Below are 72,089 nucleotides of genomic sequence, written 5' to 3' on the forward strand. Positions count from 1 at the left end.
TTATTTTTTTCATGAAAATTCTGTGTAGCTCGTGCGAAGCACAGTGAGACATGGGTATTTCAGTTTTCTTAACAAACATCGAGTCCCGAAAATTTTATACCAAATTTAAAAATGTTGTATTGTCGCTTAGTGGCGGCTGAAATGGATCTGGAAGCAAAAATACCACATCTGGCTTTCTTATAAGAGCGACATTAACGCCAGGAAAGACAAAAGCATTGTCTATTTTGTTGCTTTTCCTCAAATACGACACTGAACTCTTCGTCTTGTTTTTACTTCTGTAATTAAAAGAAAAGTTTAAAAATATGCAATGGTGCGAGGTATTATAGCTATATTGTTACCTGTAACTTTGCCAACATATTGTACTCTACTAGGGAACCGTTGTTAACCCATAAGCCATTTTGCTACAGGTTTCCAAATACTCTTTGAATTATTAGGAACGGTGGTCATCCAATTTGTGATAAGATCCATTTGTTGATCGAGTGTCAGGCAATTATAACCTGATATCAGTTCGTTTATCTTTGTCTGATTTTCAACTATGTACATTACACTAGTGTCATGTTCTATGAGCTTATTTGACAGTCATAGATAATATATTCACAATCTGCGCGAGGAAAATAAACTTCATGTAGCTGGCTTTATACCATAAATCACAAAAATACTAGATTTATTGTGAAAGGTATATCTAAAATACCCTAAAGAAGGATTACATTAAAACAGAACCTTTTCGGATTAAGAAATCCATCATCAGGGTTACTAAATAACCAAAAATAGCATGCCTGAGCCACCAAAATGTTTTGGGTAAAAACCCTTTAAATGTTAACTTAACACGTTGATCGCCATGTGTGGCAAGTGTGCCTCGCACGAATGTATTCACAACAGGCCGCGCCGCACACATGTCTCGCATGTAATGTTTTACTCCAAGCCGCGCTGCACAGAATTGCTTCACGTTTGAGTAGAAATGCTATGAGAAATAAGAGTAGATGGCCCAATGAACAAATTAAGTTAGTTGGCCCGGCCCTGGACCCGAATATATACGATTTGATTAAGGGTTGAATGTCACAATATCATACCACAATATTTTTGTTTTATGTATTTCATTCTTTTTACTGCTGTAATGTAGTTTGTTAGGTAATTAAAAAATCAATGAATTTAGACGACAAAATATTATTTTGTTTGAAAAAAAAAAACAGAATAAATTTGAAAATATATAAAATAAAATATATTCGCTTAGATTTATAAACACAAAATTTGTATTCCAACAATAAAATAAAAAATAAAACGTAAGAAATCAGTATTTTGCAGTCTTTATACTCGTAATTTGCACATATGAACAGAAGTAAAGCAAGGTATATGTACAATAAAATTTATCACACTGTATACATTTATAACGCGACATAGTGGCCTTAGACGTGGCGTGTTTTCTACCGTGTTGTTCGGACATGTTCTTGTAGCAATTTGAGCATCTACGTCTACTAGTAGTGTTCACTTCCTGAATGTGATGGCTCTCTACCAATGGAGGATTTTCTCTTGGGGTTATATTTAGCAAGTGTTTGGCAATATCTTCTCTAAATTGGGTAATTGTGATATTTTTACCAGTAACCTGTTTATATAGTATAAACGCGTTTACGATAGTTGAACCTAGAAGAATTTCTATTGCCAATTTGCGATACCACTTGAGGCTACGTCTGAGGCAAGAAGAGTAGGCTTTTAGTTGATCAGAGAGATCCATGAAACTTTTGTTTTGGTTATAGTCTCTAATAGCTGTTGGTTTTTCCTTTTCAGTTCCATTTTTGGACTTACAGTAACCATCTTATTTTTGTGTTTTGTTGTCAGCATCAAAACTTCACGTTTATCACACCACTTCAGTATCACCACTCCAGAATCACTTTCCTTGGCAACAACTTCGCCTTTTTTAAATTTTTTTTGTACTATATCTTTTGGGATTCCCTTCCGATTTTTTCTTAAGGTGCCGACCAGATGAGTTTGTCTGTCCAGCAATTTGTGAGCAAGTTCGATACTGGTATAATAGTTATCCACAAATATGGTTCGACCACTATCCAATAAATTTTTGCAAAGCCCCATAACAATCGATGTTGGTACGCTGTCAGAAGTAGTATTTTTTTCTGTCCCACAATATATTTTGAAATCATACGTGTAACCTTGTTCAAGACAAAGTTTGAAAACTTTTACCCCAAACTTGTGTCTTTTGTTTTTTATATATTGTAGAAAACTAAGACGTCCTCGAAAAGGCACGAGGGTTTCGTCTACGCAAACATTACGTGAAGGGGTTACTGCGTTTTGAAATTTTTGACTGATATGATTTAGAAGGGGTTTGATTTTGTAAAGTCTGTTTGAAGTATCTGTACTTTCATTATCAGAAAAATGCCAGTGGCTCAAGAGGAGCTCAAATCGGTTTCTGGACATTAACGATTTTATTTCGTTTGAATATAAGATATTCTTACTCCAATAGGATGTCACACTAGGCATCTGAACTAAACCCATCCAAATCTGTATACCCAAAAATATTTTCAATTCGTCAATAGTAGTATCCTTCCATTGTCGAATCCGAGCTTGAAGTAAATTGGTTCTTTCTGCTTTTTGCGAAGCGTATTTATTGGTTTCTTGTACCATCAAATTCATGATATTGTCATCCACAAACTAACAAAAAATCAATAGGCTGGTTATCATGCATACCTGAGATATTTTCATTTATATTCAACCCTTTCTCGAAAACAGTGAAATGTTTCAAATTATCCCCGGTTACCTCATTCCAGTTCAACACTGTAGAAGCACTAGGTATTTCATCAGCTGTATCACTATCCCACTCAAAGTTTCTGATAACACTTTCAATCGTTTCATCTATTAGATTCGTAGGACTGCTAACAGGATTAGTTTCCATGTTGTCAGCATGCTTTTCTTGTTCAACGCTTTCGATTTGTACTGCAAATGATGTACTGGGTTGATCTATGCTATTAGAGTTATTAGAAACGTTGAGTACCTTTTTTTCTTCTTTTTTTTGAACAGGTGATGAAGAATAATTAGATGAATCTGAATAATGACTACTTGCGATAGAACTTTCCGATGAATACTCAAACACCTCTTCATCTGACAACATATCCATTAGTTTTTGTAGTTTACTTTGATTTTTTTCATAATCACCCATTTTTCTCAATTTTACTGCGATACTGTTACTACGATAACAAGTTGATGCGAACTAAATAATACACTGGTTAGACCCATACCGCTACAATACGCAGGTTTATTCTTGCAAGGCACGTGCGCATCGCATGGCCTCAGCTTAACAATTTTATTTCTTAGGCCGCGCGATGCAGCCGTGCCTCGCAATTCAAAATCATGTTTAGAAAGAAGTTTTGCTATATTTAAGAAATGCGTTGTTTTTGTACTGCATTTTTATGCGTTTTAAACGAAAAAAAAAAAAAAAAAAAAATAAATTGGCCTGGGAAAAGGCAAAAAATATTATCATTATGGCGATCAACGTGTTAACAGAATTTTTGAGGATTAAAACTTCACATATTAAAGTTCAATGGCCAACTGACAATTGTTTGTCGACAATGGAATGTCAACCATAAAACTTCACCATGGCTTCGTCGATTGACAGGTTTTCATGTAAAACGCTCCACTGTTGAAATCTTTTTAGTGACGTTAGTGGCCACAATTTAGCCATTTGGTCGTGGGTATTCAGATTATCGTTATCTACCTTTTTATTTCCTGGAATCGGTTTCTTGACATAGTATTTGCGACTACAGGCACTCCAAGATCTTTATCAAGACTCCAATAATTACGTTCGCTTGGTAGTTTATGATAGCCTGTCAGGAGTAAAATTGCCACAAAAAGTTTGAGATCAGCTTTTGAAACAAAGAAGTTGTAACGGTCCACCCGTTATAATATCATTTTTAGCGCTTTAATTATTTTTTTTTAAATTAATTTCTCGTGATGGCGCAATTAAATTCTTTAATTTCTCGTAAAGGACTTCTTACGTGACGTCACACTTCGGTGATGGAACGTACTATGTACGCCACCTGTCGAGCAGTAGTATTTCGTGTTCTGAGTCGTCCTTGTGACAGACACAAAGAAACTCAGCTGAGCTTTCACTTTTAGTTGGGAATTGTTCAGAGTGGCATGGGACTAAATTTAGGTCAAGTATACGTTAATACCTAGTTTAAAAAAAATGTGAATTCCATTCCAACCCATTGAGAATTATTTGGGAGAAATATTAGAACCTACCATGTAAATCCTTCAACCACCTGGAAGGCGTCGATTCCAGCCACGACCACAGCCAAGTCACTATTGGGGTTTTGGGAACAAGCTTTTTGGGGGGCATTCCAGCTCCTTTTTGTCCTGCCACCTGGGCCTACGGAGAGCATGGAGGCGCATCATCCTGATGCTCATTTCTGAGGATGCAGCCGCAACCTCTTTAGGAGTCGTTTGGGTTTGTTTGGGAACAATTAGTGTGCTTTAAGTAACTATTGGTTTTTACGTTTCAGACATTTGGTTTAATGCACTATGTTTCTTTTCAGATTTAGTACCTTTGTTTTTGTATGACATATTTGTATATTATTGTATTTGGTTCCTAAACTATTGTAAGTTATCTATGGTACGTTACATTGTGCACAATGTAATAAGCCTAGAAAATTAGGTTTTTATACTTTATTATTGGTTTGATAGTTATTTTTGTAATATTACTTGCTTGTTTCCCGAATATTTTCATATTTATTCGCTTTGTTTCATTTGTACGGTTAATTCGTCGTTACTTTATTTTATTGCATTTGCTCGGGTAATTTAGGTCATCGTTTCGGTATTTGTCTTAACTTCATTTCTATAACTTTTATTCATTTGTATATTTAACTTTGCTTATTCATTATTGTATTTTCTCTTAGTGAGGCTTTGGGCCTATTTATTTGTATTATTTTCATCTTTGTCGGTTTCATTTAGTTGTACGTAGCAGGCGTACTATAACCATTTGGTAGAAGACTCATGTGAGTTGTACCCTATATATAAGTAAGAGGTATATCTGTTGTACATACATATAACAGGACTGTTGTTATATGATATATCATGTTTAACTTAACTTTTGTATAACTTTTGTCATGTTAGAGTCACAGTATATGCACTTGGTGTAACTCAAGAGATTGTCAAAAATCTAGTAGTTATTTTTAATAAATATTTATTTATTTTGTATATCAGTTATTTCTTATTATTCCTTTATATTTACATTTACTCATATATTTAATACATTTAATATTTGACAGCAGTGTAAGATACCTGGGAGAATGATCGAAGATCATTTTCATGGCGCCCATGATTTGTTAGTTTTATTTATTTCGTTCGTCTTTAGAAATTATTCCTCTTCACGTATGTTCAGTACATTATTCTTATTTTATTATTTCACCTTTTAGTCATCATTACTATCTACATAGAGCTACTGTTCTTTGACAGGCATGCAAACGAGCCGTATCCATCCTTTAGTGTCAAGTTGTTCTCTTGCATCTCTTACTAGCCAACTCTATTCAGTTTGCCTCTGTCTCTCCATACTTCTACTTCTATCCCTTTTAATCCCCCTTTCCACTAATACTACTAAAAAGTAGTATTTTCATAATAGCCACAACTATTTAGTTAACTAGTTATCTTTTCCTTACTTCTGTTGGAGTTTTATTACTCTCTTTACTTTCACTCCAACAGAAGTTTTCTTATTTTTGTTATATTGGCGCCCAACGTGGCAGTAGAGAATATATGTACATGTATAGAGAGTATATGTATACATGGCTAGTATAGAGAAGAATACTTCTGTTGGAGTATATCTTTTTTACTTTCACTCCAACAGAAGTTTTCTTATTTTTGTTACATGTTTGTCTTATTTTTTTATGAAGAATACAAATTTGTCTGATGCAAAAATTTCTTCATCAAACAACTTTTCAAATACTTCAACTGGACTACAGTTTTCCAATTCATTTTTTTAAATTTCACAACGGTCAGCCCAACCGGAAGTTGCTGGCATACTCGTATCAACAAAATATGTATTCCATTTTTGATTTATCTTTATTCTTTTGGCCTGTTGTGATTTCAAGTTCAATCTTTCAGACAGTGGCAAGCTGTCTTCGTCCTTACTTATTTCTTCATCGCTGCTATTTATATGCTGCAACTCGATTTCACCGACTTCGTCTCTAGGAAATATATTTTCGACACCTAAATCATTTTCGTCCTAGTCCTCTTCGTCGGTCTGTGGGTCAGCATCAGGTGGTATAATAACAATGTCTACTTCATGTTCAATATTTGCTGTAGCAACATCTTGTAAAGCAGCATCTAAATGTCCATACTTTCTTCCACAAAAATTTTTCAGAGATATTGGTGGTAAATGTTCTGTTTTCGTAACAAACTGAAATAAAGCTAGGTATTGGAAAAAAAATCACATGTATTTTATATAAGCGACATCCGCCCATTGTCCCTAAACGAGGACACCTAACTTATGTAATCTACAATTTCAGCAAAGCAAACTTGATGAAAACACAATAACTTACACAACTACACCTTTGGGTATAGTTAATTTTATTTGTCTTATAGTAAAAGCATGTACCGCTCTTTCAGACATGAAGGAGAATCATTTTGTGCCTTCGATTGTTCCGCCCATTCCGAAGAGCGCACAAACCAATCGAGGCCCTGGTCTACCTACCTTTCGGCATACGACCTGTAGACCCGTGTGATGTTAGCCGACAAAAGTGAGATATTACGCTCAAAATTAATTAAATCATTAGGTTTTCATTTGGGGATGGTTGGCATTCTATTTTCAACATTTGGTGATCGTTAGTTAATTAGGAAAAAAATAATTAAAAACTGTCATGATGCCAGCCGACACAACGTTGTATAAATGATTAAAAAAAAACTTTATTATAGATCGATGCGAAATCGTATGGTGATCACAAATCTATCAATGGTATAATTTTGTCTTCAATATTTAACGTACAATTAGCAAAAAAGCTAATTGCTATTATTGCGCCTATTTGAATTAACGCGTGCTTGTGCGCATGCGCCGGTTATTATGGCGGGTAACGTGTGAAATCGCAAGATTATAGCAAAATGTACGCATGCGCCTGAAATGCGGGCAAGTGACAGCTAACGTTATGTAAGCAATACTATTGCATGGTATTGTTTAGTGCAGTTTAATGTTTATTACAGGATACTTACATACCTTATTTAATTTATCTAATAATAAAAAAATGTGAATCTTTATAAAGCTAAGCAAATTTTTGAAAAGAATTTTATAAAATGTGATCAATTATTATAAAGAACTTACCTGTTGCAAAAAACTGATGAGTTTTTGATCAATTTTCATCATTTTCCATAAGATTGTTCAGATTGTCTATCAATTTTCATCACATTCAGTTCAATGACAAGAAAACTAAGTTTTATTTCTTTATTAGTTTTATAAGGTATCTGTATTTTTCATAAGGTGAAGATATAGGAAACCATACATAAATAAAAGTTTTTCTGTGTCAATTTTCATCGATTTTCATAAGGCTTGGGCAAAAACAATTAAAACGCAGTAATGAGATTTTCATTTGATATATTTTCGTAATATACTATCAAAAATAACGAGTTTGCAGTATTACAGGTACAAAATGTTTTGGTCTTGAGTTTAAAATTGTTCACATTTAAAATCTAAATGTACATTCAACACATACTTATACTCTCTATACACACTCGAAATACTTATATTAATGAAAACTGCTATAACTTACGTGCTAATAGAAACGAGTATTCTTAATTAAAAAATTGTCAACTTCTTCAATGTTAATATGAATATTCAAAATTTTTGTACTCGAAATGTTCAGTTAACACTTCAAAATACTTAGATTCATAAAAACTGCAGTATTTCCTACGTGCTATTTGGAACGAACATTTGTCAGTCTTCGAAGATTGCACATAACTCATTACTTACTAATTGATACGCTCTCGTAATATGCTATCAAAAATAACGAGTTTGCAGTCTTACAGGTACAAAATGTTTCGGTCTTGAGTTTAAAATTGTTCACATTTAAAATCTAAATGTACATTCAACACTTCGAAATACTTATATTCATGAAAACTGCTATAACTTACGTGCTAATAGGAACGAGTATTCTTAATTAAAAAATTGTCAACTTATTCAATGTTAATATGAATATTCAAAATTTTTGTACTCGAAATGTTCAGTTAACACTTCAAAATACTTAGATTCATGAAAACTGCAGTATTTCCTACGTGTTATTTGGAACGAACATTTGTCAGTCTTCGAAGATTGCACATAACTCATTACTTACTAATTGATACGCTCTCGTAATATGCTATCAAAAATAACGAGTTTGCAGTCTTACAGGTACAACATTTTTCGGTCTTGAGTTTAAAATTGTTCACATTTGAAATCTAAATGTGAATATTCAAAATGTTTGTCCTTGATATATATGTACATTCAACATTTCGAAATACTTATATTCAGGGACGGCGAAAGTAGTGGCTAGCTCCACTAATTCGGGAAATTCTGGGTCGGTAAAATATCTATGCGATGTGAAAAAGCATGGATTTACGTATTAATAATATAAAGACTTGTTGAAAATATGTATAGAAGAAAAAAATGTATATTTTTATTGGAATTATGTAAATTTTTTGCGATTTTCAAATTCGTTGAAAATCATCGTGTAAATCAAATATACTTATTCACATTCAAAACATTTTTAACTTTTTTTCAACCTACTACAGTTGCAAATTTATAGAATTCTTAAGACTTTTTCAAATTTACAAAATAAATCCATTTTTTTTTTATATCCAGCAATAATTTGAAATTTTCCGAAATAGTTTTTATGCAATGGAGGTATAATTATTCATATTCCAGAAATCTTGATATTTTTTGAATATGGCAGTTCTCGTCATTTACAGTATTGTCATGACTTTCAACAATTGTCTTAACACGTATATTTTTCCTCTAATTCGAGACATTTGTTGTGATTTCTAAAGCTATTGAATCATTTCATGATACATATATATTTTATTGATTCTTTGCGTTTTGCAAGGATTTTCGAATAGGACATCGTCTCTGAAATTTTAAAGAATTCATAAAATTTATTACAAGAGATGAATTTAGTTATTTTTTTTTGAAAATCACATAACTTCTTTAATTTTTAAAATTTTTGGCAATGTTTGCATGATGACTGTATATTTTTTTCAATATTTTAACATTTTCACAATTTTTTTGAATCTTACAGAATCGAGAATGCTCTTTAATTAAGAAAGTTCGTCAATTTTTATTGAAATTGTAGAAATTCGTAATAATTATAAAAATTATTTAGAATCTTTATATAATGATCATAAAAAATTCATTTTTTAAATATATTCTGAAAACTTTTCGAACGTTAAAAATTTTGTCAGATTACACAGAAACGAGAAAACTTTTTACAATTTACAAAATTAATCTAGTTTTCGCAGAATTATAGAAATTTAAAGTAATTTTTGAAACCATTAATAATAATAATGTGATGCATACATTTTATTCATTTCCACACCATTCTCTACATTTTTTTAATTCAACAGTCTTTGTAATTTTCGAGAAGGTCCAAAATTTGTCACTAGTAACGAATTTTTTCAATTTTTTCTGAAATCATATGATTTTTCTATAATTTTTAAAACCACTGGCAATATTTGTAAAATGAATGTTTGATTATTTAAAAATAATAAAAAGTTTTTTATTTTTTGAAAAGGTTTTCTTATTCTAAAAATTCGAAAAATCTTTTTACAATCAACGAAATTCGACCAAGGTTCTAGAAATTTTTAGTAATTGTTGAAAATACTCATAATCTGGATATGATAGATGTTATGCATTTTGTTTTGCATTTTTGCAACATCAACAAAATTTTTAAATATTGCAAACTGTTTCAAATTCTACAAAACTGAAAAAACTTTTTACAAATATAATTAGTATTCGTCTATTTTTTGTAAAATTCTAGAAATTTTTAGTAATTTTTTTAAGTCTTGATAATCTTTATATGAATAATATACTTTTGATTCAATTATGAAAATCCCCGAAATTTCTAAGAAGTCCACAGTTTGTGTAATCAACAGAATATTCCAATTTTCACATTTTTTACAGTTCTCATAATTTTATGGAGCCCTTAAAATTGTTTACAATCCACAAAATGGATCGAAATTCTTTAATGTTTCAAAAATGCTTCCGAATTACAAAAATCGCTGGCAACTGTCATAATATTTAATTTTTTATATAACTTACACGGTTTTAAATATAATACAAAAATTCTGAAGGTTAACAAAATCTCAAAATTTTATCAACTTATCAAAATTTTTGTAATAATCAATAAGTTGGACAGAATTATCATAACAAAATATTTTTACTCTTACGCCCCCCCCCCCCCCTTTCCTCTTTAGTACTTGAGTCACAATTATTACCCACCCCAAGAAATAGCGTTTCACCGTCCCTGCTTATATTTGTAAAAAGTGCAGTATTTCCTACGTGCTATTAGGAACGATCATTTTTCACTCTTCAAATACTCCACAGAATTCATAACTGTTAATTTGATAAAATTCTGTAGTATGCTATTTTAAACACGAGCTTGCTGTCTCAAATTTACAAGATCTTTCGATGGCACGTCAAAAAATTGTTCAAATAAAAACTATCAATAATAATTTTCAAGTTTTCAGTTTTTGAAATATATGATCAGTCTGTACTTCGAATGTAAATTGCACCATGTGGAACACACCTCTCATTTTTTGTACAAGCCGTTGCTTTCGGAGCTAGGTCGTTGCACTTCTGCCAAAAATTTTGCCTCTTGCAATATCCAATGAAGTGCCCGGGTTCATATCCAACGATACCAGCAAGCCTGGAATAAATAGATGTTCAAATAATTTTGTATACAGTAGCACGTATTTATTTGATCCTACTCATCGACACAGGATATAAAAAGCAGGGTATGTTCTTGCGCAGCTTTTTCTTACCCAGTCGAAGTCATGTTTATTTTTCGTCTAATCAAATAACAGCTGCGTCAAATGCAGCCAACAGGAAAAAACTGCAAAACTGAATGCAAGTTCGTTCACCTTTAAAACATACCCTATTTTTGTATCCTGCATCAACATACTGTCGGACAATTCAAGCAATCCAAACAAGAGCCAGCATTAATAGCCAATATCGAGCGATCAAAGAAGGATAGAATGACCATAATGGGCATTCTATCTTATTTTAAGACCGTTAGAACGTTGAAAACAAGTGACAAATCAATCGGTAGCAATCAGTTTTAAAAAAATCTATCGAGACTACTGCTTAAATGCTGAAAACTTAACTAAAATAGCATATTTTACACGTATATTAAAAATCGTTGATAGCGTACACCATTCCAGTAGTCTTCGAAGGCTTCCGGACATCCAGCTCGATAAAGACGAGTTTCCCCAACTTCCTCTCCACCTCACATTTGCCAGAGCATGTTTGACATGGAACGCAGGCCTTTTTGATGTCCATCGCTTGCCGCAGATGTTTAATTCCATTATCTTCCGCTGTCAAAATGTTGAAGTTGACGCAAGTGATACTCGAGTGATGCACATAACTCCACTGACCAATTGGCATTTTGAAATTCTTTGTTCACTAGGGAACGTTGGAAACAGTTTCGTCCAAATGTTGGCTAAAAAATCTGTCGCATCCAGAGTTCCTATTACCTGGCCGTTTATTTGCATTTTCGTTTGTAGAGTACAATGTTTCATAAGAATCTCCGCCCTTTGTTGATAAATATGTATTTTATTTGCAGTAGGGGTCGAGAAGTCATGAACGAATTTCAACATTCTATTTTTCTCTCTATGTTCTTCAACAAATGCTGCAAAAGTGGGGATTTCAAGGACTGCGACGCGAAGGATTTGGGCAATGGAATCGAAGCCACAAGTAGACTGGACAATGATGGAATTTTTGTTAACAATTGCAGGACCCAACAAAGAACCGTTCCGCAAGAAGTTAAAAGGTTCCTTACAACTCTTGGGCTTTGGAACATCCGAGTTCTTATGCTGAATATATTTTTCATTAATATTTGAAACTTCAGGAAAACTTGCGAAAAATTTTGAACTCGACACTGGTGGCTCTTCGGAAATTTTTTCTTTTTTTGTTGTTGAAGCATAAGAATGATCACCGTCGAATGTGCTGCTTGTTTCATGCAGCTGGAAATCTTCAGCCTTATTTCTTCAATTTTCAGTTGCTAGATGGTCTGTTTTATAAAAGTCCAATTCAGTTGGGTCATCAGTTGAAATGTCTTCTTTGATTGAGAAAGTGTTGTGACTACTAATGATAGTTTCCAGAGGAGAATTCTGAGATCCGTTCTTCCACTCTGTTCCGTCTACATCTGATGCATTTGGTGACCTTTTTTTCCTCGGTGGTGACAATACAGGTTTTCCAGCCGTCAAAAAATTCAGAATCTCAGAATTCATTAGTGAAGCGTTACCTAACAAGTCATTCAAATGAATTCTTATGAATTTTGGGATATTTACTGATTTTGGAAAGTTAGCAAAAAATACCCTGGTCTTGAGATCGTCGAAAACTTGTTCAATATATGCCGATGTTGCGTGACCTGTTTTGAAATCTAATGATATACCAGTCCATAACGGAAATTCTTTAGCAAGTGTTTTGAGGTGTTTGTGAATGAAATTTGGGAGTTTGAAAACGTTGAAGTCCCCTGAGGTCGAGCTACCTTGGTCCATTCCAGCGTTCTCGACAATTTCTTCAATAAAGAATCCAATTTTGCAGGTATTACCAGGAGTCGTTTCTTCATTTACTTCGTCGTCGTACTTGTCTACTCGTGTAATTTTTTCATCGGTTGATTCGTTGACCTTATCAAAGTACCCGTCGACATCCCACTCTCCACCTGGTCTTCGAGAGATCATTTTTTCGAGTGTTTTCCTTGCTTCAGTCAATGTTATAGTACCTGATTCGGTCATCATGGTGGCATCTGTACGTGACCGTAACGCTACGAAGAAAGTCAACGAAAAAATCAACTTAAACTGGTTCAATGTCTGGCAATCCACCATTAGTGTAACGCACCTAACAAAAAAATCTCGAATTTCCTTATATTGAATGCCTTTAAAGCAGCTCCAGCGACAAACTAGGTGCACCAGGTGGGCAACATCTATGCGCAAAAAAGTGTCTGGATGTCCTATCATTCCTGTCATGATTCCAGTTGCACGCCAAAAACTTTCTTCGATGTACCGCTTCAAATTTATGTCGTTGAATGCCCTACAACAAGCCAGCAGCAGAGCGCGTGAATAATCGCAGACGACGATTTTAGGTTTCGGAGCCGTGTTTCGTACCCACAGCTGTAGCCAATATGAAATAGTCTCGGCTGTTTGTGACTCGGAAAGGAATTGTGTGACTGGTAATGTTTTTCCACTGAAATTAATGACTACACAGTAAAGAAAAATGTGACTCGATTTCAAGTCATGCGGTCTTTGTAATTTTTGAACGAATGATCCTGAAGAATCAATGGATATTTGTGAAGAATTTCTCATGATTTTGCAGTACTTTTTGTACACTTCTAGCTGCATGGTCGTCCAATAAATGCATTTGAATGGAGAAGAAGAGACTTCTTTGATTGCTCCCAAGTATCGATTTTCCCATGAAATTTGCTCAGTTTTGTAGATAAGACATCTTGCATCAGATTGTGTCGCCTTGATTCCTAATTCATGATTGACATGTTCCATTTTAGCATGCCGCAGAACGTCGAGGGATGGAATAAAGTGTGGCTTTGTGTCTCCTGGACCTAAATTCTCACGTGCCTGCTTTCTTCTTAAGTTCATGCATCCTTCTGCAGTCGCTTGTCGCCCTATTTTCTTACGGAAGCTGCCATTCAAAGGACGTGAGTGATACCTCTTCGTGTTGGTCAAAGATGGTAGAACGTGTCTTGACACTGATATAAAGGGGACCATTTTCGACCGGTTCGTCATCGGCAAAACCAAAAAAAGTATTGCCACAAGCTGTACTGACACATGTCCCTTGTATCTTCAGAAAGTGCGTCCTGTCTGTAGACCAACAAACTTCCGAGCGTTTAAAGGTGAATGCACAAGGAAGTCTATGCTGCTTCCAAAAAGCTGTCGATATAACATTAGTCCACACTCCAGGTCTTAAAGTATGGTCGGTTCGTTTGCCCTCCGAGTGTTCAGGTTTGATTTTGTTCCAGTCTTCATTAGTCAGGATCAGCAGAAAATCGCTGCACTCTTGACTGGCGTCGTCGTTGATAAATGAGCAACTGGATGAATTAAAACTTTTCAAATCATCGTTTGAAGGTACGTCGAGTGATATATTTTGTAAGACTTCTTCAGCCAATCCAAATTTTTTCCTTGTTGTTGTCCAGATTCCTTGCCGGTCTTCTCTTATGTTTGTGTACCAGTTTTGTGCGGACCATTTTTTGTCCACTGCGTCGCTCATTTGCTTGTAGATATCAGAGGTGAATGCAGGCCAATCATTTTTGTCGACACTTTTGAAGTGTTCGAAAAATTGTTCCAAAATCCTGAGCCTTTCTTCAATGGTCACCGAAGGTTTTCGTGGCATTGTGGTATAATTTACCCGTACCTGAAAACATTTCACGTTGTAAGAAACCTGTGTAAGGAAAAAAATCATTGACATTTATAAAAAACACTTATTTAAACAAAATTGCACGTGTAATGCAATGTAAAAAAGTCGCATGCGTAATGCGACTAGATGCGATTTTGTTTATTTTTCATTCAGTAAACATAGCTCGTTGGAAAATTTTTGGAATTCCTGTGCTACAAAATTTCAAAAAAATTTTGAGCTGGGAAGAAAGTAATAAAAAAAATCTATTTTAAATTCAAGGATACACCTGTCTCCTAGTTTTGCTAGATTAGCTCGAGTTAATGACTGATTCAACAATATATTTTATTTGTTTTCTCTTTCTAGCATATGACTTGGGTAGCTCTGTCCTTCGTACACCTCAAGGTGTTAATGAATAAGTTTATTGAGCTAATCTAGAAAAACTACGAGACACGTGTATCCTTAAATTTAATATAGATTCTTTTCATGTCATTTTTTTCCCTGAAATTTTAAGAACATAAATATCGTTGTGAATTAAACATTAAAACAATTAAAAAAACATTAATTAAAACAACATTAAAAAAATTAAACTTTGTAATGCGCAATCGATTGACCATTATAGACCACTAAAAATTTTTGTTTGCCCACTTTTCAAAAAAAAGTTATAGCGAAAAAACTTTTCGGGGGGCAACTTCACACTAGCCCCCGCTGTCGAAAAAATGAGAATTAACGAGTAAATATGCAAAATAACACATTTTCAACAATTGACCATCTCAATTCATCGTTTGACTATCTCAGTTCATCGTTTGACCACCTTAAAAAAAACATACTAGCGCTTAATCATCGTTTGACCATAACATAAAACCATACATTTCTATTTTCCCACTTTTCAAAAAAAAAGTAACAGCCAGAAAAACTTTTCGGGGGCAATCTTCACACTAGCACCCGCTTTGAATTAATAGGGTTAAACTAGGAAAAATTGTTGATTTTGCTTTTCCAACGATTGACAATCTCATAACATCGTTTGACCACCTTAAATAAATTTTTTAACAAGTTTTTTTAACAGAAAAAAGGTTACAGAATTTTCTTAAATGATAGTCTATCAAAAGTACTTGATAAAACGAGTTCTTATTGCAGTACTTCTAAATTTATTGTTTGTTAGATCTCAATGTATATATAGGTACACGAAGAACTGATTGTAATAAGTTCCTATTGCATAATTTAAGACGTTTAAATATGTGAGGAGTAGAACTACTTGACAGGTTCAGAGCTGAAACTACACAAAATAAGGCTACTATAAATAAAAAATCGTATAGTTCGTTTAAATTATTATTCTCCATATTTCATCTCCTTACTTCCGAGTTTTTTGGCTCGAATCATGTCATTCCTGCAGAATTAGTATAAATGTATTAACGTAAGACAAATGAATTATAGCATAAATATATGATACAATAGGTACCCATTGCAGTTGTTGTTAACACAGCCCCACAAAAAAAGTAGCGCTACTTTTTAATAGACACATGTCTCCCTATGGATTTTGAGCCGCTGATTCCGAATCGGCAGTCAAAACAGCACCTTCCTCGATCAGTTTTTGAGATGATCACAAAAAACCTCATTTTTGAGTGCGTGATGGAAATACGTGGTTTTCCCATGGATTTTGCACTGTTGAATTCAAAAATGAAGTCACGTATCCTAAAATAATAAAAACTGAGCAACACATCACCAGATTCTTACGAGTATGCGCAGTAACGAAAAATGTGTTACTGCGCAGACATATACGGTATTGCGCATGCGCGTAACCATTCGAGAACGGGTAATGTGAAGGGTTGGAAAAAACCTAATGAAACAATTAGAATTAGAATAAAAATTATTACAATGTTTATTACTTATAAATAGCAATAAGTTGTTTACATAAGAAAAATTAAGAAGTTTTTTGAAACGAAAAATTTTTTTGAAAAAAATAAAACGATTTTGTAGTAAAATGCAGGTGCTCATTTTTATGAAAGGTACTGAAAATCCCGACAATGTAGATTATTTACTATTTAAAACTTAACGTTTTATGTCGTAAACTTGGCCTGACCACCTTTGTTTCAACAAATCTTTTTGTTGAAATACCTAGTAATTTTTGCTCATGCTACCAAATTTTTAATACAAATAAAAACTGAAAAAATAGTAATACACCTACCTTTGAAATTTTAGATGATCAAACCAACACAAAACGTGACAAAACTACAAAAATATGCAAAACAGTACCTAATCACTTAAAACTCTACAGTCGACACAAGAAAGATAAAACTGACAAATTCAAAATTGATATGTTGATATTAACTGAACTAGTTTGTTTATAAAACCAAGACATAAATTATTATTGGAAGTGCATGAACACATACAAGAATAGCTAAACTTCGGGAAATCCCCGCTTGAACACCACAGAGGCGGATCATTTTATATTACAAATTAGTCTTTTTGTATGATATGAATGAATATGAGGCAATTCTTAAATAATATAATCGTACTTTTTAAATTTTAAAATAAATTTATAATATTATGTAGATAAGGTCAAAAAATCACCAGATATTAAGCTTTTTAAAAAAGTTTTCACCATATCACCAAATGGTTTACAAAATCACCAAATCGGGTGAATTTTCACCAGACCTGGCAACCTTGGTTTCACCAAAAAGCACATCCGTAAATGTCGCGAACGATATTTTTCGTCACGATAGCCTCAAAGTCACACCAAAATTTCAGTTTTGAGGTTAGAGTGACGATAAATTTTTTTTACGTCTTTTTTTGATTAATAATATTATTTTTTTATATACTCCTAATAACTATTTACCAGTTTATATTATTAAATTTCCAAACAAAACTGTAAAAAATTAGAATTAAATCGTTATGCAAAGTTGCCTTGTATTCACGATGTAAATTTAGAAAAAAAATTTGTCTCCCAACTGTATTAAAACTTAGGTCCTTGAGGAATTATAGTGATAGGATACCATACTGAGCAATTTCAATGCGTGACATATGAAACAAAATTTTCTTCAATCCAAACTCATACAAGACATCTGAACTTTCGCTCGCATTTAGCACAATTACGAGACAATTTATTTAGATCTGACAAGTCAATTAGTTTTATAATAATATGATATAATACAAAAATGGTGAAGGTAATAAGACTCTAAGAAAATCAATAAAACTATTCTATCCTCTTACGTTTTTCATTAAAGTAAGAGGTATTTGGAGGTATTGAAACATTATTATATTTTAAAACATCGTCATTGACTATAGTAAGTATAGTGACGTATTTTCAATGCACCAACTAAAAAATCTTTGGAGTAATAAAAATCGATTTTTAAATCGACATTGAAGGCTGTACTTGAAAGAACACAGTAGTATTCATCTAATTATTAATTTTTTACAGTTCATTGTGTAATGCTGCTCTGCTGACTTTTCGTTAAGCCAGCAGAGAATGGTATATTTTTTCTAAATGGAGCTAGAAACTTTTATTTCGAAATTGGCTGTTTATTTCAGTTGGCACAAAAAGACGTCATGAACTTGGAGGAGATAGGCTGTCGACTTGGTCCTGAGCACAATTGTTTGAAAATCTTTTTCTGTTTTTCAACAAAAAAATAGCAATAAATTTGCGCTAAAAGCAATTAATTAGCTCGTAATTAGCTCGATATTTATCAATTGAACTGAATTACTTATAATTCATTGTGTCGTGTTGCTCTGCTGACTTTTCGTTAAGCCAGCAGAGCATCGTGTTTTTTTTGATGGAGCAATAAATTTTTGTTATGGTCTATGTATGTATTCTAGTATTCCTGTGTGGTGTTTCTATGTTTGTACCTATTGTTTTGCTTGTCGTTCCGTCTGTAGTTTTGATGCTTGCGTCTCCGTAAGCTTTTATGTCCGGTATATTTGTGTTGTGTTGCAGTTTTATTGTTCTTGATGTTGGGTGTGGCGTGTCGATTGTTTTAGTTTTTAGTTCGTCCATTTCGTTTTTGTAGTCTGTGTATGTTTTGTATGTGGCTAAGGCATCTACGCTCAACGGAGTTGTTCCGGCCAGTACGTGAAGGGCCGTTGTTGGGGCGCTGTTGTATGCCCTTGTGATTGCTCGCAGGAATGGTCTCTCTGCAGCAGCCAATTGTTTAGCGATTCTGGTGTCAGTCGCTCTCTTTCCCCAGATCTCTGCCCCGTAAAGGAGCATGGGTTTAATCGCGTTCTCGTAGATAGCCTTAAGAGTCTGCGGTTTTCGTCCCCAATCTTTGCCTGCTATTATGAACAGTTTGTGTCCAATGTCGGCTGCCTTTTGCCTGTTCATTTTGACATGTTCCAACCATTGAAGGCTCGTGTCTATGGTCAGCCCTAAGTATTTTAGGTGTGCTGACGGTGTTATTAACTCGTTGTTAATTCTGACTCGGGGAGCCCTGGTTGGCCTATGTGGGACGAACAAAGCTTCGGTCTTGCTGCTGTTATATTGCAGTTTGTGTGACCTTAGCCATTTATTTTCGATTTGGTTTAGTGAGTTGCCAGTTAGTAAGATTATCTGGTCATCGGCGAAAGCTTGTACTATGTCGAAGTCTGTCGTGGTCTCTGTTTGCTCGATGGCGTCGAACCAGGATTCCATCAGGAGGATCCATAATATGGGACCCAGGCTCGACCCCTGCGGGCAACCTTTTTCTGTTTTGTCTTGTATATGTTCTGTCATGATTGTTCTGTTTTCAGGAAGTCTGCATAGTGTTTGTATGTTGTGTGGTGTTTGGGCGTTATGTAGACTGTTTGTTATTGTGGGTATCCATGCCGAGTTAAAGGCGTTTTGTAGGTCTAGTGTGATTATTAATGTGTGCAGTTTGTGTCGTTTGTTGTAGTTTATTTTTCCTACTATTTGTGTTATCGCGTCTATAGTTGAGTGTCCTTGTCTGAATCCGAATTGGTTTTTGTTTAGTTTGTCATTTGTTTCTAGGTGATGTGTTAGTCTTTTTGCAGTCATTGTGTCTAAGATTTTCCTCAGTGTGGGAAGGAGGCAGATTGGTCTTTTGCCTCCGTCCTTTTTGGGGAGCCAGACCATGTCAGCCCTCTTCCAACACTCCGGGAACCCTCCCGTTTGTAGACATTCATTGTATATGTTTGTTAATATTTCTGGTTTTATGTCATGTATTAGTTTCACTATTTCTTTGCTTAGGCCGTCTGTCGCTGTAGCTTTTTTGTTTTTCATGTCTTGTATTGTTTGTTTTATTTCGTCCTGTGTGAATTCCTTGTCGTTGTTCGTGTTTTGGTGATACTGTTTTGTTCTAAGTGTTCTATGTGTGTCGTCCGCTTCTGTAAGATCTTGTGGGTAGTACTTTTTGTGTAGGTATTTTATTGTCTTCCCTGTCTACTGTGTAGGTTCCGTCTGCTCTGCAACGCCTCGCCGCTCGTGCGCGGACGCTACGTTGCTACACCGGCTGTCGGATGACAACAAAGGCGTAGCCCGCTATGCTCTAGTGGAGATGGGGGGGTTCGTTGAGATTTCTCTTTTAACCTGAAATAGATATTAACTGGGCGCCAGGCAAGTTTGCCCCACGGCCCACGCCTAAAATAGACTGCAACTCCAAACCTACCAAATTGTTGCAGTACCAATCATGTGGTGTATGGAACAAATGAAATTAAGCGATACCTCACGTAAAAATTATCTATTAATAATAAATAAATTTAGTCCGTAAATACGCAACAATTAACAAAAAAAAATAAACTGAACAATTATAATAATATTAAACAACCACAACTATAACCTACCTAGCAACTAGTTGCGACACAGCAAATAGGGCTTCTAGCCCTCAAAATTAACCGAAAATTATAAGCGTCGCATGAGCTCAGGCGCAACCGCTGTAAAAAAAACAGTATAACAAACCGAAAACACACTAGGTACTATTCACAAATAAACTAAAATTAATAAAAGTTAATGAACATAAACGCATAAAAAAAGTAAATTAATCAAAATCCTTATCTTAATTCTGTAGTGAGGTATCCAATGATGTATCCAATTTCAATAAGAAGAATAACCAGTAACATATCAACGACGTAAACAAACGATTTCAAATACAACAAATCCTAATACTGAAAGAAGAAATCGGAAGTAATTGGAAGTAAACGGAAATAAATCGGAATAAATGGAACTAAACGGAACTAAATGGGAACCCTAAAAGAGAAAAATAATATTAGAATATCTCCTTGCATTTACACTAACATATTTTATAAAACTAAATCGAAAATTACTAAGTTAACCTGAACTGTCAAAATGACGTCTATTACTACAACAATTAATATTAAGAAAAATAAAAACTAAAAACTGACTGAAATGACGTCAGAGAAATAATTCTATTTTAGTAGCAATGTCAAATAATAAAAAAAATGAAAACTGTAAATTAATGTAGATTTCTTCAAAATGACGTCACAGCAACGATTCAAATTCTATATCAATCAATAAATAAGAAAACACTAGAAGATCTTATACTAACCTTTGGCCAGAAGGGTTTTCAATGGGGTACAGACACAAATATATACTCTTCTACTTCCCACAGAGTATTTCCATCAATAAATACTAATTACCCCTATGTATTCTGTGGTTTAAGGCCTAATTACTGCAAAAGAAAATAACAACTCTCAGAGAAACTAATAAATAAAAAGCTCGGAAATCAACAATGCACTTACTGCAGCGCTTAAGAAATCGAAATAAGACATACCTGATATGTTCTTTTCCTTCAGAACGGCTTCAGGAATCGTTACAGCGTATCTAAAATGGTGCTTTGAAAATAGGTCCCGTTTCATACGGTGTGAACTTGACAACTACACAAAATGTACCTACAACACTACAATATGCCAAGTTCAATTAACATAAATTCTGGCCGACATCCCCAATGAGGGTGATCTATCCAAGATCAATTGCCTGAAAACTTATGTTCCAAGTAACACCCCAATTTTAGAATTCGACGACTGTCAAAGTGACTTCCCGTAACGTATCCATGACAACCCTTGCCAAATTCAAAGTCTGCTATCTATTCGATTATTTATTTAAGAAAATAGGAGAAATGTGGAAAACGATATGAAAGAGTGGAATAAACTTATTAATAAAAATAGTACATAGATGATTGAATTTTTAAAACGTAACAGCTCTTTTGATAATGTTGAGTGTATTGCTGTCATTTTCTTTATTCTTTATGATTTTGTATCCTACGTTCCACGGGTTGTCTGGGTCGTGATTTGTCAGGTATTGCCTGATTGCAGTTCTTTTTGCCTGTTTTATGGCGTCTTCTGCCTTCCATGTATGTGATTTCGTCTCTTCTTTTGTTGATCGGGTCCGTTTCTTTTTGGTACTTTCTTCTTTTTTGTTGGTTTCTCTTTTGAATCTTTCTAATTCGTCAGTCCACCAAACTTGGTTTGGTTTCCTGTTTTTGCTTGTTCTTCTAGTTGCTTCTTTGGTTATTTTTATGATGTCTTGCTGTATTTTTTGTGCTTTTTGGTTTGTGTTACCTGACAAATCCCAAACCTTTGTCGTTGTCAGTGTGTTCAGTTTTGTTTTGTTAATGTGCGCAATGTTTAGTTTGTTTCTTGTTGTGTTTTTTCTGTTTTGTGTGTGCTTAGTTATGTTAAATGTAATGTACTGGTGGTCACTAAGGGTTTCCTCCTCTTGGACCGTCCAGTCATTTATTGTCATGTTTTTTGTAAGTGTCAGGTCGATCCAGCTTCTCCCTCTTGTGGTGAGAAAAGTTGGAGGACTGTTGTGTTTGTTGTTAATGTATATGTGGTTCTGAGTTGTCCAGTCTATTATGTCTTGTCCACTGGCGCCGACTTACATAAATTGGTGGAGCCAACCTTGCTGTGGAGAGCAAAGCTCTCCATTTATTTTTATATACAGATATATATATATATATATATATATATATATATATATATATATATATTGATGCACGTTAAGTTGTGACTTCCGGTATACAGAAGAGGCTGTCCGACTTCCACCTTTTCTACTAGGAATTATTTTTTAAAAATTGTGTATTTGGTAAAAGGGGGGCTTATAAAATGGGTCTACCTATTGAGGGGAAAGGATTTACCAAAATAAATTTTGTATATATATACGTATATACCGAAGCGTACAGCATACGTTATGGCTTCCATATATAGGGTAGTTCAAGGTGCGTTGTCACTTCCAGCGGTGTTGTCATATTTTGGAAGTCACAACGACTCGTCTGCTGATTTACCTCTTACTTTAAGCGTAATGTGTGATCTTTTGAAACTTTTACTGTGAATACAGTTGTGAATGCAGTTCTATGTTTTAAAGTTGTCTATTTAAATTAAAAGATTGATATTCTTTTGATTAAACAGGTTTACAAAAAAAATACATTTCGGAATATTTGACGAAACCATATGACTAGGGGGTTTTTGGGGTCGCTGGTCACGAATCCGGGGTCCGCTGACCTCTATCACGTCAGGTAATGGTAATCTCAAGGTCAAATCAAGATAAACCGACAGTCGCTCTGAAAAAGTATATTAGGGGGTTTTTGTGGTCGCTGATGACGAATTTGTGTCCGCTGACCTCTATCACGTCTAGCTCAAGGTCATTTCAAGGTCAAATCAAGATAAATGGACACGATCGCTCTGAAAAAGTATATTAGGGGGTTTTTGGGGTCGCTGATCACAAAACTGGGGTCCGTTGAGCTCAACCGCGACAGGTAAAGGTCATTTCAAGGTCAAATCAGTTTTGTGGACTTGTCCTGATTTGGCCTTGAAATGACCATTACCTTACGTGGTAGAGCTCAACGGACCGCAGTTTTCATGATCAGTGACTCCAAAACCCCTATATTTTCAGAGCGATTGTGTCGATTTATGTTGATTTGACCTTGAACTAGACGTGATAGAGGTCAGCGGACTAATGATTCGTCATCAGCGACACCAAAAACGCCCTAATATACTTTCTCAGAGCGACTGTCGATTTATCTTGATTTGACCTTGAAATGACCTTTACCTGGCGTGAAAGAGGTGAGCGGACCCCGGATTCGTGATCAGCCACCCCAAAAACCCCCTTGTAACATGGTTTCGTCAAATAGTCCGAAATTTAGTTTTTTTTTGTAAACCTGTATTATTTATGATATGATTGATATTTATTTTACAAATACTAATATTTTATTATTGCTGCAAAATGGATTTTTTGGAATTAATTAAAAAAGTGTTATTAGTAAGTAATTTATTTATGAAAATTATATCAAAAATTTTAATAAATAAATTTGAACTTATAGGAAATTTTAATATTTATTATTTTTCTTGATTAAATTTTGAATTTTAGATTTTATTACAGGCACCGTCCTTTTAATTTTTGATGTACCAATAATAATGTGTAATAAGAAAATTAAATGGTTAAATACACCAGGTGGGGTTGAGCTGCTAAAAAGCTATCTAGATCCATCTTTTTAGAGCAGATTAGTCCCAGTCTGCTACTCGATACTATTGACTGTGCTTCTCCAGTTCTTTCTATCCTCTGTCTTTTTCTGCTAGTCTCTAATTCCTGCCCTATATAAATTTTCCTTTACTTCCTGTAACCATTTATTCTAGTTCCTCCGCGTCTCCTTCTAACTCCGGGTTTCCATTGTAAAATTGAGTTTATAGTTGTTACGCTACCTGCTCTCCATATATGCCCCAACCATCTAACACTGTGCTGAAATCTGAAAATCTGGAATAATATCTACCCGGGTCGAAACATTTTTTTTAATATATGAAAATAGTTATTTATGAAACAGTTCGTGAAGTATGCTTTTTACGAATGCACGTGATGTTTAGAGCACAAGCGACAACGGAGCGAGTGCTATACATCGCTTAAGTTCGCAAAAAGTACTTCACGCACAGTTTCATACAATATTTTATCTACGATAAACAAATAAAAAAACTGTAACTCTTCATCACTTGAATTCATTCCTATTCTACAATTTTTAGAACTTATTTAAACATTCTAATTTCTTTCAAACCACAAAACTGTCAATTTTTTTTTTGTAATTTATTGCTCATTATGTCATCACCATGACAACGCGAAAGTTAAGGATATTTGATTATATGAAAGTGTGTCAAAAACAGTGCGAAAAAGTAAATCCCGTTTAAAATACATTGTTACTTCACGCACACGTTATCCATTAAATAGATCGATGCAGATCGGCCTTATATCGGATCCTCTACTATTAGTCCGTTCGCTGACGGTAAAATATTGCAAAACCCATAAATTTTAAAAAACCGCTTAGATCAGGGGTGGGCAATTACTTTTAAGCGCGGGCCAAAATGAAAGTTTCAAAATGTCTCTCGGGCCGGAGGACTATACCGGATATGTACGCTGTGCCCACGCGAATTTTTTTGGTGTAGTTTATTCCCTGCCCAAGAAATAAATACTATAAGTATTATTTTAAAGCATTTGGACAAAGAAATTTGACTGTTAATAATTAGAAAATGGTAATAATAAATTGTCCTACTTGGGAATACATGCGAAAAACTTGTGCCCAGTAAAATATGTCACGTAATTGAAAAAAAAATGGTCATTATATTAAATCATAAGAAGATCCAGAAAAAGAACCAGATAAGAAATGAGGATATTGAGCAAGTGGACAAAATGAAATACTTACTTAGGAGTCTGGATTACGGAAGATTTAAATTCGAAATCATAAATTCGATCAAGAATAGAGCAATTGAGGGTAGACTTTTTGAAGATGAGGACATTTCTGAGTCACCAAAGACTCAATCTGCAAATCTGATATTAGTTGATAAAATGTTGTATATCCACTCTATTCTTTTTTATGGTGCCGAAGCTTGGATTGTTAATGCTGACTTAATGAGAAAGCCGGAAGCTTTTGAGATGTGGCTTTTTGGGAGAATTTAGAAAATACCATGGACCGATCATATACGAACAAAATGATGTTGCACGAAATGGAAAGAGACAGAGAACTTTTGACCTCCATTGAAAGGAGACAGACAGCATATTTACGGCACATGCTCAGAAATGATATGTACGAGTTGTTCGAAGGAAAAAGGGGTACTGGCAGACGACAAATATTCTGACTGAAAACATTTGAGACTGGACCGGGTTAAACACACAGACGCTTTTAAGAAAAGCAGAAAATAGAGACGAATTTGCAATGGTGTTTTAGCCAACCTTCATTAGTGGAGTCGGCGTTAGAAGAATAATAATAAATTAATGGTAATTAAATAAATCAGTTATTGAAAGATTTTATTTTCTTATTTATTTATATTTTAACGATACAAATTAATTTATATTGATACATATTTTGTAAATATACCTAATATTAAATAAAATTATAAAAAAAAGACAAACATTAAACGTTAAAATTAATAGAATACTCATTATAAGTATAACTTCTATAATAGTTAATGCGAAACGTGAAATCGCGAATGTTCATGTGATATTATTTCTTCAAAATTGGGATCCAAATCACTTGTAGCAATCCTTAATACCGAGTGTAGATTTTCGTCAGTAATTTGTGATCGATATTTATTTTTCGTGGAAACCATCAACGAAAAAGTTCTTTCACAAATATATATCGAACCAAATAAAACTAGGTATTTTTGAACATGTTTAAAAAATGTTTAAAATGTTCTGTATTCAAAGCACCGTAGAAAGCACTCAATTCGTTTGATTGAACATTTTCTTTTAATAAATTATTTGCCTGTAAGTCAATTAATTCTAGATGAACTTCAACAGGAGCTTCTTGCACATCGAAATTGAAAGGTTGACTAATTAATGACAAAGGTTTTTCAATAGCTTTGAAATCTTGAAATCTTCTTTGGAATTCAGTATGCAGGTCTTGTGTTACTGAACTATATTTAAGAAAATCAGAATTTTTCAATAATTCTCGTCGTGTTTGTAATGATGCGAAGTGGTTTAAAATTTTTTTATTAAAGTTCTCAGCAAATAAGTTTAGTTTTATCATAAATGCTTTGACATTTGAGTGCATATTGAAAGCGAACTGGTTTTTCCCTTGTAAATTTACATTAAGTTCATTTAAATATTTTACAATATCTACAGAAAACGACAAATCGTTTAGCCATGCCTCATTTTGCAATTCAGGAAAATCATGTTGTTTTTCTTTTATCGACAAGAAGGATACTATTTCATCAAGCAAATATTGAAATCTGTCCAAAACTTTACCGATGCTAAGCCATCTCACCTCAGTGTAGTAAGGAATTTCGTAAAAGTCACTTTCAATTTCTTTCAAAAATTCAACAAACTGTCGATGATTTAAGGCACGTTCCCGGATAAAATTTACAACTTTTGTCACAACAGTAACGACGTGATTCAATTTTAAAACTTTTCTACATAACACTTCTTGATGAATAATGCAGCGTAAAAATAATATGTCTTGTTCTGGCTGCAACTGTTTTACTTTGTCGCTGATTCGTTTTAGTAAGCCCACATTTTTCCCTGTTAAACTAGGACAGCCATCCGTAGTGATGCTTACTATTTTGTTCCAAGGTAAATTTACTTTAACTAAACACTCTTCAACAGCGTTAAAGAAGTCTTTCACCGGTAGTTGTATCTTTCATTGGATGCACACTAAGAAGTTCCTCGCGAATTTCACATTTTTTGTTAATGCCCCGAATAAATATTAATAATTGACTTGTGTCAGTAATATCGCAGGACTCATCCAACGCCAGAGAACAATATGTAAAATCAGCAATTATTGTTTTTAGCTGGTCGAGTAAATTTCCTGAAATATTTTCGATCCGTCGTACTATTGTTCTCCTTGACAGGCTTAAATTTTCAAAAATATGTTTTTTTTCAGGACAACATATCTCCGACACTTCTACCATGCACTGTTTAACAAATTCTGCTTCAGAAAAAGGTTTACATAACTTAGCAATTTTGTGTGCAATAACATAACTTGCTTGTGTGGTAGATTTCTCGATGTTACTTTGTTTGCTAAAAATATTTTGTTGTTTATTTAAGTTTTTTGCTAAGTTGTCTGCAGCATTTTTAAGTTCTTCTAAAGAAAACGATGCATATTTTGGATGTTTTGATGTAAAATGCCTCTTTAAATTATATTCCTTGAAAACAGCAATGGTTTAATGGCAAACTAAACAAATTGCTTTCTTACCAATGTTCGTAAAAAGGTATTTTTCTGTCCATGCTTCATTAAAATTTCTGCATTCCAAATCAACTTTTCTTTTTTTAGATTGTATCATTTTGCAAATGCTTACAAATAAATATTTTAATACAATAAAATAAAAACAATGTTTTCAAATTTTACTTACAAAATGTCCTCCACTTTTTCAATTTATTATATATTTGCAAAATAACACACACTGTATCAAAAGAAATATGAGGAGTAATAGGAAATACGACCAGTGCTAAATCAAAATAAACTTATACGCGTCTTTCGAAGTAGTTGTAAAACTTCGGCAAAAATCGGTAACAATGAATTTTATGCTGAAGAAGGTATTCCAAACAACCATACTTAATTCAGATTTAATAAATAAAGAATCATATTATTGGGACCAAATGCTGAGGTATTTAGATCATAAACTGTCAGTGATATGGTTGAAATAGATACCCAAACACCGAGTGCTTGTCTTGAGACCTTGAGAGTTAAATATGATTATTAATACCGAATAAACAATTATGAATCTCCGGGGATTTCCCTATATTTTAAAAGAAATTTAAAGTAAATAGTTACAATTAAACAGTTTTTAAAAATATAGTTAGCTAAGGCTGTTCGTAATTATAATACTCTCTATTATTTATATATTTAATAATTTATGTGAACACTATGCAAACTATTACTGTTGATTTCAACAAAATCACATAAAAGGGATTAAAAAGATTAGGTACTTGCGGGGTTTTTCAACGGGCCGGACAAAGTAAGCGAAAGGGCCGGACCCGGCCCGCGGGCCGGCTTTTGCCCACCCCTGTGCTATAGCCTTATTCTTTAACTATATCGCTGTAATAACATTGTTTCTAGACAGGTAAATTATCATTGTATACTGGGCGTACCAATCAAACTGGTTTTTTTTTCAATTTTCACAACACCCTGTGGAATATTCTAGCCTTTATACAATATTGAAATTAAAACCCAACTATAGCCCCAGGTTTTCTTAACGTTCTGTTTGTTATTCATTCGCTTATGTTGGATAATAAAAAAGTTAGGGACTTTAACAACTAAACATGTTCTTTATCAATACATGGTGTTTCTAAATAAGTGCGACAAACTTTAAGGGGTAATTCTGCATGAAAAAATAATGATCGTTTACTTGATAAAGCTATGTCCGCAAATGCTTGCAAATATAAAATTCTTTTGCCAAACGATCATTATTTTTTCATGCAGAAATTACCCCTTAAAGTTTGTCGCACTTATATTTAGAAACACCTGTATCGATAAAGAACTTGGCTAGTTGTTAAAGTCCTTAACTTTTTATTATCCAACGTAAGCGAATGAATAAAAAAACAGAATGTTAATAAAACCTGGAGCTATAGTTAGGCTTTGATTTAAATATTTTATAAAGGCTAGAATATTCCACAGGGTGTTGTGAAAATTGAGAAAAAAACCCAGTTTGATTGGTACACCCGGTATACAATGAAAATTTACCTGTCTATCAACAATATTATCATAGCTATTTTGTTAAAGAATAAGGCTATAATATATTTAAAAAAATTACTTAAATCGGACAACAGGTTTGGGAGATACGAGACATCAAAAATTACCAATTTTTGTGGGGTGCCCGTTTTTCGTGCCGGTGAGTGTAGATTAAATAAGAAGTTCATTGTAAAAAAGGAAGTAAACAAAAACACGAGAAAAATGAATTTATATAAGTAAATAGGTAAGTAAATATTATAGATTAAAATAAGTACAGAAAATATATAATTATAGAGATATATAATCACTTATTGTACCTTCATTTAAGGCTAACTTTAAAAGTAAAGCAGATCTGCTATTATTCATGTTTAAAAACAAAAGGCACACAAAACACTAAGTACGATTAGGACCGCGAATCTACAACAGATAAATGTCTGGAAACCGTTACACAGGGTTGCCAAAAAACGGAAGTCACACCGAGCGGTGTGGTATACGGAAGACGCTACGCGTTGTGTACATAGCCTGTATAGTAGCACGGGAGCGACACTAGCGCTGGTGATATACCGTCGAACTAAAATCTGATCTTATGAGTATGTTAGATACGATATGACTTCCAGCGAAATTTTTAATATAAGCCTTCTGATACCATCTAGTAGCCAAATTCGTAAAAATATAGGCAAAACGTTGTGACTTCCGAAATCGGAAGTCATAACGGTATATATGAAGTAACAACGTATTACGAGAATCTACTTTGGAAGTCACATGGATACATGTATCAATATATATATATATATATATATATATATATATATATATATATATATATATATATTTATATATATATATATATATATATATATATATATATATATATTTATAAACATAAGATGTAGATCTTTGAAACACACTCAGTGAACCAAAGATCTATATATATATATATATATATATATATATATATATATTTTTATATGTTAATTTATTTTATTTATTTATTTATAATTTTATTATTAATTATTTTATTTTATTTTATTTAATTATATTTTTATTATAGAATTATTTTTATTTATTTTTATTTATTATATTTTTTAAAATATAATGATTTGTATTTATTTTATATTAGTTTATTTTAATTTTAAAATATTGATTTAATAATTGATTTTAATATTGATTTTGCCCGGCGCCATCTATTAATCACTTACCTTAACTAGCTCAGTTATAATGTCAATACCTGCATGAAATCTCCCATCTGTAGAGGTGTGAGGAAAAGATTTCTGAAATATCAACTGAACAAACGACACAAAAATAAAGCTATGAAATGGTGGATAAATAACAAAAGACTGTCGAATATTGTACACAAATTTGGAAATATATTGAAAAATAAAAACTTTGTTATGCAACATCAAAAATACAAGGTAATTATACAATAATGTAGATCAGATCAATATGATATCAACTTGAAATATTTGCTGATCTATCTAACGCTAAATTATTTATTTTAGGTTATCTAGTCGAAAGTCTGAATAAAGAAATACGATGCAATGAATTTAACTATAAAAAAATAAGAGTATTTGACAAAAAATTAAGTCGAAGATAACCCAAAATTATCTTGAATATTCAAAATTTGTTATACTAAAGCTAGAAAATGAAAAACATTGACTTTCGATCATGATCAATTAAAAAAATAAACTGTTCAGTACAACCTTTCACGATGTAATATGAAGATAAACCAAACTGCTATGAAGTCTCTTCGGATCCAAGAAGAAACCAACTCCTTCTCCTTCACTGGAACAATGTTCTAAATATGGTAGATACCCGCATCAGAATACTTTTTCACTTTTCTTATAAAGTTGAGGGTCATTTTTAAAATTTTTTTTCTTCACCATGAAGATTATTTATACAGGTTAGTAGAATAAAAGTCTTTTAATTTAATTTTTTACGATTTACCGCATTTTTCTCAAAAATTTGCGGAGCTACTTATAACAAGGTGTTGCCTGTTCAAAGGTCTGCAAAACTCTCTCCAAAATGGATTCTTTTGGCTTGGCGTCCCTTCACAGCCAATGGAAATTAATTATTAATAACAATCCTTGCTATGAAAATTTGAATTCACCAATCAAAAAATTCCAATAAATTTGACATTTCATCAAAATGATAATTTTGATGAAAATTTTGGAAATATGAACCCAAATTGTGATTCTATCCTAATCTTTGGGTATAATCTAATCTGGGATTTGAATAGATTAAACTTTCTAGTTCATTTTGATATAATGTCCTTCTTGCTAGGTGCCCTTATTAAAGTTCTATTAGGGTTCACTTCAACGTCCGACACTTCATTTTTAGTTTCTTTAACACTTACACTCACATATTAAAATTCAAATATTTACACAATTACTACATACAAAGGATTGAAATAACTTTCAATTTACACAAAATAAATCAGCAATTGAATATGCATAAGCCATTTCCTCAAAATATCATTCTTATACGTTAATTTGACCTAGAGTTTCGACACTTGTCAAAGCTATGATTCTATTGAACTATTTTCCACATTTTTCGTTAAAATTTATACTAATACTATTAATATTGAACTAACTATTGTTCTCAAATTTTAGATTGATGTCTATTTCAACACAATCTCACAAATCCACACATGCAGCTAAGTGATGCAAGACGTATCACCTTAACGAAGTTCCTTTCGAAGTGACTTTTGGAAAAATGGAACCTTTTGATGATTCTTACGAACAAATAAGGCTATTGTATGATATAAATAGAAGTAATTCTCTGGTAAAACTCAAAATTCAAATTATTATATGTTCTAGTTACTAATTTCTAATTTATATGTCATTGAAATATCATCTTTGATATAGGATTAACTATTTTGATTTCTTATGTAATTCTACCTTTATACACTTAAATAAAACCATCTTATAACTATTTAATTATTACTAAACCATAAGGCACAACACAAAATCTGTACAGAACACCATCTATCATGAAAGCTGTATAATCTCTGGATTCATGGGCTAAAGGAATTAACCAAAAACTATGTCTCAAATCTACTTTGCTATAATATTTTGCCCCCGTTATTCTCCCGAAAATAGTTTCCGTTGTAGCAGGTGCTTCGTATTGCGGTATGGTGTGATTATTTAAATTTCTTGCATCTAGACAAAGTCTTAATTTTCCACTGCTCTTTTTGACTACAACAATTGGATTTATTATTCTTGAATTACATTTTTCTATTATTCCATTTTCTAATATCTTTTCTACTTCTCTATTTACCTCACTTCGGTATCTATATGGTATCGGATATGTTTTCGGTCTAAAATCTTGGATATTTCTAACTTCTATTTTGTGAACATAATCACTAGCAAATCTATTTTCCTCATTTATGAGTCCTTCATACTTTAATAATATTTTCTTCACTTCTCCTATCCACTCTTTCTTACATATTACTTCCTCCTCCATTATATCCATACTACTTTTACACATATCATCATCAACATCTTCATATAATACATTATTAATATCTATATAATCATTATTCATCAATTCCTTGCCCTTTTCTGGACATAATTCTTCCTCAAATTTCACATACTCTTCCTCTACTTGTACCAAACCTTTCTCATAATTGATTACCATACCCATTTTGTCTAACATATCCGATCCAATCATAATATCATATTTCATCTTATCAATGACAATCAGTTGTAGAATATAATCTTTTTTAATTAATTTAATATGACCAACAATACTTTTATTAACATGTGTAATCGTTTTATTATTTGCTCCTACTAAACTTAACTTAGGAATTTTAAAACATGAATCTTCTAAATTCAAATTTTTAATGACATCTTGACTAGTTAAGGAAATCTCTGACCCTGTATCCAATAAAACTTTAAAATATTTACCACAAAATTGAACTTTAATAAAAATTAATCCCCTGAACTTTTTCGATACAACATTAGCTCCCATGTCCAAAAATTCCCTATGATGCTCGTACAGTTTGGTTGCTATATTGCCTAGCAGGTGCGATCTACAAAATTCTGTTCAAATGACTCCATTTGAACACCTGATGACGTTGATGGGTGATCAGAAATTTCACCATCCATGACTACATTATTTACACTAAATTGTGCCCTATTATCACTATTTCTACTATTTTGGTTGGAAGGCTGATTCGAACTCGAATTACCCATGTCTCGTCTTGGTGATCGTCTGCTATCACCATTATTACCATTATTATAAAAATTATCATGATTGTTATTATAGTTATTTCTATAACCATTATTTCTATTATTATTGTCTCTGTAATTATTATATCCCCTATTATTATTATTATTTTGGTTATAATTATTATAACCTCCACGTCCATTGTTATTTCTATTATTATTATAATTATAATTTGATCTATTATTTTGACTTCTGTTTTGATTGTTATAGTTATTGTTATTATTATTGTTATTTTTATTATTCCAAGTTTGATTATTGTTATTATTATTATTATCATATATGTTGTCATTGTAATTATTACTATCAATAAAATTTTGAAAATTGCCATTATTATTATTTCTGCTTCTATAACTTTGAAAAGCTTTTTCCTTTTCAATAAGAAAATTGCAGAGCATGTTGAAGTCGGTAAAATGGAAATTTAGTCGGATATTCTCTATCTGACTTTCAAAATGGACTATTATGTGGTTCACCAGTTCCTTCTCTGTGAGTTTTCCATCCAGATACTGGGCAGCACTATATAATCTCATAGCATACAGATGCATGCTTGTTCTAGAGTTTGAGTTATATCTTCCTCCAAACAATTCTGCTCTCACAACTTGTTGTCTGGACTGTCCCCAGAAAAATTCCAAAAACTTCACTTTAAAACCATCAAAATCTTGGATCTCATTCTCCACATTCGTATACCAAATCAACGCTTCACCCTTCAGCTGATTTCTAATGACTTCACGAAATTCGTCGAAGTCATTGTATTGCAAATATTTGGTTGTGAGTATACGAATAAATGGTACTGGATGTTGAGATTTATAGTCCCCATTAAAATAAATTCTGTTCTCCGATGTTTCTATAGTATGGACTATTGTTCCTTTTGTTGTATTCCTAATCTTCTTCTCCATCTTTTCTATCTCTTGTTTAACTTCTTTTACTTCAAACTTAAATTTATTCTCCAATTGATCCTCCTTTTCCTTGGATGTTTTCTGATCTTTCTTGATTTGATTTATGTTTTCATCTACCATGATGAATCTTCTGTTCGTCCACTCTGCTTCCTTTTCTATATCTTCTTCTACTATATTTATTCTTTCTTTATGCTGTTGTATTTGTGTTTTTATCTCCTGATTTTCAACAGTTAATTTAGTTTCTAAATTTTCATGTTTATTCATGATCTCTCCGTACAACATTTTCACTTCTCCAATACTTTTGTTTATTCTCTGTTCCATTTGTTCTTCTATTCTTTTAATGTTCTCATCAAGTTTCTTTTCCAACCTCTGACTATTTTCTTCTGCTTTTCTGTTATTTTCTTCTAACTTGTCTTCCATCTTTTGACTATTTTCTTCTAATTTTTCTTCTACCCTTTGACTATTTTCTTCTAATTTTTGTTCTACTTTTTGACTATTTTCTACTAATTTTTCTTCTACCCTTTGACTATTTTCTACTAATTTTTGTTCTATTGATTTACTATTTCCCTCTAATTTAGTTCCCATTTTCTTGTTGTTTTCATCTAAGTGAATTAATTTTCTTTCTATTTTATTATTATTTTCTTCTATCTTTGTCAATATTAATTCCATGAATCTTTCAAGCTCGGATTTTTCTTCTTTCTGTTCCTCTCCTTCCTGTGTCGTCTTAGAAACAGATCTACGTCCATCTGCCATTTTGTATAATATCTCAGACTCAAATTTTAATATTGATTATTTAATATGTGACTATTTTGCCCTTTATTTATCTTATCGCCCCACGTTGGTTGAGCCAATTATTATATATTTTTATATGTTAATTTATTTTATTTATTTATTTATAATTTTATTATTAATTATTTTATTTTATTTAATTTAATTATATTTTTATTATAGAATTATTTTTATTTATGTTTATTTATTATATTTTTTAAAATATTGATTTAATAATTGATTTTAATATTGATTTTGCCCGGCGCCATCTATTAATCACTTACCTTAACTAGCTCAGTTATAATGTCAATACCTGCATGAAATCTCCCATCTGTAGAGGTGTGAGGAAAAGATTTCTGAAATATCAACTGAACAAACGACACAAAAATAAAGCTATGAAATGGTGGATAAATAACAAAAGACTGTCGAATATTGTACACAAATTTGGAAATATATTGAAAAATAAAAACTTTGTTATGCAACATCAAAAATACAAGGTAATTATACAATAATGTAGATCAGATCAATATGATATCAACTTGAAATATTTGCTGATCTATCTAACGCTAAATTATTTATTTTAGGTTATCTAGTCGAAAGTCTGAATAAAGAAATACGATGCAATGAATTTAACTATAAAAAAATAAGAGTATTTGACAAAAAATTAAGTCGAAGATAACCCAAAATTATCTTGAATATTCAAAATTTGTTATACTAAAGCTAGAAAATGAAAAACATTGACTTTCGATCATGATCAATTAAAAAAATAAACTGTTCAGTACAACCTTTCACGATGTAATATGAAGATAAACCAAACTGCTATGAAGTCTCTTCGGATCCAAGAAGAAATCAACTCCTTCTCCTTCACTGGAACAATGTTCTAAATATGGTAGATACCCGCATCAGAATACTTTTTCACTTTTCTTATAAAGTTGAGGGTCATTTTTAAAAATTTTTTTCTTCACCATGAAGATTATTTATACAGGTTAGTAGAATAAAAGTCTTTTAATTTAATTTTTTACGATTTACCGCATTTTTCTCAAAAATTTGCGGAGCTACTTATAACAAGGTGTTGCCTGTTCAAAGGTCTGCAAAACTCTCTCCAAAATGGATTCTTTTTGGCTTGGCGTCCCTTCACAGCCAATGGAAATTAATTATTAATAACAATCCTTGCTATGAAAATTTGAATTCACCAATCAAAAAATTCCAATAAATTTGACATTTCATCAAAATGATAATTTTGATGAAAATTTTGGAAATATGAACCCAAATTGTGATTCTATCCTAATCTTTGGGTATAATCTAATCTGGGATTTGAATAGATTAAACTTTCTAGTTCATTTTGATATAATGTCCTTCTTGCTAGGTGCCCTTATTAAAGTTCTATTAGGGTTCACTTCAACGTCCGACACTTCATTTTTAGTTTCTTTAACACTTACACTCACATATTAAAATTCAAATATTTACACAATTACTACATACAAAGGATTGAAATAACTTTCAATTTACACAAAATAAATCAGCAATTGAATATGCATAAGCCATTTCCTCAAAATATCATTCTTATACGTTAATTTGACCTAGAGTTTCGACACTTGTCAAAGCTATGATTCTATTGAACTATTTTCCACATTTTTCGTTAAAATTTATACTAATACTATTAATATTGAACTAACTATTGTTCTCAAATTTTAGATTGATGTCTATTTCAACACAATCTCACAAATCCACACATGCAGCTAAGTGATGCAAGACGTATCACCTTAACGAAGTTCCTTTCGAAGTGACTTTTGGAAAAATGGAACCTTTTGATGATTCTTACGAACAAATAAGGCTATTGTATGATATAAATAGAAGTAATTCTCTGGTAAAACTCAAAATTCAAATTATTATATGTTCTAGTTACTAATTTCTAATTTATATGTCATTGAAATATCATCTTTGATATAGGATTAACTATTTTGATTTCTTATGTAATTCTACCTTTATACACTTAAATAAAACCATCTTATAACTATTTAATTATTACTAAGTGCTCTCATAACTTTAGTTCTTTTTATAATTCTCATTCTTCTCAACCTTCCAATCAACGATACCCCTCAAAAGTGGCAATAATAAAAAAAATTATCCATATACTTTGGGCTTTACTAAAATTACTAAATTATCTATTATTTTAACTATTCTATGGTTTGAGTATCTTAAAAAATCATAATAACTATTTAAAATCATGACAATATATATATATATATATATATATATATATATATATATATATATATATATATGAGATGTAGATCCTTGAAACACACTCAGTGATCAAAAGATCCAAGGTTAATGGTTTGACGACCACTCGTACGAAATCAAACAGATGAAATAGAGAATGTGGAAAAATCCCCTTACGAACAATTCACACATCCACCATTTCGGGTTGGGAAAAATTTTTTGAATAGAATCAAAGATCCAAACACCAGTTCTTAGAAATGTGTTTCGCCCTCTTCAACCTCTCTGGGCTTATCAATAAAGATGAGAGGTTGAATATCTTTAGACACATTCCAATCAAAAAACAACATTCGAGACCTAGACATAGAAGGTGCGTAAATTTCGTACGAGTGGTCGTCAAACCATTAACCTTGGATCTTTTGATCACTGAGTGTGTTTCAAGGATCTACATCTCATGTTTTTAAACATATATTTTACTTACTTTAAGTAATTAGGGAATTAAAACTTGAGACTGTCATTGTCGGACTTGCCGTAGATTTACGCACCTTCTATGTCTAGGTCTCGAATGTTGTTTTTTGATTGGAATGTGTCTAAAGATATTCAACCTCTCATCTTTATTGATAAGCCCAGAGAGGTTGAAGAGGGCGAAACACATTTCTAAGAACTGGTGTTTGGATCTTTGATTCTATTCAAAAAATTTTTCCCAACCCGAAATGGTGGATGTGTGAATTGTTCGTAAGGGGATTTTTCCACATTCTCTATTTCATCTGTTTTATATATATATATATATATAACAAGGAGAGGTTAGCGCGAGTTAATAAATATCGGCATGGCTCGCAATAAGTATGAAAAACAAAATATGCACAAGATGGAATGCAACCATAGACACGTGTTTCTGACTTATTAGTCGTCATCAGTATGATATAGCTAAACAGGAGCAATGCAACCAATTTGTGGCTATAATGTTAGAAGACCCTCAGGATTCGAGAGCAACAACTAACAATTCCACGGAGGAGGATATGTCTGGGTAACTTAGGTTCATCAACCATTCTAGGTTTATCGTGAACAACATTTTGCCAAAATGTTTCAAATTCTTCACGATTTTGTTGAAGAACATCTCTGAGACAGTCCAGCTTGGAAAATACTTCTGGTGCTGTGATGTGTGGACTTTGAAGCTGGGTGTTAACTTCTTCAATTGGGCTCATTACAAAGCTGTACAGAGATATTAGAAAAAGGGTTTTGAATTTAGACATTTGTTCAAAGTACCGAGAGCATTTAGATGCAGCATCACAGCTGCCACTTTCATAAAATGAGAGGAAAAACTCACTTAAGCTGGCGTAATTATTCAATATTTGTTTCATACTAGAAGCTCGCATTGTCCATCTAGTAGGACAGAGAGGACGAAGCCCGATTCTACCTGTTTTCTTTGGCATTACAGCTAAAATGGTTTTGAATATATCCATTCTTTTTGGTGACTCTCTTACTGTGTTGATGAGGTCCTTTGCGAGATTCATAATATCCCGCATGCTTGGTAGATGCTTAAGCCTGTCCTCTACAGCCAAATTCAAACTGTGCGCTGCACAGTGAATGTAAATTGCTTGGGGCTGAATGTCTTTAACCAACTTTTGAAGGCCATTGAATTTACCTTGCATATTTGAGGCTCCACCATAGCATTGACCTCTGATATTTTCTAACGGCAAATCAAGTCGCAGCAAAATGTCTTTTATTACTCCAAAAAGGGTTTTGGCTTCAGTGTTTGGAGTGGAATAAAACCCTAGGAAGTCCTCACACACATCAAAATTGTCATCTACTGTCCTAATACAAAGAGAGACTTGCTCTTTTACAGATACATCACATGTTTCATCAACCATGATACCAAAGTAAACGCAAGATTTAATTTTTCCCACAACATGATGGAGAACAGAGAGGCCTAGTATTTGAATTATTTCATTCTGGATGTCATGTGAGAGCCATTTATAGCTTGAACGGTTCATCCACTCTTGAAGTTCTGGCCGATCTGCTTTACGTAAGTTTAAGAGTTGCCAAAAATTAGAGGAAATGTCTTCATGGCCTCGAATCGCTAACCCTTGACGACAAAGAAATTTTACTGTGGTGAAAATACACATCATTGCACTACGAGCATTTTTCATATCTTTTGAAACTTGTTCATCCAGTAAAATTGCTACATTTTCTTTTGATGTAACTTTCGATACACTTTCTCTATGAGCACAAGTATTTTCATGTGCACGAAACCTCTCTAAGGCATTTTTCCAATTCGAAAATCCTACAGAAATAAAAGCTTCCTCTTTTTTTGTGCTAAATTTGATAAGAGATCTGCTTTCAGCCTCCTTGCAAATTTTACAAAAAGCTTTATCATCAGAGCAGTTGTAATCCAGCCATGTAAATGTTTAGAGCCAAGACTTGTTAAAAGATCTTTTTTTACCTGTCTTGCCAGAGGTGTTGATGGTATCTGAAGCAGAAGTAGTTGCATTGGAAGCTGATTGTCCAGGAGTTGGCAACACTACTTTTAGGTCTACATTGATGTGGAGGGGAGGGAACAGTGTACAACGGTGAGGCAATAAGACGCAGGCTATAACGATGGCAGCCACAGACGTTTGAAATTATTGGTGGGGCTTTGCCCCACCTGTCTCAATATTGGTGGGGCACGAGCCCCAGCATTCCTTATGAAGTCGGCGCCAGTGGTCTTGTCCCCGGTTGTCATTTATGCCCCCACCCCAACAAGTGTGTTTGTCATTCATGTCGCCGGTGACAATTGTATCGTTTGTGTCGTTTTCTATGTGCGGCTTGTGTTTGTCTTTCAACTGTGCGTGTTCAACTATCGGAGCTACTATTTGCAGATGACATGGCATTGATAGTAGAAAACAGAGAAGATATACAGAACAATCCTGAAATCCTAGAAGAAGAACTATTATACATAAATATGGAAATAAATACATAGAAAACAAAAACAATGATAATTTCAAATACGAGGAAGACACACGCAATAGAATTAGACGGGAAACACCTAGAGCCAGTGGAATATTTTAAATATCTAGGAGTAATAATTGAATCAAATGATAAAGACATGAAAATAAATGAGAAACTTTGACGAGCAGGAAGCTTATTTAACACTATGAAGACAACAGTTTTGGAGAAGAAAAGAGATACTGGAGAAGGTAAAAACGGCAGTCGTTAGATGAGTAGTTTGGCCAACCATCATGTATAGCAGCGAGACATGGTTCCTGAGGAAAATAGCAAACAGAAAGAGGACAGACAAAATACGAAATGACACAATCAGACAAAACGTAAAACTAGAACCAATCAATGAAAAATAATAGAAGGACAACTTCGATGGTTCGGACACGTGTGTAGATTGTCGAACGAGTGTTCGAAACGAGAGTGCAGGGAAAAAACAAAAGAGGAAGACCAAAAGTTATGTGGGTAGATGAAATCAGAAAAGACGTCGAGAAGAAAGGATTGACATCGGAAAGTGCAAGAAACCTAACACAAGATCGGAAAGCATGGATACAACAATGCAAAACTCCACTTCACCAGTCTTACACCTAAAGGTAGAAAGGTTTAGGATTAAGAAAGGCTTAAGTAAGTAAGTAGAATAAAAATTAATACAATGTTTTATTGATTATACTAACTACAAAAAAATAGTACATAACTAACAATAAGTAGTTTACATTAATTTTTATTTAATATAATAATTTATTTAAAAATTTATTTATACATTATAGTTATTAGGATACCAAGGATATTATCCATGATACCTGTGGCTGTAATGTCTTCTACGTTTAATGTCCGACTAAATTCTAAATATTCTTTATATTGTGCAAAAATGAATTTGAATGAATTTTGAAATAGTTTTCAAATAAGCACATTCACCAGCAATAGTCGTAACGTAATTGTGGTAACCATAGTTTTACTTAAGTTGTTATTTGTCAACTTCACAGTATTTAACTATGTACCTAAGTTATTTACCCTAAGGTGTTATTTTTAAAAATAACGCCCTAGGGAAATATATCATATTTAACTGACTTTGAAATCATGTTATTACTTATCAAATATAATACCAGTCGGACATTAAATTTATTTATACAATACAAATTATAATGTAATAACATGCTTGTCAACACAATACCAAGCTCACAAGTTCTTCAACTATTGTAATATTGAAAACAACAGTTGTAATTTGTAATATATGAAAAAAAAATCGTTATAGGTATATATATTATTATGCTTGTTAATTATATCTCGTGGGCTTACAACCAAAAAGCATAAGTCAAAATTTTAACTTTTGTGATAAATGGATTTGAAAGTTTTAATACTAATGATAATTCATACAGACATATTAAGCTATATAATATTTGATATACTCTTGAAATAATCTTTAAATATTTAATACTCTTAAAATAATCTTCAAATATTTAATATTTCAAATAGCTTATTACGTCTGTATGAATAATTATCATTACTGTTCAGACTTTCAAATCCATTTATCTCAAAAGTTAAAATTTTGACTAATTGCCTTTTGGTTGTAAGACCAAATTCTGTAAGTAGTTATGGAAAAGTTAAAAGTCAAGTTAATTTCATAAAAATGTCTTTCCACACTTGCACTGCTGTGAGGTAATGTAAATAAAATATTTATGTACAAAATTTGTAAGCTCTGGAAAGACGACTATATTGACTATTGTCACCTTTTTTGGGAGTTACACACTTCCTTCCAAAATTCATTTTCATTTAAGGAGAAATCAAAGTTTGAATATTTTAATTCTCTATCTAAAGTATTAATGCCATTAAACAGATTTGCAGACATTAAGCCTAGGAGTCCGATACTTAGAAAGCATACCGAGAAAGCAAGTAGAAAGAGTAGAATTAGGCAAAGCACCAAGTAAGAATCATATCACTCCGGAAATGATAAAATTCATAGGAATAGAGGGAATGGAAAGCATGAAAGAACTAATGAACGGTATCTTAAATAAAGCAGATATTCCAAAGGACTGGTAGAAAGACATTATATATTACCAATACACAAAAATGAAGACAAGAGAATCTGAATATAGGTATACAGTGTGGGTTCAGAATGGACAGAAGCACACAAGACGTAATATGCTAATATTCACAATAAGACAAGTAAGTGAGAAGTTAATGGATAAGAATAGAGAGATACACATATATTTCATCGCGCTGGAAAAAGCTTTTGACAAAAGTAGAAGAAAGGACGTACGGAAGACATTAAAAGAAAGGGGAGTCGGCAGGAACATAGAAGTATTAAAATATATGTATAAAAATAATACAAATACAATAAAAACCAATAACGGGGTATTTGGAGAATTTACTACAAATCAAGACGTCAAATAGGGATGCGTGTTGAATCCACTTCTATTCTCAGTGGTACTGGATGAAGCAATAAAGAAAGCGAAGAGAAGAATGACAAAACTAATATGAGGATATTGGCAAATAAGACGGATTCAACTATCGGAGCCCGGAGCTACTATTTGCAGACGGCATGGTATTGACAGCAGAAAACAGATAATACTTATAGAACAATCTTGAAATCCTAGAAGAACTGGCAAACATAAATATAGAAATAAATGCAGAGAAAACAAAATCAATGATAATTTCAAATACGAGGAAGGAAGACACACGCAATAGAATTAGACGGGAAACAACTAGAGCAAGTGAAAACTTTATTATACATATTACTATGCTTGCAAAATGTCGTCTGTCCAAAAGTTCAATGTGTTTTAAATGTATTCATTTTTTTTTCGAATCCTAAGAAAACTAATAAAAATTTTTGAAAAATTATTTAAACGCAGAATGAAAGATTATATCATTAATAAGGACCGAAAGTCCCTGAAAACTTATATACTTAATGTTTATTTTAATAAGTTATAGAGGTGAAAATAAAAGAGAAAATTTAGTGCGATTTTAATTGCAAATACTTCATTCAAAAGAAACTTTTTATTTATTCTAAGGGACTTTCGGTCCTCGGTAATAACGTAATTTTTCATTCTGCGTTTCAATTTTTCAAAAATACTTATTAGTTTTATCAGGATTCGAAAAAAAAAATGAATACATTTAAAACACATGGAAAATTTTGACAGTCGACATTTGCTCCCTTACCCTTAATGATATCTCTAGTTATAGAAAAGTTAAAACAGTTATTATCATTTACCGAATTTAGTCTTTTGGTATGTAAAATTCCACTAATTGTGTTTGAGCCTAATTTATTTTGCAGTTTTGTTTTGTTGAAGTTAATTTCGTAAAATAATCTTTCCACACTTGCACTGCTGTGTGGTAATGTAAATAAGATATAGTTTTTTAATTTGTAAGCTCTGGAAAGACAAGACTATTGTCACCTTTTTGGTGTTACACATTTCCTCCCAAAATTCATTTTCATTTATGGAGAAATCAAAGTTTGAATATTTTGATTCTCTAAACTCTCTATTTACACTATTAATGTCGTTAACCAGATTTGGAAACATTTAGCTTAGGGGACCGATACTTTCTGATTTTTGAATATTTGGCGGATTCAATACAGTTAGTAACTGAAGAATTTTTGGAAACCGTTTATGAATCTGATTAACTGCTTCAATATAAAAATCCAGACATTTCATTTTGACATTATTTTTTACATTTTCGCTTAAGTGATGTTTGGTCAATTGCAGCTACTTTATGACCTACGTAAATTTTATCAAGCGTAAGAAAGTTTTGTGGATCAAGGTACTGGATATTTTCTAAATCTGTATTTTTAAGTAATCTGGTTTTATAAAACAACTTAATAAAAATTTGGAAGTACGGATTAAGAGACATTCGGGGGTAGAGATTGTATATTTTTGGAGTTTCAGATTGAAATTCTAAATCTAGATTTGTGAAGGTTGGTAATATGTATTCAAGAAAGAGAAGACATATTTTATTTAATGGATTGTTTAGCATCTCGTTAATTTCATTTTCTCCGGATACTTGATCAAAGACTTCGATTCTAAATTAAAGCTGAAGAGCATCATACTGTTCAAGAATTCTGGAAACAGCAGCATATACTGACAATCATCTAGTTTGTGCAGATTGCAACAGCTTGGGGTTTAATATTAAGAAATGATTGAAATTTTTTGAATTCCGATTGCCTCTTAAAACTATGATGCATATAGGAATAAATACTTCTCACTAGCTTCTCAGTATCGTCTGGTAGTTTTTCACATGCATAAGAGGCACACAGTGCTAAAGAGTGGCAAATACATTTCATGACATGTAGATCAGGGACTAATTAAAAGAGTTTTCAGAGAATTATGTTCCCCCATCATCGCCTTTGCTCCATCGGCAGAAAAATCCTACTAGATTATTTTTATAGGGATTATTATTTTCTTTAAAAAATGTTATTATAATATTATAAAAATTTTGCGCAGTGGCTGTATCAACTAAAATGAGCCCTAAAAATTAATCTTTTATCTTGAAATTGTTGTTATATCGAACTACTAAGGCTAAATATTTATCTGATGAGATGTCTGTTAATTTATCAACCGTAAATGAAATATGCTTTTTAACAGCACATATACCACCTATATAGTCTTGCAGTTTTAACTGAGAAATAAGGTGCTCAAAAGTTGTCTTTCCTAAAACGTTATTGATTATTGCAGTGTATTTTGTTCGGCCACAAGACATTTTAGAAATTTGACTAGGCTCCATTCTAGACAAACAAATAGATTTGATAAGTTCTGTCAAATAATCAGAAACTTTAATTGCATTATGCTCTGCAATAAATGATGCAATTCTAATTTCATTTTGTTTTATAATTTTATCAGAGGAAACAGTAAACTCTTTTGACAACAAAAAGTTGATTGACTACACATTGCACTCATGTTGTTAATATGTTTTTTTTGAAAAACTATGCTTTTTAACAACCTATATTAGCCTGGGCCGAAATGGGCAAAAAAATTTTTTTTTGTAAAAGTGGAACTCCGTATAGTAAAAAATTTGTCTTTTGTAATAAAAATAAGACAGAAAAAAACTCAGGCCGGTATTCGAATTTTTAGCCGCGCCCCTGGGGCCCCCAAGGGCCCAATTTTTTTTTCGTTTACTGATTATTTTCGTAGTGAAAAAATCCTTTCAAATATTGTCAAAAGTAAGCTGTTAAAAAATAAAATGGATATCTGAATTTTAAACTGCGCCCCGCACAGTTTAAGTGTAGTGAAAACATCAAAGAGAGACTAGTTTGTGTAGCATTTCGCTTGATTTGATCATTTAAATGTACTGTTTGTAATTAATTTTTATTTGCATTGCAAAAAAATACTTTAATAGATCAAACCAACCCAGAGCTTACCACGTGGAGGTAGCTACACCTCAAGCTCCTCCCTCCCACCCACCTGTCTTATTTTTCTATTTTAAATCTTCTGTTTTAAAATACTGATTTTTGTTTTCAAATTCTGGTAACTTTTTTCTAGCATTTAGTTTCGCCCTAATATAGCCGTCTCTTGTCGTTTCTCCACATACTTTTTCCGAAGCCTCTGTTACGATTTTCACACACCGTTCTACGGCTTGTGTGTGACATGGGAATTTGTCAATAAAGTCGGGTGCCCTTTTATCCTTGATTAGCTTAACAAGGAAATCGTCAGTAAGCTTCGTTGTTAAAGAAGGCTCTGATAAAAAACACTTTTGCCAATCAATTAAAAAAATATAATCATCAGCGTCAAACTGTATGTCTGGAATTTTAAAATATCGTACAACTTCTGTTGATTTTTGTTTTCTAGCTTTAATAATTCGACGCCCTGCTAGTTCTCTAACAATATCACGAGAATCAAAAAGCATTGCTAAGAGTAAATTTTCAGGGTGCAGAAAATATGAGTTGGTTGAAATTACCCTCTGAAATATATTTTGCACATTACCTGGAAGTTCTCTTGATGCTTTAATCGCATTCCATAAATGTATTGCACCGTATTCTATTACGGGTTTAGATTTAACTTGGAACCACATTGGCGCATATACTTTTATAATGAACTTTACAAGCACTCTTAAATTTTCGGAGGGGTCATTTGTAGACACATATAACTGTAACAACCTATTAGCTGTTGTAAGCCAGCGAGCATGACTCATTTTTCCAGGTGTTTTATTCGCTAAGCTTTCTTGGCAATATCCCGCGTTAATTGCCAGACAAATGTTATAAAGGTATTGTTGATCATTACTTAAATCTTGTTGTATCACAACTGGGAGCACACAAGAAATTGATTCAAATTTAACCACGGACCTTGTTCCACATTCTTTAAGAAGTGCGCCTATCGGACCTGAAAATGTGTAAGGTCCTTTTGTGATGCCATCTAACTCTTGCAACAAATGTCTTAGAGAGAGCTCATTGGCGTGTAGCAAACAAATACTCCACTGCAATGGTTTGCCAATGTGACTTTCAATTTTGCGAATGACTCCGTTTTTCCATCCTGTATTTACATTGGTTCCGTCAGAGCCGATTACTACTACTTCATTAAGATCTGTGTTCTGTTTTTCTAAGGATGAAATTAGTCCATTAAAAATATGTTCTGCAGTTCCGGAAGTCTGTAAAGTTACGTGCCCAAAGTAAATACTTCCTGGCTCTTGTATTATTGAAATATGTTCTTCAAGTTTCGTAGTTCGTCTTCCGTCAACTTGATGCAGTGTCTTATCTTTGCGCCCATCAAAGTATAACCCTTTTACTGTGATAGCGAGAGGTATCTGCTGAAGAGCTTTTCGATTTTTTTCTATTTCTCTACGGACCTTGTTTTTATCTATGACGTTAGATAACTTATCCGGAGCAATTATTTTCATATCTTCTAGTACTGCAGATGCAATTTTAGCTACAGTTCTATTAGATGCACCAGTTAGGTCCGCTATTTGTGCAGTACAAGGCAATGGCGTTCTCATTTGCTGCTTTGTTTTTAGTATTTTAAGCCTCTTAGGTTTATCAACATAAGGACATTTAAATTCTTCTTCGCTATCTTCAACAAGAGAAGATTCTGAAGAAGTTTCATTCAAATCAGAATCCGTAATAATGTCAGTTACCTTTTGTGTGCCGCTAGTACCAGGTAAGGATTCCTTATGATTCCTTAATAAGAAATCAGTTTCATTTTTAGTGTATCTCTTTGCCTCTTTTTCTTTTCTTAACATTTGTTTGTTAAGTTGTGCAGTTTTAACTTTATCAATACCTCCTATTATCATTCTTCTGTCATTTCGTTGATCGGTAATAAATTCCCACTCTACTTCTGGTATTTTACGTGATTTATCGCACTTGCAATTCTTTAAGTTCACACATTTACAAGCACAAATGTCAAAAATTTTAAGGGAGTCTAATTTAAACTTGTTTAACTTTTCATCGAGAAATGGGGTTTTTCTACTTTTAAAAGGTTTAAGAATAGTCCGATATTTTTTATTGTAAGCTACAATCATCTCGCAAATACGCGTATGTCCTAGAACTGGAAGTGATGCACGAATCCATATGTCTTTCACTTTTTTTGCCACGGTATTAGCGATTTCACTTGCAGAAGGTTGTTTGCTACCTTCCCCTTTAAGTTCACGACGAACACTTTCATAACACTGTATTATGTCCTGGTAAGTCGGAAGTTGAACGGAACTGTCCACACAAATATCCTTAACATTTCCGAATAGAGGACAACTGTCACTCGCCCGGCTTTTTATAAAAGACATTTTAAAATATAGTTTTATTCTTATTTCACCAAAGCTCTCACAACGACGACTAATTCGAAACTGATAAGGAACTTGGCTGATCGGCTCTCGTGCATTTATGTGAAGTTGTGTAAGAGGGACACTAGGAGGGAAAGGAGGGACTGACAAGTCTAAGCCGGCGTGGCGCGGCGTCTTCTAACACCGAAAATACCGAGATATGCGTTGCGCTATTTATAGATGATTGAACTTGAAAAATGCGTCAGCAGTTACGCTAACAGCATAAAGAGGACTCTTTTGAAGGGGCGCGGTTAAATATTCGAATATTAATGTTATTTTTTGATATGATACTACAAATATTACTTACAACAATTTTTTTACTACGGAGGTGAAAAAAAAAGAACAAAAAAAGTTGACCCCCTTGGGGGCCCAGGGGCGCGGCTAAATATTGGAGTAAGGCCCCAATTTTTTTTAGGATGTTTTTTTTGCACCAGACATATTTTTAGCACTACGGTAAGTTGAATTTTAGAAAACAGTTTTTTCGGCCCAGGCTAACCTATATAGTCTTGATTTTTTAAGTTTTAACTGAGAAATAAGGTGCTCAAAAGTTGTCTTTCCTAAAACGTTATTGATTATTGCAGTGTATTTTGTTCGGTCACAAGACATTTTAGAAATTTGACTAGGCTCCATTCCAGACAAACAAATAGATTTGATAAGTTCTGTCAAATAATCAGAAACTTTAATTGCATTATGCTCTGCAATAAATGATGCAATTCTAATTTCATTTTGTTTTATAATTTTATCAGATATGCAACCGTGAACACTTTTCGTGACAAAGTTGATTGACCAAGCATTGTACTCATGTTGTTAATATGTTTTTTTTAACGATGCTTTTTAAGAGCTGCTATACCACCTATATAATATATATATATATATATATATATATATATATATATATACATATATATATATATATATATATATATATATATATATATATATATATATATATATATATATATATATATATATACAGGGTGAGTTTTTAGTGCGGGATCGGTCGATAACTCCATTATGGTATAAAATATCGAAAAAAGTTATTCAGAAAAAATGTAGGTAATGATATTCTTCAGGCTTGGAAAATATGTAAAATTCTACAGGGTGATCAGTAAGTGCGTGGTATAGCAAACATATAATTTTTTAAATGGAACACCCTATATATTTTTCTATATTTATATTTCTCTGATAATTCTTGTTCTTTTAATATAGGGTTTTACATTACTATACAGAGTATTTAAAAAGTTATGACCAATTTAATTTCGAAATCCCTATGAGATTAACACCTTGTATATAAAAAAAGTACTTCATAAACAATTATTTTTTTTATATAGTAAGATAAATAATATACTGTAGTTTCTAAATTAAGTTTAATTTAAATCATTGACGAATATTTGTATACAGGGTGAACTATTAAACAATATTATGATTTTCTCAATTTTTTTAAATGGATCACCCTGTATTTTATTTTTTATAAATATTGAATTTATAATACTCTTTCTTTTTTATATAGCATTTCCTATACCTAAACTGATTATTTTCCGAGATATTTTTAGTTTTCTTCAAATTTCGGGAATACATTCAATTTTTGTAAGTAGAAATAAGTTGTGCGATAATGTAGACAATATAACAAAATTATTTTTATTTAATAAGTAGCTAACAAAAAATATAAACCATAGCAATATGTAATGAATTTAACAATTAATGTGATAAGTATTAAGAAAACTAGTCTAAAGCAAATGTTCAAAATGTCCACCTTCAACGTCTATACAAGCTTGTAAGCGATTTTCAAATGACCGAGCTACATTTCGTAACATTTGCACGTCAATGTTATTAAAAGCTTCTCTGATTCTATGTTTCATATCATCTGGCGTTGTTGGAGGCTTCTGGTATACAAGGTCTTTTATATAACCCCACATGAAAAAATCTATTTTGGAGAATTCCGGTGATCGCGGTGGCCAAACAGTTGGTCCTCCTCTTCCTATCCACCTCTCAGGAAAGTTATTATTTAAATGATTGTGAATAGGAGCAGTGTGATGAACTGGAGCACCATCGTGTAAAAACCACATTCGTTGTCGAATATTAAGAGGTACATTTTCCAGTAATATTGGCAAGTGATTGTTTAGAAAGTCCAGATATATGGCACCATTCACACGGCCGTCAAAAAAATGTGGGCCAATTACATGATCGCCAACAATACCACCCCAAACATTTATGGACCACCTAGTTTGACTATGAGTCTTAACAAGGTATGGATTGCTTGATGCATAATAATGAAAATTATGCCGATTTACCGTTCCATTTTTGTGAAATGTAGCCTCATCTCCAAAAAGCACATAATCGAAAAAAAATCGGTCTCGTTTCACTTGCTGCTGAGACCATTCACAAAAAGCTAATCTGCGTTGATAATCATCTGCCGTCAAGTCTTGATGTAACTGTATGCGGTAAGGATGCAGTTTGTGTTTACGCAGAATTTTTGCCGCCGAAGTTTGACTAATGTCATGTTGACGTGAAATTTCACGAGTAGTGATGTGGGGATCTTCAGTAGTGGCTATAAGGACATCATATTCTTTTTCTTCACTCAGAATAGTTTTGGTTCTCTCATTTTTTTCATATGCAACTGACCCAGTGCGAGTAAAACGATCCATTAATTTTTCAAATGCATTTGCGGTTGGCTTCCTCCGTTCTGGATATCGCTCATGATATAATCTAGACGCAAGTAGGCAATTTCTAAAACTTTCACCTAATATCCAGATCATATCTGTTAACTCTTCTACAGAAAAATTCATTTTTAATAATAAAGCACACAGACAAGCCACACAGTCCGATTAAAAAGTTTATAATATGCAAACTGTCATTTTCAAAGCCTACGGTTTAGGATTTAATAATGTGAAAACTGTCATTTTTTCAAAGCCTACTGTTTCACCTTTGTAACTGACACAAATGATTTAATAATTGCACGTCACAATCGGCAACTAGGAATGTTTTACTAAAAATTAATTAATTGTATTTTTATTTAAACATTAAAGTAATTTTAATACTTAAAATTATAACAAATATTAAAAATAACGTCATTTTTTATTGCTTTTCCCTTGATGATTCGTAGAAGTAAATAAATAACGTCAGATTAACTACACAAATTTTTAATTTTTTTTCTTCATATTTTAATACTAATTATATTATTCCCTAATACTAATTTCCTAATGTTAAGAAATGTGTCTCGGTCATTTGAAAATCGGTTACAAACTTGTATAGACGTTGAAGATATACATTTTGAACATTTACTCTAGACTTATTTCCTTAATACTTATCATATTAATTTTTACATTCCTTACATATTGCTATAGTTTATATTTTTTGTTAGTTATTTATAAAATAAAAATAATTTTGTTATATTATTTATATTATCACAATACTTTATTATTTCTACTTACAAAAATCGAATGAATTCGAGAAATTTGAAGATAACTAAAAATATCTCGGAAAATAATCAGTTTAGGTATAGGGAATGCTATATAAAAAAGAAAGAGTATAATAAATGCAAATTTCAAAAAAATAAAATACAGGGTGATCCATTTAAAAAAATTGAGAAAATCTTAATGTTGTTTAATAGTTCACCCTGTATACAAATATTCGTCAATGATTTAAATTAAACTTAATTTAGAAACTACAGTATATTATTTATCTTACTGTATAAAACAAATAATTGTTTATAAAGTACTTTATACAAGGTGTTAATCTCATAGGGATTTCGAAATGAAATTGGTCATAACTTTTTAAATACTCTGTATAGTAATGTTAAACCCTATATTAAAAGAACAAGAATTATCGGAGGAATATAAATATGAAAAAATATATAGGGTGTTCTATTTAAAAAATTATATGTTTGCTATACCACGCACTTACTGATCACCCTGTAGAATTTTACATATTTTCCAAGCCTGGAGAATATCATTACCTACATTTTTTCTAAATAACTTTTTTCGATATTTTATACCATAATGGAGTTATAGACCGATCCCGCACTAAAAACTCACCCTGTATATATATATATATATATATATATATATATATATATATATATATATATATATATATATATATATATATATATATATATAATATATTATAGTCTTCATTGCACATTTCACATTTAAAATAGTGAACGCCTTGCGTTGCGAGCTTGGTTTTATCCATTTTCGGTAATCTTCATGTTTCTCCCACTCTTTAAATGTATGCTAGCATATAGCTTTCTTTTCTTAGTGTCTAGTTTCTGGAATCACAGAATCTTGAATTTGAGTTGGAGTCAGATTCATGCAGAATCTCATTGTACAGATTTGCAAACATTAAGCCTAGAAGACCGATACTTTCTGTTTTTTGAATATTTTTATCGAACTCAATACAGTTAGTAACTTAAAAATTTGTATTTCACAGTAAGTAATTGAAAGGAAACCTTTTATGAACCTGATTAATTGCTTATAAATATCCAGACACATTTTATGTAACATTATTTTTTACATTTTCGCTTAAGGGGAAAGAACAAAATGCAAAATTTTAACGCCTGTCAAAATTTTCAATGTATTTTAAATGGAATAATTTATTTTTTTCGAATCCTGAGAAAACTAATAAGTATTTTTGAAAAATTTAAATGCACAATGAAAGATTACTTTATTACCGAGGGCCGAGAGTCCCTTAGAATAAATAAAAAGTTTCTTTTGAATGAGATATTTGAAATTAAAATTCACACTAAATTTTCTCTTAGTTTTTCACCCCTGTAACTTATTAAAATAAACATTGTAGAAGTTTTCAGGGACTTTCGGCCCTCGGTAATAACGTAATGTTTCATTGTGCGTTAAATTTTTTCAAAAATGCTTATTAGTTTTCTCAGGATTAGAAAAAAATTAATCCCATTTAGATAGCATTGAAGCCGAAAGTTCGTACCCATCCCCTTAAGTGGTGATCGGTCAAATTCTTCAACCAACTCAGACAAAAAAGAGCGCAAGATATGGAATATAAACGACAAGAGTGGAAACATACTATCAGAAGAAAACCAAATATGGAAATATGGAGAGAATATTTCAAAGAGCTCATACATGCAGACATGGACAACATAGTGGAAATATAAGAAATACATTAAGAATAACCAGTGAAATCCGTAAAAAGAGAGGAATTAGAGAAAGCAATAGAAAGAGTAAAATTAGGCAAAGCACCAGAGGCAAGGTGCTTTTTTCACCCCGAAAATGATAAAATTCATGGTAATACACGGAATGGAAAGCATGAAAGAACTAATGAACAGAAATAAAGCAGAAATACCAAAGGACTGGAAGAAAGACATATTACCAATACACAAAAAGGGAGATAAGAGAATCTGTAATAATTACCGGGTATCACAATATCCAGTATCCCTGGGAAAGTATTAATAGAGACAAGAATAAAAACCCGAATAGAACCAGCTATGCAAGATACACAGTGTGGATTCAGGAAGGACAGAACCACACAAGACCTAATATTCAGAAGAAGACAAGTAAGTGAGAAGGTAATCAATAAGAATTGAGAGATACACATATGATTTACCGACCTGGAAAAGGCGTTTGACAAAATCAGAAGAAAGGACGTATGAAAGACAACACTAAAAGAAAGGGGAGTCGACAGGAACATAATAGAAGTAATAATAAAGGATATGTACAAAAATAATACAAATACAATAAGAACCAATAACAAGGGATCCGGAGAATTTCTATTCTTAGAAATTCTTAGAAATTTCTATTCTTAGAAAACAAAAACATTGATAATTTCAAATACGAAGAAGAGATACGCAATAGAATTCGACGGGAAACAACTAGCGCAAATGAAACATTTATTTATACATATTATTGTTATGCTTGTTAATGATATCTGTAGTTACGGAAAAGTTAAAACAGGTGTTATAATTTATCGTAATTAGTCTTTTGGTATGTAAAATTCCACTAATTGTGTCTGAGCCTAATTTATTTCGAAGTTTTGTTTTGTTTAAGTTTATTTCATAAAATAATCTTTCCACACTTGCACTGCTGTGAGGTAATGTAAATAAGATATTTATAAAATGTGTGAGCTCTGGAAAGACAAGACTGTTGTCACCTCTTTTTGAATTAGACACTTCCTTCCAAAATTCGTTTTCATTTAAGGAGAAATCAAAGTTTGAATATTTTAATTCTCTAAACTCTCTATCTAAACTGTTAATATCGTTAACCAGATTTGGAAACATTAAGCCTAGGGGACCGATACTTTCTGTTTTTTTAATATTTGGCGGACTCAATATAGTTAGTAACTGAAGAATTTTTATTTCCCGGGAATTGAAAGGAAACCGTTTATGAATCTGATTAACTGCTTTAATATAAAAGCTCAGACATTTCTTTTTAATATTATTTTTTACAGTTTCGCTTAAGTGGTGATTGGTCAATTCAGCAGCTACTTTAGGACCTAAGTAAATTTGATCAAGCGGAAGAAAATTTTGTGGATCATGGTACTGGATATTTTCTAAATCTGTATTTTGTACGTAATCTGATTTTATAAAGCAACTTAATAAAAATTTACAGGCATTAAACATTCGGGGGTAGAGATTGTACATTTTTGGGGTTTCAGATTGAAATTCTAAATTTAGATTTGTAAAGGTTGGTAATATATTCAAGAAAGAGAAGATATATTTTATTTAATGGATTGTTTAGCATATCGTTAATTTCATTTGCTCCGGATACTTGATCAAAAGCTTCGATCCTAAAATAGTGCTGAAGAGCATCATACTGTTCAAGGATTCGGGAAACAGCAGCAAATAATGACAACCATCTAGTCTGTGCAGCTTGCAACATCTTATGGGGTTTAATATTAAGAAATGATTGAAATCTTTTAAATTCCGATTGCCTCTTAAAACTATGATGCATATAGGAATAAATGCTTCTCACTAGCTTCTCTGTATCATCTGGTAACTTTTCACATGCATAAGAGGCACACAGTGCTAAAGAGTGGCAAATACATTTCATGACGTATAAATCAGGGATGTCGTTAACTAAAAGAGTTTTTAGAGAATTATGCGGCCCCATCATCGCATTTGCTCCATCGGCAGCAAACCCTACTAGATTATTTTTATAGGGAATATTATGTTCGTTAAAAAATGTTATTATAATATATAAATTTTGAGCGGTGGCTTTCTCAACTAGCATGAGCCCTAAAAATTCATCTTTTACCTTGAAATTATTATTATATCGAACTACCCAGGCCAAATGTTTGTCTGACGAAATGTCTGTAGATTCATCTACAATTAGTGAAAATTTGTCAAGTTTTAGCTGAGAAATAAGATTTTCGAAACTTGTCTTTCCTATAACGTTATTAATTATTGCAGTGCATTTCGTTCGGTCACAAGACATTTTAGAAATTTGACTTGGCTCCATTCCAGATAAACAAATAGATTTAATAAGTTCTGTCAAATGATCAGAAGCATTAATTGCAATATTATGCTCTGCAATAAATGAGGCAATTCTAATTTCATTTTGTTTTATAATTTTATCAGATGCAACAGTAAACACTTTTCGTGATAAAGTTGGTTGACCACGCATTGCACTCATTTTGTTAATGTGTTTTTTTGAAAAACTATGCTTTTTAACTGCAGCTATACCACCTATTTAATCATTATTGCAAATTTCACACTTAAAATAGTGAATACCTTGTGAGCTTGGTTTTATCCATTTTCGGAAATCTTCATGTGTCTCCCACTTTGCTTTATATTTGTGCTCATAAATCTTCTTTTTCTTAGGCTCTGGAGTCACAGAATCTGGAATTGAGTCGGAGTCTGATTCATACAAATCTTGTCCTTTTCCACCACCGGCACCGGTGTCCTTGTCCTTGTCCTTTTCCACGCTTGTGCTTGGTTGTGGAGATGGAGAATGTGGACGAACAACAGGTTCTTGTTTTTTCTTAAAGACAAACTTGTCCATATTATACCGTTTTCTGAAAAGAAAAGTATTATCTAAGTAACGTAACACTTTTTATCCAAAATATGTTATTTATTAGTCCCAAGCCATTACCACTCCGTTCGACGACGGTTAGACCAGGGCGCATCTGTAAAAATATTAGTACATTTGGACGTTGAGAGGTGACTCAATTTTTTTTGCAGAAATTGCTTGAAAATAACTCAAATAATAATATTTGAGTTATCCTCCCTCTCAAAAGGGTTCGGAACATTGTTTAAATAATTAAAATGTCAAAAAATGAAGGAAAAATTCGATTTCTTTCTTCGTTTTTTGATTATAACATAAGTATTCATTTCCGAGAAAAGTTGTACTAACATAAAAGTTGCGAAATTAAATTTCCTACAATATAGAATTGGTTAAAAATCTAAAAAATTCAAGTCACCCTTGTTGCAAAATAGCAGTAATTGCGAAAATACCATACAAAAACAAGTATTCAACCATTTATGCTACACTTAGGGCCTTCATATTTCACCCAGAAAAACTTTATGATACAGTAAAACAATACTGTAAATTTCATTAAGATCGGTTCAATAGATTTTGCAAAATAAATTTTGCAATCCAGTTTTCGCAAAAAAATTCATTTTTTCAAAATGTTACAGGACTGAAAATAAAGCAGACAGCAAGTTGAAATAAATTTTTTTGCGTATAGAAGTGCACTTTAGCTTTCATTTGCAATTTGCACAATTAAAATCGGTTGACTACCACGGCGTCAGCAATTTTTTTAAATAAACATTAATTATTGGTGCTACGCGCAGGACAAAGGATAGTTTGCTCTGATTGGGCATTCCAATGACCTTTGATAATGATTGATACATTTTAATTTTTATTACATTTCGATATAAATAAATAAATTTGTTTATTACAAAATAAAAACACATACTCTATCTTTTGAAATAACACTTTTTTTAGCAAAAACTTTCCTTGTTCATATATTTTAACCTGGAGAATAAAAGTTTATTATTTTTAAACATATGCAATTTTTTAAACAATATTTCAAACAATAATAAAATTAGTTTGATTTTTGTGGAATTAAAATATTAAAATACAACAAAATATATAGTAAGAAATTAATATATTAGATAAAGATTGGAAGAAATTTTGGTGGAAATCAATTTATTTGAATCGAACACCTCTGTCCTGCGCGTAGCACCAAAAATTAATGTTTATTTAAAAAAATTTCCGGACGCCGTGGTAATTAATCGATTTTAATTTTGCAAATTGCAAATGAAAGGTACTGTACACTTCTATAAGAAAAAAAAATCAACTTGCTATCTGCTTTATTTTCAGTCCTGCAACATTTAAAAGAAATGAATTTTTTTTGCGAAAGCTGGATTGCAAAATTTATTTTGCAAAATCTATCAAACCGATCTTTAAATTTACAGTGTTGTTTTGCTATATCATAAAGTTTTTCTGGGTAAAATATGAAGGTCTTAAGTGTAGCGTAAATGGTTGAAAAAGGTAAAATGCGAATACTTGTTTTTGTATGGTTTTTTTCGCAATTATGGCTTGACCATTTTTTAAATTTTTAACCAATTCTGTATTGTAGGAAATTTAATTACGCAACTTTTATGTTAGTACAACTTTTCTCAGAAATGAACAGTTTTAATAATCAAAAAAACCAGGAAAAAAATCGAATTTTTCCTTCATATTTTGACATTTTGATTATTTAAACAATGTTCCGGACCATTTTGAGCGGGAGGATAACTCAAATATTATTACTTGAGTAATTTTCAAGCAATTTCTGCAAAAAAATTTAAGTCACCTCAACGTCCATCTCAAGACAGATGCACCCTGGACTAGGTGGTGTGTCAGGCAAAAGCTATGTCATGACATAAAAAGTTAGTTTTTTAAAAATAAATAATCTACATTGTCGAGGTTTTCAGTACTTTTCATAAAAATGAACACCTACATTTTGGGTACAATATATTATGTTACAAAAAAACTAGTTTCATTGTTTTCAAAAAAAAATTACTCTGTCCTGACAGACCACCGTCGTTCGTTTATGTAAGTTTTTTCATATATCAAACATAATAATCCTAATACGGAATATACTAACAATGAAGACAATTTATTAAAAAATTAGGAGTAGACCTAGACACCTAGACATAGTAAAACGTTATTTGCAATCTAAGGCTGCAACGTCAGAATTACACTCGCATATCCGACAAGCTGTTATGAAATATTTATTCTGGGATGCCGTCACAAAACCGACCTAATCCATCACCAGGTATTGAATATTGAATAATTGAATATGAATACCATCAAGAGGGCATTGAAAATACAGTAAGAAACCGAAAACCCGATATTTTTATAGATTTCGCAAATATTGGTTACACATGGATCATATTATAGCCTGCTGTGATCATGACTAGTGATGAGTGTATTCAGTAAAAAATCTAAGAAACTGTCCGCGTGATTAATTTTTCTGTAGGTATTTTCGGTGGCATAGAATTTTGCTGAACTCTTTGGGTTTCTTAGTAGAGTTTGATTATTGCTTTGATCAGTTTTTGTAAAGTAGAAAAATAATTTGATTTTTTGTGTGGTAAGGAACAGACAAACTTAGTAACAATATAAGAATTAAAAACAAAGAAGTTAAAATAACCACAGAAGAAGAAGAAATTATTGAAAGATGGCGACAATACTTCCAAGACTTATTAACTACCACAAAAGAGGATAGGAATGAAGAAAACAGTTAAGCGAGAGGTAGAGAAGAACAGAGGACAAGCATCGAGATAACAATCGAAGATACAATAGAAGCAATAGGCAAACTTAAAAACGGAAAGGCGTCCGTACACTACCATATAGGAAATGCTGAAATACAGGGTAATGAAAGGTATACAGCAATTAGCCGAAATATTCAAAGAAGCATGTAAACAAGAAACAATACCGAAAGACTGAGAGATAGGAGTATGCCGATATATAAGAAAGGAGACCACAAAGATTGTAATAACTATCCAGGAATTACACTGTTATGCTCTTAAGTCAAAGTCTTTGAAACAATACTAGAAAAAAAGCTCAGAAACATTACAAAAATACTTTAAATGAAGCATAGAGCGGCTTTAGAAAAAGACGCGGCGTACAAGAACATATTTTCACGTTAAGACAAATAATTGGAAAAACGTTACTGTCTAAAAACAAAGCATATATGGCCTTCATAGACCTACAAAAGGCATTCGACAGAACGAAATGACAAACTGTGTGGGACATCTTAATAAGAAGAGGTGTTGACGTTGCCGATAAACTAGTTGAAATGATTAAAAGTCTATATAAGAGAAATAGGAACTACATAATACATAAAAACATGAAATCAACAGAATTCGAAACAACTGGTCGAAGGACTAAAGTAAGGAGGTATCATCAACCCAATCCTCTTCAACATATTTATTCTTTATAGACGAAATCATGAGAAGACGAAATCGAACAAGTAAACCATTTCCAATACCTAGGCGTTACAATTGAAAATAATGGAAGGTAAGACAAAGATGTTGAAGAGAGGATTAGTAAAATATCAAAACTATTTTATGCAATAAAAAATAGCTTCTTCAACAAGGAAGATATTACAAAGAAAACCAAACTATACCTAGATAATAATATATTCAAAACCATATACAGGGTGTTTGGTAAAGAATGGGCCATAGCTTAAACTTAGATTCCTGAACTTAAAATAGGTTGATTTAAGCTAACATACCTTAGTACGAAAGTTGATAATAACCGAAATACAGGGTGTCAAAGTTAAATTTTTATTTTATTTATTATTGAATATTTCGTAACAGGCTTGAGATAATAACACGAAATTAGGTAAGCGGGGATTTTTTGGGACAAGAAATCTAAATTCGCCACCAAAAATAATGTATTGCCCAGAGGGTGCCACATACGCCTTTCAGCGGTCATGTAATAGGTTAAATTTTTTTATTACTCACTCTAGATACTTTTTGAATCAAAACTTTTATTCTCTTAATATTTTTACTTAAAAAAGGTATACTACTTTTTTAAAAATTATACTGCGAGGTAACATAATTTTTTGCATAATATCATTATAGTTAATACACCCGAAAAATAAATTAAAACCATAAAAATTTACAAAAATGTATCGCAAATTTCTTCAAATGGAATTTGCGATGCAATGACATAAATATGAACTGGCACAGTTATTACGGTTTTAAGTTTATTTTTCGGGTCTAACTATGTACAATGAGATGCAAAAAATTATGTTGCCTCGAAGATTTAAAATGCGTTTATCTCGAAAACCGTTGAGTTTAGCGAGATAAATGTAGTATACCTTTTTTAAATAAAAATATTAATAGAATAAAAGTTTTGATTCAAAAAATAAGTACAGTCGGTAATGAAAAAAATTGAACCTATTAAATGAGCGCTGAAAGGCGTATGTGGCGCCCTCTGTGTAATACATCATTTTTGGTGGCGAATTTAGATTTCTCGTCCCAAAAACCCGCACTTACCAAATTTTGTGTTATTATCTCATGCCTGTTAGGAAATATTCAAGAATAAATAAAATAAAAGTTTAACTTTGACACCCTGTATTACGGTTATTATCAACTTTCGTACTAAGGTAAGTTAGTTAAAATCGACCTAGTTTAACCTAATAAGGAATCTAAGGTTGAGCTATGGCCCATTCTTTACCAAACACCCTTAATAGACCAGTGCTTACATACGGCTGTGAATCATGGATACTAACAAGAACACTAAAGAGTAAGATACAAGCTATAGAAATGAGATATTTACGAAGAGCTGGATGAGTGGCAATGAGAGACAGAAAAGAAACACAGATATACGGACAGACCTTAAGACGAAATCAGTACTAGATATAAACAAAGGCGACATTAATGAAAAAGAAAATAATATAATGGAAGATAACACAGAAAACCCAACAAGAAGTGGATAGAGTAACAGAATTATAAAAAACATTGAAAAAAATGGAGAACAAGTATTACTAAAGATAATGAATAAAATATGAAAAAATTAAAATATCCCGGAAGATGGGAAAGTATCACTGATAGTACCCATCTACCCATATATAAAAAAAGCGATAGAATAGAAAGGAATGTAATAACTACCGAGAATTGACGTTGCTATTTATGTACATGTATCTCTTTGAAAAAATCATAAACAAACGATTAAGAATAATAACAGAACACACACTAGACGAAGCACGAAGCATAAAGTGAATTTAGAAGTGGTAGAAGTATACAGGATCATATATTTACTTTAAGACAGATAACACAAAAAGAGATTAAACACAAAAACCGATTAAACAGAAAATCTCTTTTGCTCTTAACAAACAATAACACTGCTGCTATAACAATAACACTGATATTTAAAGGAAATAAATACCAAAATAAAATACCTATAAATTAGAAAACTACAGATCCGTTATAGCCTCTTATCAGTCTTGTTTAAGCTCTTTGTGAACATTGCCAATTGCAACTAACAAAAAATAAACTGGATAGTTATCTTATCAGCCTCGGGAACAGACAGGATTTAGAAAAGGTTATAGCTCCATAGATTATATACAAATAATAAGAACACTCATCGAAAAATCAAATGAATTAGTGGATAGATGTTAGATTACGAGAAGGCATTTGACTCATAGAAATCTAGACAATCCTTAAATGCCCCAAGCAACAATAATAGAGATGATGATCGATGAACAAAATCATTAACTATAATATGACAATGCAACATCGCAAATAAAAACAGAAGGGAAAGCAGAAAACACAAAACTACAGAGAGGGGTTAGACAAGAAGATTCTATCTCACCCAAACTATTTAATTTAGCTCAAATCAGTCTTGTTTAAGCTCTTTGTGAACATTGCCAATTGCAACTAACAAAAAATAAACTGGATAGTTATCTTATCAGCCTCGGGAACAGACAGGATTTAGAAAAGGTTATAGCTCCATAGATTATATACAAATAATAAGAACACTCATCGAAAAATCAAATGAATTAGTGGATAGATGTTAGATTACGAGAAGGCATTTGACTCATAGAAATCTAGACAATCCTTAAATGCCCCAAGCAACAATAATAGAGTTGATGATCGATGAACAAAATCATTAACTATAATATGACAATGCAACATCGCAAATAAAAACAGAAGGGAAAGCAGAAAACACAAAACTACAGAGAGGGGTTAGACAAGAAGATTCTATCTCACCCAAACTATTTAATTTAGCTCAAATCGGCTTTTTTAATGCATGCAAAACAAGAAATTTCTTGTAAAACAAGAAATTTTTTTCTATTTATTTTTCTTTTTTTTATTTTTCACATGTACACACATAGACATACCTACAGTGGGAAAAATGAAAGAATACCCATGAACGATCACATCGATCACTTATTTTGTATTTGCTATTTTTTTCTAATAACAAACGTTTGTACCTGGAAGTCCCCAGATGGAATGACAGTAAATATGATAGATCATGTTATTGTAGACTCGAGACACCAATCGAATATAATAAACGTCCGCACCAGAAGAGGGGCACATGCGGATTCTGATCACTACCTGGTCGAAAGTAGAGTAAGGGCTAGAATTTCAAACATCAAAAAGGAAAGAGGCTCTAAACATGAACGATACAAGGTAGAAGGACTCAAAGAAACAAACAAAAATAAAGAGTATAAAGAAAAGATAAGCATCAAACTAGAAAACAGACCAAAACATGAAAACCCAAATAAGGAGTGGGAAGAGTGCAGAGAAATCATAAAAGAGACAGCTAAAGAAGTGTTAGGCATAGAAGGTAAAGAAAGAAGAACAAGAACGAATGACTGGTTTGACGAAGAATGTCAGATTATAACAGACAGAAAAAACAGAGCATATTTACTGATCCAACAGGGGCACAGAACCCGACAAGCAGAGGAAGAATATAAACAACTACGCAGAGAAGAAAAGAAAACTCACCGAAGAAAAAAGAGAGAATATATGAACAAAGAACTTCAGGAACTGCAAGAACTAAGTAGATCGACAGAGACAAGAAAATTTTATCAGAAACTGAACAAAAGCAGAAAAGACTTCAAACCGAGAACGACGATGTGTAGAGATAAGGAAGGTAATATATTGACAGAACAGCAAGAGATACTAAGAAGATGGACAGAACATTTTACGGAAAAGCTTGAAGGAGATGGGAGTGAGACGAACCCTGATATACCATTAGACCAAGCAGACAACAGAGAAAAGAGTCCACCAACAATAGCCGAGATTAGAACAGCAGTAGACAAATTAAAGAATAATAAATCACCGGGATCGGATCAAGTAGCATCGGAATTACTGAAGGAAGGAGGAGACGCACTACAGAAAACAATACATGTATTGATAACAAAGATATGGTCAAATAAACAGCTACCAGCGGAGTGGAATAGTGGTATTATTGTACCATTACATAAAAAAGGGAATCAGTTAGAATGTGGAAACTACCGTGGAATCACGCTGCTGAATGCAGCATACAAAATAATGTCCAACGTCATTTATGAAAGACTTAGACCACACGCTGAAAAAATAGTTGGCAGGTACCAAAGTGGCTTCTGCAGACAGAAGTCAACAATAGACCAGATATTTGTTCTGCGACAGATCCTTGAAAAAACAAGGGAACATAACATCGACACACATCATCTCTTCATAGACTTCGAAAGCGCATATGACAATATAAACCGAGAATTCTTAATAAAAGCAATGAAAGAATTTAATATACCAACACAACTAATAGAACTGATAAAAGAATCTCTAAAAGTAGAAAGGTAAATCCGGATACAAAACGAACTAACGGAAACAATAGATGTGAAAAAGGGACTACGCCAGGGAGACGCTCTATCATGCATCTTGTTCAACATTGTACTCGAGAAAATAATGAGGGACACAACAGTCAATACTCGAGGAACAATAATTAATAAAAGCGTGCAAATACTAGCATTTGCAGATGATGTTGACATAATCGTTAGATCAAGAAGAGAAATGATAGAGGCATTCAATCAAATAGAACGAGCTGCACAAAATAGTGGCCTGAAAATCAACCAGAACAAAACAAAATATATGCAGGTAAGTAAAAACACAGAAATAAGGCAGCCACAAAATATAACAATAGGAGAATACAACATTGAGGGGGTAAAAAACTTTACATACTTGGGATCCCTAGTTACATCTGATAATAACGTAGCAGAGGAAGTGAAGAGGCGAATATTTATTGCCAATAAAAGTTATCATGGCTTAATTCGGCAACTAAGATCAGACAACGTCGCAAGGAAAACAAAATGCCAAATATACAAAACCCTAATAAGACCGGTACTCACATACGGCTCAGAAACCTGGACACTCACTAAAAGAGAGGAAACATTGCTAGCCACCTTTGCAAGAAAAATCTTGCGACACATATAAAAGGGCACAAAAGAAAATGGAATTTGGCGAAGAAGGTACAACTTTGAACTATACGAAATATACCAGGATCCAGATATCATAACATTCATTAAAATAGGACGGCTGCGTTGGATGGGACATGTAGAAAGAATGGAAGAAGGCGAAATACCAAACAAAATATTCAAACAGATGCCAGTAGGAAAAAGAACAAGAGGAAGACCGAAGCTGAGATATTTAGAACAAATAGAAAATGATATAAAAACCTTAAAAATAAAAAACTGGAGAAAAAAAGCACGAAACAGATCAGAGTGGAGAAGAATCCTGGAACAGGCCAAGATCCAGAAAGGGCTGTCGAGCCAATGATGATGATGATGAACAAACGTTTGTTATTTATAGAAAAAGACAACAAATACAAAATAAGTGATTGATGTGATTGTTCATGGGTATTCTTTCATTTTTCCGACTGTAGGTACTCATACACAAATAAAGGTAGGTATATTTGAGTGTGAGTAGGCATTAGGCATGTTTAAACACATTAAAATATGGTTGGATTTGTATTATACATATAAACAAAAATAAAAAAAAAGATAGAAAAATTCTTCTTTTGCAGATGCATTAAAAATATACGTATTAGATATACTATACCTATATATTATAATATATATGATGAAACATGAGATATTGATATTAGTAAAATGGGCCGACACATGCCATTTTAAGACGTTCGAATAATTTATAATTTATCCTTTTAAGTTCAATGTAGGTACTATGTATTTTTAGTTTTATTTTTTTACCTACTTTTGAGTATGTGGACGTAATAATATACAGGGTGTCCCAAAAGTAGTGGAACGGTCGAATATTTCGCGAACTAAACATCGGATCGAAAAACTGAAAAATACGTGTTCAATCATTTTCAAAAATCTATCCAATGACACCAAACACCAACCCCCACTACACCCCCTGGAGGTGGGGTAGAGGGTAACTTTAAAATCTCAAATGGAAACCCCTAGTTTTTCTTGCAGATTTGGATTCGTTACGTAAAAGTAAGCAACTTTTATTCAAGACATTTTTTCGAACTGTGGATAGATGGCGCTATAATTGGGAAAAACCATTTATCCTGATACCATAGGTAAATTATAGAAACGGTCTAATATCTCAAAAAATACACTTCCAAATGAGAAACCAAAAAAAAATGTTTTTAATACTTTTCGAAATCCTATCGAATAACACTAAACATGACCCTCCAACCCACCCCCTGGAGGTGGGGTGGGGAGTAACTTTAAAATCTTATAGCTACCCCCACTTTTTATTACAGATTCGGATTCGTCATGAAAAACTAACCAACATTTATTCGAAACATTTTTTAGAATTGTTGATAGATGGCGCTTTAATTGGAAAAATACGATTTATTAGCGCCATCTATCAGCAATTTTAAAAAATGTTTCGAATAAATGTTGCTTAATTTGTTATGACGAATTCGAATCTGAAATAAAAAGTGGGGGTTGCTATTTAAGATTTTAAATTTACCCCTCACCCCGTCTCCAGGGGGTGGGTTGGAGGGTCATTTTTGGTGTTTATCGATAGGTTTTCGAAAAATATTAAAAACCTGTTTTTTGGTTTCTCATTTGGAAGTGTATTTCTCGAGATATTAGACCGTTTCTATAATTTACCTATGGTATCAGGATAATTCGTTTTTCCCAATTATAGCGCCATCTATCCACAGTTCGAAAAAATGTCTTGAATAAAAGTTGCTTACTTTTACGTAACGAATCCAAATCTGCAAAACAAACTAGGGGTTTCCATTTGAGATTTTAAAGTTACCCCCCACCCCACCTCCAGGGGGTGTAGTGGCGGTTGGTGTTTGGTGTCATTGGATAGATTTTTGAAAATGATTGAACACGTATTTTTCAGTTTTTCGATCCGATGTTTAGTTCGCGAAATATTCGACCGTTCCACTACTTTTGGGACACCCTATATAATAAATAATTATTATATTAATATATTATACATATATAATATATAATTATTACGTATACATACTCAAAAGTAGGTAAAAAAATAAAACTACAAATACATAGTACATTGAACTTAAAGGATAAATTATAAATTATACCAACGTCTTAAAATGGCATGTGTCGGCTGTCGGCCCATTTCACTAATCTCAATGTATCATGTTTCATCACTCAAAAGTAGGTAAAAAAAATAATCAAACTACATAATACTTTGAACTTAAATTATACGAACCTTTTAAAATGGCACGCGTCCGGCGTCGGCGCCCTTTTTCCTAATCTTAAGTAGCTTGTTGAGTGGCGAACAGGAACAGCAAAAAAAGCACAGCTTATCAAGTTCAAGGAAGGCGGCTCTTGGCAAAAGTGGAATGTGAATTGGATCGAAATTTCGAAGTAGGTACCAAAAGAACTATTTTAAAAGGAAAAAATCTTTCTTTAATACTGTTAAAATAAAATAGAAAAAATAAATAAACTTACAAAAATTACATATAAAATGCGAATTCGACACAAAAAACTGTATACTTTACTGAACAAAAGTGTGTACAATGGACACCAGAAAATTGTAAACTATGCCTAAATTAACGCGTGCTTCTCCTTTTATAAGGTCCTATTCCTAAGGGTACCTATTGGAAAGAGTTATGTGAACTGGGTCCTTAGTATCTCAGATAATTGATTGCCTACGATTTTTTAATTACTGGGGTAAATCACAAGTGGTATAATAAAGACGTCTTTATGTGTTTTGGACGTGTTCTTTCAGAGTTAAGTGGTTAATACCTCTTCATGGTAGACTAAACATTGAAATTTGAAATTCTTATATGACGATTTTTAAAACAGAATTTAAATTGAAAATAAGACTGAATAATGATATCCCTAATATTTGTATAATATTGCAAAAATGGACACGCCACAAAGCATACCCGCAACTGCCTAAGCCTTGCACATTTTTGTTACATGCTGGTGGTCAAATCTATATGTATTTCTATCAAAATAATAATATGTATATTTTAATTACTTACCAATTTGTATTCTCCGTCACAGTGCACCAAACATGATCTCTGAAATCAACTATTCTAATGGGAAATAAGCCGCAATTTAAAATATTTTCACAACGACAGCCGACGTGGACGTCGAAACGTTAATAAAATCATTTTTTTTTTACTTAAATTGTGGCTTATTTTCCATTAGAATAGTTGATTGCAAAAATGCCACAAGGAAATAGCTTCAGAACAACATTATCTCTGAATAATAATAAAACACACAATGGACTCTTATTAGAGCAGCCAACAAGTAAACACATTAAATTCTAATTATCCACTTACTGTTTTTTTGCAAAAGTTAAAAACGCGTTTTGTGAATGTGTTGTATTTTAACGATAAAATATTGAACACGTGTTTTTCAGTTTTTCGATCTCACGTTCATTTCGCGAAATATTCGCTTTTTTTGTGAAACTTTGTGACTACCCCATTTCCTTACGTCCCTCAAATCGTCAAATTTTTTAAATATACACTGGTCTGTACTTAACTTACCGTATCTTAAGCTGACGATTTCGTGTTTTTCTAAGGATAGATTTTTTCCGGACCCCTTAACGAACCCCTTGTATTAAGAGTCCATAATATATGGTAGAGGTACATTTACTGAGTACAAGGTTTTTCCCTGTGTGATTTTCTGACGCGCTCGAGTAACTAAAAAGAGAACGAAAGTTGATGATTTTTATGACTCAAAAACTCAATTTAACACAAGTTCCTAAGTTAAAGTTCAAACCTTCTATCATGTACCGATAAGATTTTTTGTCATGTTTCATCCTAAAATCCTAAAATATATTTATTTAATTGTTGATGAGGGAGGTTTCTTATGGACAGCAGGGCATTAACAACTAAAACACAATGTTTCAAAATGAAACAAGTCCAAAACACTCAATAACTGAGAGAATAAGGTTTGAGCTTGAATTTAGGCACTTCGTAATTTCAAAAATTGTTTTTGAGCCATAAAAATCATCATTTTTCGTTCCATTTTCAGTTTGAAATTGTTTGTAACTCGAAAACGGTCAACTTAAGAGAAAAATTATAAAAGACCTTTTTGTTTTTATAATTATCCAAAAAATTTGAAATTATGTGTGCCTGGGTCGAATTTTTTTTAATTTATAAAAAAAGTAATTTTTTAATTATTAGTTAATAATTATAGTCAGAACAAAATTGATCTGGTACCACTTGTTTTTGTAATTGTTAACATACTAAATTACATATCCAATCATTTTTATCCACTAAACAGCTCGGCCCCGATCGACCATATCATAGAATATTATTAATCTTAAAATATAGGTACTCAGAAAATTGCGGATAGAAATTAATATAATTGAAACAGAATAGCATGATTTCTAAACAACACAATATGTTGCAACAAATACCTCACAATGGGATATTGTGAGGTACAACACTGATACTGTGTGATACAACACTTTCTGTGTTGCATCACAGAAAACTGGGATAAAAAAGGGTGAATAAAACCACAAAACAAAGAATATTGGAGAAAGCAGAAAAAATAGAGAACCAAAAAAATATATATTTTTTCATCGCTATACCTTTCGATGTATGCGACTATTTTTGATTTTTATCGTAGGTACCACCTCTCACCAAGCAATAAGTAAGTAGGCAACAAAAAAATCTAGATATCCGTGCAAGAATTTATTGGCTTGATGAAAAAATCAGCTTCTATGATCGCTATACCTCTCGAACTCTTGTGTGCAACTATTTTTGATTTCTATCGTAGGTACCACCGCACCACAACCACAACAAAGCTACAGTATGAGCAAAGAAGGAAAAACAAAAAAGGTGAATGCCCCTTCAAGGATTTATTGGTTTTATTCCTTTTATTTTACGAACACGGGCAATAAGTGTAAACCGGTTTTATATCTGTTAATATTATTGTCTGTTTTTTAAATTTTTTAGTTCTTTTTACTTTACGAAGAGAAGTATCAAATGTAAACCGGTCAAGGTCTTATTAGTTTTTTATTTTTTGTTAATTCTTTTCATTTTACGAACACGAGCAATAAATGTGTACCGATCAAGGCCTTATTGGTTTTATATCTTATTATCGGATTTTATTTTTTGTTTTTGTTATTAACATATTTTTTATAGCGTAAGTAGTGTTATTTATGTAATGATAATTTAAAAGATCTTAGGCTTATACCCCTCTATTATAAGTTTACATATATAGATTATTTTCAGACCTAACTTTTTACTCCGGTACTCACCGGAGGGACCGCAGACGTTCGGATACAATTAGCATCTCTTTGCAAAAGACAATGACATCGACTTTGCAAAGTAACAAGACACTTACTCAACGTAGATCTTGCCTTCTCCAAGGATAGGATAAAAAACATGGGGTAGGATAAAAACAGTTTTTACCGCTTTATTGCTTTAGGCGTGATTTTTTCAAAAAAAGAATGATAGCTTTGTACTCTTGACGTCAAGACCTTTCATTAGGGTTTTTGGAATGTGGGGGTAGGATAGAAACAGTTTTTACCGCTTTATTTTAACAGTCTTTCATTAGAGCGGTTGGGATGTGGGGGTAGGTAAAGACAGTTTTTACCGCTTTATCACCTTGTACGTGATTTTTTCTAAAAGATAATGATAATTTTTTAATCTATACGTCAAGACCCTTCATTCGAATGGTTGGAATGTAGGGTAGAATAAAAACAGTTTTGCCGCTTTATTGCTTTATGCGTGATTTTTTCCAAAAAAAATAATGATAGTTTTATAATCTAGACGTCAAGATCTTTCACTAGAGTTTTTGAAATGTGGGGGTAGGATCAAAACAGTTTTGTCGTCTTTATGCGTGATTTTTTCTAAAAAATAATGATAGTTTTTTAATCTAGGCGTCAAGACCCTTCATTCGAGTGGTTGGAATGTGGGTTAGGTTAAAAACAGTTTTGCTGCTTTATGCGTGATTTTTTTTTAAAAAATAATGATAGCTTTGTACTCTAGACATCAAGACCTTTGATCAGAGTGGTTGGGATGTGGGGATAGGATAAAAACAGTTTTTACCGCTTTATTGCTTTATGTGTGATTTTTCTAAAAAATAATGATAGCTTTGTACTCTAGACATCAAGACCTTTGATCAGAGTGGTTGGAATGTGGGGTAGGATAAAAACAGTTTTTACCGCCTTTATGCGTGATTTTTTCTAAAAAATAATGATAGTTTTTAATCTAGGCGTCAAGACCCTTCATTCGAGTGGTTGGAATGTGGGTTAGGATAGAGGGTTTTGCAACCTTTGTGCGTGATTTTTTTCTAAAAAATAATGATAGCTTTGTACTCTAGACATCAAGACCTTTCATTAGAGTGGTTGGGATGTGGGGGTAGGATAAAAACAGTTTTTGCCGCTTTATTGCTTTATGCGTGATTTTTTCTAAAAAATAATGATAGTTTTTTAATCTAGACGTCAAGACCCTTCATTCGAGTGGTTGGAATGTGGGGTAGCATAAAAACCGTTTTACCGCGTTTATGCGTGATTTTTTCTAAAAAATAATGATAGCTTTATACTCTAGACATCAAGATCTTTCATTAGAGTTTTTGGAATGTAGGGGTAGGATAAAAACAGTTTTTGCCGCTTTATTGCTTTATGCGTGATTTTTTCTAAAAAATAATGATAGTTTTTGAATCTTGGCGTCAAGACCCTTCATTCGAGTGGTTTTAGACTGGTTACATAGATTATTTAGGGATATACGGGGGAGATGGGGAGGGGTGAATAGAAGAAGTATAGAAAGTGAAACAAAGTAATAGGATTTCTAAACATGCAATATGTTGTAACAAATACCTCATAATAGGAAAAAAACTGGAATAAAAAAAGGGTGAATAAAACCACCACACAAATAATGTTGTAGAGAGCAGAAAAAAATAGAGAACCAAACCAAAAAAGAAAAATATAATATGATCGCTATACCTCTTGATCTCTTGTGACTAGTAAGATATACTGTATTATGTAACATATATATCAAAAAATCGTAATTTAAAAATATAAATTGGCCTGTTTCAGGATTTTTTCTAAAATCGCCCCATTCATGAAAAAATGAATTTATTCCAACCTTTACGTGCTCACTGTATAGATAAATTATAATAATATCGGTAACAATATAATGTGATAGCTGCACCTCCCGATGTATGCGACTGCGACTATTTTTGATTTTTATCGTTGGTACCACCTCCCATCACGCAATGGATAAGTAGGCAGCAAAGAAAAGAATTTATTGGTTTTATTCCTCTGATGCTACCAACAGGTCTTGGTTTTTTATTTTTTGTAAATCTTTTAGGAACACAAGTAACAAAACGTACGGTAAAGGTCGTATAGTTTTATACCTTCGGTTTTTTTATTTTTTGTTAACATTATTAACAGTTTCTTTTTTTATAGCGCAAATAGTGTTATTGATATAATGACAATTTAAAAATTTTTATACCTCCCTCCACTATAAGTTTACATATTTATATAGATTATTTTCTGACCTAACTTATTAGTCAAATACGTCTTGACGATGGTAACTATGATAGTATATCTAGTACTAAAAAGCAATTTGAATACTGTTTACTTTCTTTTAAATATTGGAAGGATGCGGTTGAACCTGCGTTATTAAGCAAAGCTGGGTTTTACTATACAGGGGTTAGTGATATAGTTCAGTGTTTCTACTGCAACATTGAAATATATAAATGGAAACCTTACGATATACCAATTGAAGATTATTT

This window comes from Diabrotica virgifera, chromosome 9, assembly GCF_917563875.1.
Source record: "Diabrotica virgifera virgifera chromosome 9, PGI_DIABVI_V3a".
NCBI classification, from domain to species: Eukaryota; Metazoa; Arthropoda; class Insecta; order Coleoptera; family Chrysomelidae; genus Diabrotica; species Diabrotica virgifera.